Below are 72,089 nucleotides of genomic sequence, written 5' to 3' on the forward strand. Positions count from 1 at the left end.
ATTTTAGATTTTAGATTTTAGATTTTAGATTTTAGATTTTAGATTTTAGATTTTAGATTTTCGATTTTAGATTTTAGATTTTAGATTTTAGATTTTAGATTTCATAGTTTAGATTTTAAAATTTAAAATTTAAAATTTTAAAATTTAAATTTTAAAATTTTAAATTTTAAAATTTTGAATTTAAATTTTGAATTTTGAATTTTGAATTTTGAATTTTGAATTTTGAATTTTGAATTTTAAGTTTAGAAATTTAAATTTTAAATTTTAAATTTTAAATTTTAAATTTTAAATTTTAAATTTTAAATTTTAAATTTTAAATTTTAAATTTTAAATTTTAAATTTTAAATTTTAAATTTTAAAATTTAAATTTTAAATTTTAAAATTTAAAATTTAAATTTTATCATTTAATTTTAAAATTTAAATTTTTTTTATATTATTAATAGATTTAAATTTTAAAAATTCATTTTAAAATCTTAAATTCTAAATTTTAAATTTTGAATTTTGAGTTTCAAATTATTGAATTTTGATTTTTAAATTTTAAATTTTAAATTTTAAATTTTAAATTTTCACTTTGGATTTTAAATTTTAAATTTTAAATTTTATTTTATTATCAATAGTTTTAAATTTTAAAAATTCCTTTCAAAATTTTTAATCAAATAAGTTTAATCAACATTTTGAAACTAAATCAAAGTTATTTTTATTTATTAATTGAAAATTTGATTTGTTTTGAGTTCTTTTCGACAAATTTTATTTAAAATCCACATTAAATTATTAAATTTAGACATTTTTTAAACTAAGTTATGTAAGTTAAGTCCTTTTTTACAATGATTTTTATTTTTTTTCATTATTTTTACAATGAATTTAATTTTTCTCAACTTATTAAAAAATAAAATTTAAAGTATGGATAATTTTGAATTTTGAATTTCATTTATTTTTTAATAGTTTTAAAATTACAAAAATTAATTTTAAAACTTATAATCAAATAAATTTATTCAATAAAATTTAAAAACATTATTACAGTTATTTTTATTTATTACTTGGAAATTGGATTTCTTTTAAGTTTTTTACAAAATATATTATAAATAAATTCTACAATAAATTATTAAGTTTAATAATTTTTTTAATCTAAATTATGTTTACTCATTTAAACAAATTAAAATTAAATATAATAAATTAAATATTTTCTCAATTTTATTCATTTTTTACCATGAAATTATGTTAATAATTCCTATAATAAATAAATAAATCAATATATATATAACACAAAAAATAACCAATTTAAAATTTTATAAATAAAATTTTAAATTCTAAAATAAAATACATATAGAGGCATGAAGTAAATGGTAAGAGAAAAATAAATAAAAACAACGAAACTTACCATTTACTTATTCAATGAACAACAAAAAATATCAATAAAATTGAATGTTGTGTCAAAATTAATCAACAAATATTTTAGTATATGTACTTCACGTTATAAATGTTAATTATACATAAATAAACTTTATAATAAATTAATATATATATATATAAATTATTATTTAAAATTTACATAAATAAATATATTTAAAAATATAAATAATATTTTAAATTTATGGTAAAGAACTTATATCATGATATATGATTATTTATAATTATTGATAATTTTTTTAAAATGTTAAAATTTAATTTATAAATAAATATAATAAATAAAAATTAAAATAGATCAAAATTAAAAAAACTGTCATAAAAAAAAATATTAAAAAATCTAATTAAAAATAATTATTAAAAAATAATTATTTATATTTATATTAAAAAACTTAATTATTCGTGTCTTGGCATTGTATTAAAATAAAAAATAAAAGTAATAAAAAATTACTTATAAAAAAATAGTTATTAAAAAATAAATAAATAATAAGATGATTAATGTAAAAATTCTAAGATTTTAAAAATTCCCCGATTAGAAAAATTTCCGTTGTTGAGAATGGAGACAACTTGGATCGGGAGGTTTTGGTTGAGAGAGTTTCAAGCAGTGTTTTAAAACCCGGACCGACCCGACCGGTCGGACCGGTCGGACCGGGAACCGGTGGTCCAGCCGGTTCGAATCTGAAGTTGAATCGGTTATGCAGTCGACCCGTTTCAAACCGGATTGAACCGGTCAATTTTCCGGTTCAACCGGTGAACCGGTGGGTCAAACCGGTTCAACCACTTTTTTTTTTTTTTTTTTTTAATTTTTTAAGGGACCATAAATCACAAAAATAATAATGAAAATTGAATCTCTTAATGAAAAAACAAGGAGTCTTATTAAATATAACAATAACTACTTGTTCTAATATATTTGTTTGCAATATATACAACTTAAATAACTTTTATAATATATTATTAATTTTAAATTATATATTTAATAATTCAATATCTATGTAAATATTACATATATTATTTTGTGATATTAATTGCAAGCATATTATATATGTACATATTATTTATATTTTTAATTTGTATTAATATACCGTTTAACATGTAATTTTTTATATATTTTTTTACAAAATAAAAATAAAAATAATTTTAAATAAGATAAAAGAATTTAAATTTAAAATAAGATATGAATTTATTAAAATTTATAAGTATAAATATATTTAATATGAATATTTTTTAATAAAAATAAATAAAAATCGAGTCATGCGGTTCAACCAGTGATCCACCGGTTCAACCTTTGATCCACTGACCCAATACCTTAACCGGTTCGATGACCGGTCCGGTTTTTAAAACTATGGTTTCAAGCCTCGAGAAGGAGGTTAGTTAGTTTATTAATTTGTTTTAATTTTGAGCGATTCGTTGTCGTTTTCTGTGAAACTTTGAGGTAGGTGTGTCTTGAGGTTTTATATTTTTGGTTTTGATTTTAATTTCTTGAGTGTATAGTTACTACGATGGAAGTTGAACTATTGCTACGCGAGTGTTTTTACTAAAAAAAAAAAAAAAATAACTTTTGGGATAAGTTCTGGCTCCGTCCTTTGTTGAATTTGGATTTTTTGTTTACTAGGTTTGGGTACTGGAACTTGAATCTTGATACTGGGGTGGTAGCGTTTGTTTTGCAGAATGATGTTGGGAAGATAGTTTTGTTGGGGCTTTAATTCTTAATTTTTATTTTTGGGTTAATTTAGTTCTTAAGCAGCCTCACCTGCTTTTAATTTCGTCTTCTCCCTTGTTTATGAAACTGTTTGGCAATTGTGAAATTGTTGAAGGAAAAATGGAAAGTCAGTTTTGGTTAAAGGTTCACCGTTGGATATGTTCAATCGTTTTGGTTAAACTGTTTAGGGGTTGAAATTAGAGGTAGGCGGTAATGGTAAATGTGAAATGTTCTCTTTGGATCTGTTTTTTTTTTTTTAGATTGAGGGGAGTGCTAGAATTTTCAAAAGTTAAATTTGAAATTCACATTAATTTGGAGTGAAATTGAAATGTTTCATTTGACTTCTCTCGAGTGTTTGACCAACCCTGGTCTATTTACTATGAATTCAGAGAGACTGGGGGATTTCATTATATATATATACACTATTTTTTTGGGTTCTTGGCTGTCTTATCTTCATTTTTGTATCCTTAATTATCCTTCTTTGTTGCTGACATAAATTTTTTTGCTTTGTCAAATAAGGAAGGGAGTGGTTAGCATTATTCTAACTAACAATATTATTGATATTGAGTATCTGGAGATTCTAATCGAGACGCATTTCAGTCTTCAAATTTTATTCTACTTTATGTTTTAAATTGAGAAGCAATGTTGTCTGCATTGTTTAAGTTGTACTATCATTAAAACTAGTTTTAGACTTCTATGTTTGGTATATCATAGTTTTAGTTTATAGGCTGTTTGAAGCAGTGCATTTTTTTTTCAAAAAAAAGAAATTATCTCCCAATTTTGGTGGTTCCAGGTGTTATTCTTTCATTTTCATTCACCCAGGGTTGTCCATTTCTGTAGATTTTGTACTGGGATAAATACTGATTGGGTTTAGGATGATTATGTGATGTTAAAAGGGATTTTAGCATGAAAATGAAATATTTAAAATGGGAGCTTAGTGAATAAGGGAAAACATATGCTACTACTTATCTTCCTTGTCATTCATATTTGTGCTTTTTATCAACAGGTAAGCACAGTGGACACTTGATAAGCATGGGTGCCTGTGGTCCTGTGCAACTATAAGTTTTATTTTTCCCCCCAATTATATTTTGTGGTTGGACCTGATTATGAGTGTTTTCTGGTCCAGCTTTATGAGTACCAATTCAATATGGGACTTCTCTTGATTGAGAAAAAAGAGTGGAATTCTAAGTATGCTGAACTAAGTCAATATTTAGTAGAAGTGAAGGATGCTCTAGAGCGAGAAAAAGCTGCTCATTTAATTGCTCTATCCGAGGCAGAGAAGCGAGAAGAGAATCTGAGGAAGGCATTGGGTGTTGAGAAAGAGTGTGTGCTTGATGTAAGTATTTTCACCAATATGTTTACATATGAATTAAATTCTTTAATAAAAAATGCATGACTCGTGTATGAAATACGGTTATTTCGTACTATTAAATTTAAAAATTTATGTGTCAACAGCTTGAGAAGGCTCTGCGAGAAATGCGGTCAGAACATGCAAAAATCAAATTTACAGCAGACTCAAAGTTGGCCGAAGCAAATGCTTTAGTAGCTAGCATTGAAGAGAAATCTTTAGAAGTAGAAGCCAAATTACGTTCTGCTGATGCCAAATTTGCATAAATCAGCAGAAAGAGTTCTGAGTTCGATAGGAAATCACAAGACCTGGAGGCTCAAGAATCTGCACTTAGAAGGGATAGTTTATCCTTGATTGCAGAGTAAGTTATTAAAATTGATTAAATTTTTTTTTTTTATTAAATAAAAGGGTATAATGGTCAAGAAAAGTGGAGACCAAGGTGGTTACTACAAAGGGTATCCCCTTTATATATTAGTATAGATTAGTATAGATTTATATATTAATATAAATTAGTATAGATACATAAATAAACTTCATAATAAAGTAATATATATATATATATATATATAAATATATAAATTATTATTTAAAATTTACATAAATAAATATATTTAAATATATAAATAATATTTTAAATTTATGATAAAGAACTTATATCATGATATATGATTATTTATAATTATTAATAATTTTTTTAAAATGTTAAAATTTAATTTATAAATAAACATGATAAATAAAAATTAAAATAGATCAAAATTAAAAAAAAATGTCATAAAAAAGAATATTAAAAAATCTAATTAAAAATAATTATTAAAAAATAATTATTTATATTTAATATATAAGAGTTAATTATGTATGAGTATAAGTAAAAAAGAATATTAAAAAACCTAATTATTCGTGTCTTGTCCACTCCGTGCGTGCATTATATTAAAAGAAAAATATTAAAATAATGAGAAATTACTCATAAAAAGGTAGTTATTAAAAAATAAACAAAGAATAAAATGATTAATGTAAAAATAGAAACTAAAAATAATTATTGAAAGTGATATCTCATTTATATATTAGTATATAAGTATAGATTCATTAGTTTCAAGTTATTAAATTTGATTATAAATTTTTTTTATAATTTTTTATGAACATAATCAAAAATATCCACAGTCATAAAAATACGAAATGAACATAAATCCGTAACATAAAAATTAGGGTTAGTCTAGAGAGAAAACGCGGGAGCAATTTGTGACACCCTTACTACCCCAACACATATATTGTAATAATGAAAACTTACAAATAAATTTTTCAATTTCGGTAAAAGGGTTCACATGAGAATCTTCAAAATTATCCTTCAATAACCACAATAATAAAAATGAACGCAAGAGTTTATAAATTGTTTTCAAAAAATGACATTTACAATTCCAAATCCAAATAAAAACATATGTTCTAAAAATCCTCTGCCCCGATGTCACAATATTAGAGCATCCCCACAATTCAACTGTTGACATACTAGATGCCACTCGAAGCAGGATCTTCCTCACCTAAAACATCCACAATTTGTACGGTGAGAAAAGAAAACATCTATGTATATAGCACATAAGAAAACACAATATATTATCTCATTATAATTTAATATTCATAAATATTTTAACATATTGTATTTCAATCAATCATGCATTATCATCACGTCATAATTCTCAATCACACCAATCATCACAAATCTTGCACTTCACATTATGCTAAGGTCACGCTACCCATTTAACAATCTCGGGCCGTGCTCACCCCTGATATAATACTGTGCCAAGGTCATGTTATCCCTATCCTAGGGCCGTGCTCACCCCTGACATGTTAACCAAGGTCACGATACCCACGTAACAATTCAGAGTCGTGCTCACCCCTGATATAACACTGTGCCAAGGTAACGTTATCCCTAACCTAGGGCCGTACTCACCCCTGACATGTTAACCAAGGTCACGATACTCATGTAACAATCTCGGGCCATGCTCACCCCTGGTCATAGGTGTGAAGAACCACAACCACATCTCATTTACATTCCACACAACATCTCAGTTCAATTCCATACACATATTAGATAAGTCCAAAATAATGGGTTTCATACATATCAAGCAATTCACATTTAAATCATCAATTTTTATCAAATAATATAACAATGATATCCATAAATTAATATAATAATCAATAGAATTAGCCATTTAATATAATTTCAGCATAAACAGTAAAACCCCTAATTGTTCCAAAACCTAGCTCACAGACACTTTTCTACAATTTCATACATAGATCGATCTCAACCTCCTAACCCCTCATCGGCTATAGAACAGCTGAAGGCCGAGATGTTGGAGTTGAAGAGACTTTCGGTCTTGAGAAAGGAGAACGTGGAATTAAGGAGTGACAACCGATCCTAGCATCCATCCCACGGCACCCCTAATACTTTGTCAACAAGAGATCAGGGAGAGTCATCAGGATGGTATAAAGAAACAAGGGCCCCCCGGCCGCCCGGTGGTGCGACGACGACAACAATGGATCAGCAGCGAAGGTAAGGGAAGACGTCGTTCACTCCAGACATTTCCGGGGCCCGGTTGCCCGACAACTGGAAAAACTTGGCCCTGGAAAAGTACAATGGAACCACCGACCCAGAGGAACACCTCGATGCATTCGTCACTCAAGTCGGTTTGTACACTAACAACGATGCTATCATGTGTAAAGTCTTCCCAACCTCATTGAAAGGACCGACACTCAATTGGTTCACAAGACTCCCACCCGGATCAGTAGACTCGTTCACAACCTTATCTTCCCGGTTCGTAATAGTTTGCCACGAGCCGTCCTCATCAACTCACCTCAATCGCATTGGTCAACATTCGCCAAGAAAAGAAGGAACCTTTAAGAACCTTCATGGAAAGGTTCGAAAAAATGACGCTCTCAATCCGAGACTTGGACCCGGCTGTGGCAATGCATCACCTTACTACAGCACTAAGGCCCGGGCCCTTCGTGAACAGCTTATGTAAGAAGCTGCCTCAGGATTTGGACGACCTGAGGCAGAGGGCCACAAAATACATGCAAATAGTGGAATTGGCCGAGTTTCAAAATCAGAGCCGACCCGATCTTTTCCTCGGGAAGAAAGAAAGTGACAAGGAGCACCCTAGATCTCGTCCCCGAGACGTACCCGACCGCGAGAAGAATAGAGGGCCAAGATACGCGCAGTACACGCCGCTTAACACCAGCAGGGCCAAGGTGTTGGAGCAAGCCTTAGCCACAGAGGTCCTAGTTGTACCCTGAAGAGCCATGACTCCGCCCCAGGCAAATAAAACTAAAGCATGCCAGTTCCACAGAAATCGAGGACACACTACCAAGGAGTGCTCTACCCTTCGAGATCGCATCGAAGACCTCATTAAAGTTGGGCACCTTCAAAGCATCGTTCGACCTTCAGACGGAAGAAAGCACGACTACCACACTGGTAGGAGGGAGTATAAAAGGGAGAACCGAGACAGAGCACCTCCAAGGGACAGATCTCGTGAACGTAGCCGGTCTCAAGAAAGAAACAATCAGCAATGAGACCGGAATCAACCCAGACGGGTAATAAACACCATTGCGGGAGGATTCACAGGAGGGAGGAGTACGTCTTCAGCCCGAAAGAGACACTTGAGAGCAATCAAGTCGGTCAACGCCGTAGGCCGAGTAGCTTCAATCCATATGCCCCCTATTACATTTACCGATCGAGACTTTCAAGGTGTCGACCCAGTTCAAGATGACCCGATGGTCATCAGTGTGGAGATCAACAACTGTATTGTGAGGAAGACGCTTGTTGATCAAGGAAGCTCAGCGGATATCTTATACTAGAAGACATTCGAGCAACTCGACATTCCTGAACAAGAGTTGACACCTTATGATGAGCCATTGGTGGCATTTTCTGGCGAACGGGTGGACACTAGGGAACGATAGACCTATATACATACTTTAGGGACGACCAGCAGAGACGAAGGACTAAAGTACGATACATTGTGGTGCATGCTAACACCTCGTACAACAACCTGTTGGGCCGACCCTCCCTGAACAAGCTTCGAGCCATCGTTTCCACTCCCCACCTAGCTATGAAGTTCCCCTCCAAGGAGGGAACGAGCATCACTTTAAACGCAGATCAAAAGACGGCCCGCGAATGTTACTTCGCCAGCCTTAAGGTACAACCCACTTTGAAGCCGAGCCGAGATGTCAATGTCATCGGCGATGTCGGCCAACATAATTCGATTGAAGACCTGGAACTTGACCCTAGAGTGGAAGATGAGCATAGGGTCGAACCAACAGAAACAACGATCCCGTTTCAACTCGAAAGAAATGAAGGACAGGTCACTTATCTGAGTTCCAAATTGACGGAAGCCAAGGCAAGAGACATCAAGCAAGTCCTACTGAAGTACTCAGACCTATTTGCCTGGACAGCAGCAGACATGTTGGGCATCGACCCGAACTTCCATTGTCACTGGCTCTCAATATGCCGAGCCCATCGCACAGAAGAAAAGAAAGATGGGAGGAGACTGGGCCCAGGCAGTAAAAGAAGAGACAACCAAGCTACTTCAAGAGGGATTCATCAGGGAAGTCAAATACTCCACATGGTTGGCCAACGTGGTGATGGTCAAGAAGGCAAACGACAAATGGCGGATGTGCACGACTAATACCGATTTGAATAAGGCATGTCTACCCCACATTGATGCCCTGGTTGACGGAGCGGCTGGCCATCAAAGACTGAGTTTCCTTGACGCATACTTAGGGTACAACTAGATACCCATGTATCCGCCTGACGAGGGAAAGACGACATTCATCACTGATTCGGCTAACTTTTGTTACAAGGTAATGCCATTCGGTTTAAGAAATGCTAGCGCGACCTATCAGCGACTCATGGATAAGATTTTCTGTCAGAAAATAGGAACATGCTTGGAAGTATATGTGGACGACATGGTGATCAAGTCTACCTCGACTGACGACCATCCGAAAGACCTTCGTACGATTTTCGATGAAGTAAGACGGCATCACATGCGGCTGAACCCGGCTAAATGCACTTTCAGGGTTGCCGATGGAAAATTCTTGGGCTTCATGTTGTCAAGAAGAGGTATAGAGGCCAACCCTGACAAATGTCAGGCCATCATCAATATAAGGAGCCCCCATAGTATAAAGGAAGTACAGCGACTGGTCGGCTGCATCGCTTCCCTGACTCATTTTCTACCCTGCATGGCGGACAAATCAAGACCCATAATGTCTTTATTGAAGAAAGCAACCAAATTTCAATGGACCGAAGAATGTGAATCAGCTTTTCGAGACTTCAAAACGATGCTCGCAGCTCCACCGTTGTTGACCAAGCCGAATCCCCAGCTAGATATGATAATATACATCTCAGTGTCGGACAAAGCCATCAGCACAGCCTTGGTGTAGGAAAAAATGAAGCAAATGTCGGTGTACTTCGTCAGTCGAGTATTGCAGGAAGCCAAAACGAGATATCAGCATCTCGAAAAAGACAGTTTTAGCTCTTGTACACATAGCCAGACGCCTCCGAAACTATTTCCAGAGCCACCGAGTCCTTGTTCGAACGGATAGCCCAATAGTTAAGGTCTTACGGAAGCCTAAGTTGGCTAGTCAAATGGTTGCTTGGTCCATAGAACTGTCACAATTTGATATTCGTTTCAAACCAAGAGGACCCATCAAGGCACAAAGCATGGCCGACTTCATAAATGAATTCACCCCGCAAGTACTTCCCGAACCACACGTATGGACTCTACATGTGGACGGATCGTCAAACCAACAGGGTAGCGGAGACGGCATTATTCTGGAAGGTCCTGGTAAAGTGGTGATTGAATAGTCACTACGATTCAGTTTCAAAACCTCCAACAACCAAGCCGAATACGAGGCCCTTCTCGTGGGCTTGAGATTGGCAAACGACCTGGGCATAACTAGAATCCAATGTTGGAGCGACTCACAAGTAGTGACAGGGAAAGTCAACGGCACCTTCCAAATCAAAGAACCAACACTACTTTTGTACTTTCATGCTTTCCAGAAGCTAAAAGGCGACTTTGAAGATATCCAAGTTAAGCACACACCTCGGGAACTTAACACAAGATCAGATCAGTTAGCTAAGCTAGCCAGTAGCAAAAAGACCAGTCATTTGCGCAGCATGATACAACAAGAACTGCAAACGCCAAGTGTTGGGGGAACCGGATGCCTGCAAGTTCAACAAGAAGACAATTAGATGACTGGCATAACACGCCACCTATCAATGGGAGAATTACCTAGTAATCCCCTCGAAGCAAGGAAATTAAGGGTCATTGCCTCTCGATACATGTTGATTGCAGGAGAACTGTACAAGCGGGGCGTTTCTTCACCTTTGTTGACATGCCTTGCACCTGAGCAAGCACACTATGTCCTATGCAAAATCCATGAATGCGGAACACACTCAGGGGGACGAACCTTAGCTGCTAAAGTCATTCGATCTGGTTACTACTGGCCCACCCTCACGAGTGATTGCATGAAGTTCACCCAACAATGTAAGCCGTGTCAGCAACACGACCCGTTAACAAACCTACCGGTGAAAGACTTACACTTCATTACGACCCCCTGGCCCTTCTCGGTATGGGGTATGGATATCCTAGGACCATTTCCACCATCAAAAGGGCAAGTCAAGTTCCTCATGCTGGCAGTCGACCATTTTACCAAGTGGATCGAGGCGGAAGCAGTTGCCACTATTTCGGCCAACAACGTCCAAAAATTCTTTTGGAAGAACGTCATTACCCGGTTTGGTGTACCATACGCCCTCATCACAAACAACGGCCTACAGTTCACGGATCGTCGCTTCAATGAATTCCTCGAAGGACTTCAGATAAAACATCGGGTAATGTCAGTGGAGCACCTCCAATCCAACTGCCAGGCAGAGGCGGCCAACAAAGTCATTCTGAGGGAACTAAAAAGGCGCCTTCGGACAAGCTAAGGGACAATGGCCTGATCACTTGCACGAGATTTTATAAGCCTATAGGTGCACTCCTCAGAGCTCGACCAAAGAAACACCTTTCCGGTTAGCATACGGAACCAATGCCATGATCCCGCTGGAGATAGGGGAACCCACCCTCAGACGACAACAATTCACTGAAGAAGCCAACGGGGAAGCACTCAACGTAGAACTCTATTTGATTGAGGAAGCACGCGATCGGGCATTCATCAACATGGAAGCATGTAGAGCACGCGCTTCCTGAAAGCACAGGACCAAAATCAAGCCAAGAGAATTCCATCCCGGTGACCTTGTTTGGAGAATAGTGGGAGAAGCAAGAAGAGACAAAGCTCAAGAGAAACTAGCCCCCAATTGGGATGGCCCTTTCCGAGTGAGGCATAATCTCAACAACGGAGCTTACAAGCTCGAAGAACTAAATGGGAAGATCATCTCGCGAACTTGGAATGTCACGCATCTCAAGCATTATTTTAGTTAGCAAACATAATGTATTTATTTCGGGGCACTCTTTTCCTTTCCCAGGTTTTTCCCTCTTATAAGAATATGGAAGAGGTTTTACTGAGGAAAGGTTTTTAACGAGGCTCTACATCAATGAAACAAACCCTATTCTTTGAAGGAATCTTATATTTGCTTAATTTAACCTAAAAGCAAACACCTAATCCCTCCCGAGTACCTACTACTCGGCCAAGGATGAACAAAGCTTCCCTCCCGAGTACCTACTACTCGGCCAAGGATGAACAAAGTTTCCCTCCCGAGTACCTACTACTCGGCCAAGGATGAACAAAGCTTCCCTCTCGAGTACCTACTACTCGGCCAAGGATGAAAAAAGCTTCCCTCCCGAGTACCTACTACTTGGCCAAGGATGAACAAACCTTCCCTCCCGAGTACCCACTACTCGACCAAGGATGAACAAAGCTTCCCTCCCGAGTACCTACTACTCGGCCAAGGATGAAAAAAGCTTCCCTCCCGAGTACCCACTACTAGGCCAAGGATGAACAAAGCTTCCCTCCTGAGTACCTACAAAGCTTCCCTCCCGAGTACCTACTACTCAGCCAAGGATGAACAAAGCTTCCCTCCCGAGTACCTACTACTCGGCCAAGGATGAACAAAGCTTCCCTCCCGAGTACCCACTACTCGGCCAAGGATGAACAAAGCTTCCCTCTCGAGTACCCACTATTCGGCCAAGGATGAACAAAGCTTCCCTCCCGAGTACCTACTACTCGGCCAAGGATGAAACACTTAATAACTCCCGATTACCTACTACTTGGCCAAGGACGAACACTTGATCCTTATCAGGCACACCTACTCGGCGAAGGTTGAAAGAATCAATTCATCTCAAACAATTAAGCCCGCAAAACTCAAGTTACTCAATAACGAGTACTATCACCCGATCAAGTTAAGAGCAACCTTGAATGTTACAGTACGACGGTGTAAGTTATTTAAGTCACAACTGGTATTAGGATCAACAAAACCGAACCCGGACGAATGAATAAAAGAACCGAGATAGAATTCAAATGCATAAGACCTGACCTACCTTAATGAGTATTCGGCTCAGAGCAGTGAGGACTTCGGGGCAGTGTTTATTAGATAGGAAGCGTGAGAAAGAGGGTCACTTTACTACCATATATATAGAAAAATCCCCGGCAACTCAAAAGCCCCTCATAAATGTTTTTGGGAAACGAAAAGCCACCATCCCAGGACACGAAACCCTAGGTCAGCCAAGCATGCAACGGTCACAATCATCAAAGGGTACGACTCCCGAGATGTGTACGAAAACCCTAAATCTGCAAAAATTCACAGCACAAACCCCTTCGTCTTTCATCCTAGGGCTTGGGGGGCAGTGTGTACTAGTGAACACCCCCTCGGTCGGACACTGGGCCGAGAGAATCACCTAAACCGATGAAACCCACTTACGCTACCCCTTCGTCTTGAGACTTGGCCGAATACCCCATCTCGGCCAAAGAGATAGCCGAATGCTCACAATAAAAGGTGAACAAAAAACCATCAAGGAACATCCAACAAACCCCTCAGCCTCAAGCTTAATCGAACACCCCCTCGGCTTCAAGCTTAGCCGAATACCCCTTTGACCCTTAGCTTGGCCGAATACCCCCTCGGCCTTAAAGAGGAAGGAAACACTTAAAGGAAGTCAAACAAGCATCAAGGAGAAACATTCAAAGCACTCTTAGGCCTTAAGCTTGGCCGAATACCCCTTCGGCCTTAAGCTTGGCCGAATGAAGAAATACTCAAAACACCTCGGCCTTGAGTTCGGCCGAATACCCCTTCGGCCTTAAGCTTGGCCGAAGACCCAAATGAAGGACAAACCCACATGGAACACATGGCAGATTAGGATATCTATTATGCTTTGATTATCATATCTGATTAAGAGAGATTAAGGTTAACTAAAGACATTATCCATCTCCCAAGACAGAAGGCCCACTAGGCCCAATACGTCACTATAAATATACAGGTGATGGGACATAAATGAGATACGTTTTATCCAGTATAAAAGCCTTTATTGCTCTATACCGAACACTGACTTGATCGTCGGAGTGCCTTTGCAGGTACCTTCCCCACCCTTTGGAGATAGTATTCGGCCGGCACCGAAGACTTGGAAGATCGCGAGGAAGGAACAACAGTAGGAGTGTTTCTACACAGGAACAATTATTCTTTATTTAACCCAGGCTTTTTACACCTCCTTTCTCTATAAAACAATCTTCTCAAGTGAAACAGATTAAAAATAACAACAACAAAAAAATTAAAGAAAGATATTAAAGGAAAAATTTATAAAAATACTTAAATAAATCTATTTTTTAAATATTTCATATATTTTTATTATTAACTTCTCAAAATAGGATTTAACTTCTCTAAAAATAAAAAGGTGAGAAAATAAGATGTATTTATTATTGATTTAGAATTTAAAATTTAAAATTAGTTAAGCTTACAGTGTACTTTTATTAAAATTAAATGTAATTATTGATAAATTTTTTAAAATGTTAAAATTTAATTTATAAATAAATATGATAAATAAAAATTAAAATAGATCAAAATTAAAAAAAAATTGTCATAAAAAAGAATATTAAAAAACTTAATTAAAAATAATTATTAAAAAATAATTATTTATATTTAATATATAAGAGTTAATTATGTATGAGTATAAGTAAAAAGGAATATTAAAAAACCTAATTATTCGTGTCTTGTCCACTCCGTGCGTGTATTGTATTAAAAGAAAAAAATTAAAACAATGAGAAATTACTCATAAAAAGGTAGTTATTAAAAGATAAACAAAGGATAAAATGAATAATATAAAAATAGAAACTAAAAGTAATTATTGAAAGTGATATCCCATTTATATATTAGTATAGAAGTATAGATTCATTAGTTTCAAGTTATTAAATATGATTAAATTTTTTTTGTAGAATTGATACTTCTATACTTTGTTTCTGACCCATAATATTATCTTTATTATCTACTTTTCATTTTTATATAAATCATTTTATCTTTTATTTCCTTTAATAAAGAGAAGTTATGAATGTGAGAGTAGTGGGTTGGTTTAAAAAGTGATGGAGATGAAAGACACATGTCTGATTTTAAAACCCGAATTTTTCTATTGCCGGTTATATCCATATAGATTAAAGAAGACAACATATTAATAAAGTATAAATTAGTCATAAAATTTGTGAAAACTAAACTGAAGTATCCCTTTTATCTACTAGAAATGAGAAAATACTTTTATTATTTTGTCTCAATTTTATTTATTACTAAACGAAGTACATATACTAAAATAAACGTGGCTGACCCATAATAAACTATTTGTGCAAAAGGATAACCACGTAAAAAAAAATTCTACATTGGCACCATGATTTTAAATTACGGTTGTGATCGCGGTTGTAGTTGTCATTACTACAATTATGGGTATTGTGCGTATTGCAATGCGGATTACAGTCGTTACGATGTGAAATTATTAATTATTTGCACTAAATATAAAAAAATTTATAATTATCTATATAATTTTATTTTTATGTATTTATACATTTTAATTCCTTTTTTTAAAAATATTATATTATTTTAGTGAATAATTTTATTTTAAAATTATAATATCAATTTGTCGTATTCCAGATACATTGCATATATATTGCGGACACAACATCGTTACATTATAGAAAAATATATGATTTTCAATTCCACCGCAATTGCAACCTGATATCATTGCGGATAAGACCACAACTGCAATATTGTGACTACAATACATAATGCGCGGTCCACAATTTAAAACACTTTGGCATCATTTAGTGAATTTTTTTCTCAATTAATATTTAAAAAAAAATTACCAAAAAAACATCTATTACACATTATTTACTCAAGTAGACCTCTTTATTGTTCAGACTCAAAATTCGGTTCCCGGAGAACCGAATTCTGAGCACTGTTATTATTTTATTTTATTTTTGCATTTTAGTTTATGAGGAAGAGGAAAAGTGGATTTAGAACAGGTCATTCTGCAATCAGAACGGCCTGTTCTAGATAAAAAATATACACATGACGAATGGATCAGAACGGGCCGTTGTCCAAGCAGAACAGACGACCCATTCCAGTTTCAAAATTGACACATTCCTGAGTCTAAAACAAACAAAAAAATTGGATAAATAATGTGTAATAGATATTTTGTTGGTAATTTTTTTAAAAAAAATATTATTTGAGAAAAAAAAATCTCATTTAGTTAATATGAAAGGGAAAAGAAGAAAAATAATTTAAGAAAAGTTTATTATGACATGGAATTGCAACGTTATCTTGCGTATGCTGGTGGCACCGCCATCACTTGGCACAGCGCAGAAAACGCGGATTTCGGCCAGACACGTGTTGGCCGGTGATTGGAGAGAGAAAAGCGACGGTGTCAATATTCACCGACAGAAACTGCACCGGCCATTCCGCAGCAATTAAATAAATAATCCCATACATACTTTGCCACACTCAACCATCTTCATTAGATGCCATGTCGAATGAGCCTGAGAAAAGGAAGCGCGCCGCCAACGACGCCGTTTCGGACACCCACAAGAACCCGGCGCCGGAAGTCACGGACGAGGAGGTCGAGGAATTCTCCGCCATACTCCGCCGGATGAACACGGCGGTCAAGTACTTCAGGCGCGGCGGCGCCTCACGCGGACGCTGGACGGAGTCGCTGGAGGAAGAAATTGTGCAGGAAGTGAAACAGAAAACGGGGGTTAGGAATTTGGGGTTGGATCTCAACCAGAGTCCTCAGCAAGAGTGATTTTCCACTTTTCCATTCACCACTTTCATTTATCTGTAACTTTCTTTACTTTGCAGTTTAAATATGCAACAGTTTTAAGGTTGTGTTCTCCACAAATTTATCATGCCACTAATTTTGATTCTTATATGTTGTAAAAATATATAAAAAAGAAATTATATATATTTTTTAAAATAATTTTATTGATGTGAAATTTTAATGTTTTTATTTTATTAATGATTTTTTTTTGTCTTTGGAGTATCCACGTTGATAGGCGTGATTAATCTTCTCGCTACTGTTAGAGGCACTTTAAAAAATAGAATAGCTAATCCCAAGATTTAAGGCGGTTGCATACATAAGACAAGATTCGAATCTCTGATCTTGTTTAAGCGTGAATCAACTCTTACCGTTGAACCACATGCTTAAAATTATTTTTATTAATAATTAATTTATGCTGACAACTTAATTCACTACTTTTATTAGTTAATAATATTTGAATCTTATAAGAGAATAAGTATAACTTTTCTAGTTGTATTTGATAGTATATTATATAAAATTTTAATAAAATTTATTTTATTTATTAATTAGTTGAGTTGAAGTATCTTTTATTTTTATTTAAAAAAATTAAGTAATAAAAATATATTAGTTTAATTGGTGTTATAATTAGTTTTTTAATTTTTAATTTTTTAAATTTAATTAAAAATATATTTTTTTTAATTTTTTAAAATAAAAAAATATAATGATTAATAAAATGTGGAGATCAGATTAATTACTAAAAAAAGAGAAGATTTCAAGTAATTATTTAAAGAAGATATAAAAATTTTGTTTTTATATCCGAAAATATAATAATTTACTAAAAAATAAAGAAAAAAATATTATATAATTTAATTTTTTTTATAATAAATTAGATAAATATTAAAAATTATGAATATTATTTAAAGAAAATATAAAAAAAAAATCATATTTAAAAAAATAATTACTAAAAATATAATATAAATGGAGAAGATATAATGATAAAATATTTTATGTCAAATGCTTTTGTGTAAATATTTTGTATGGATGACACACATGAAGCGAAATTGAGATGGAGAGGCTTCGGACATCTCCACGCTGAACGCAAGCATAACCACGTCAAGCATGAATGCAATTTTGAAAATTTTGAATTTGACACGTATCATCTAAACTCATTTGTAAATTTGTAAATGTATTTATATATGAATTGTACAGGTAGAGACGTTCGGTCATCCCTACATCGGCCACCGAATGGAAGAACCAGGTAGCCGAACGCTAATCGGCCACCTGAATCAGCCCATCATCACTTAACACTTAATCTAGGCTTAGGGGATAATTACTTGATTAAGGTATATTACCTAATACGGTAAATACGCCATAGGGTCCATAAGGCTCAAGGCCCATAAATGTCAGTATAAATAGCTCAGGTCAAAAGGTAACGTCATTGTTCATTAATTACTCTCGATATTTGTGTTTGTCCTGACTTGAGCGTTGGAGTGCCTTTTGCAGGTACCAACCCCTCACTCACATCGGATCGGAGCAGTCGTTCGGCCCTCAATCTACGAGAAGATTATTGGTGTATCCTCTAGACAGGTACATTTGGCGCCCACCGTGGGGCCGAACGAAGTTGGTTGAAAGTTTGCTGAGAAGAACGATGCCGATAACTAGGAGAACAAACACACAAGATCGTCCTACTGAAGAGCATGTGGAGGTTGTGGATGAAACTGACCTCTCCGAAACAGTGCGATTGCTGAAACAAGAAATGGAGTTAATGAAACAACAAAGAGAGAAAGATGCAAGGGAGCTTTCGGCCTTGAGGGCTGAGAATGAAGCATTGAAAAGTCAGAATACTTCATGGAAGCCTACTCATGTCACCAACACACAAACTCAAGGGTCGTATCAATCTCACGCGATCCATACATCAGCTCCTCATGCTTCGGCAGTAGCCCCTGAGAGGTTCCCTTCGGCTTTACCTACTGTGGGTCGTCCTGCAGATATGACCACTGTCGGATCACACCGACATCCGTTTACTCCCTCTATTATGCAACTCCCTTTAATGGATAATTGGAAGGCTTTGCCTATTGACAAATATGATGGTACTACTGATCCTGATAAACATTTAGATGTTTTTCTGACACAGGTAACTCTAAGTACGACAGATGACGCTGCGTTGTGTCGGATTTTTCCCACGTCCCTCAAAGGCAGAGCTCTCAGTTGGTTCACTCGTCTCCCACCCAACTCAATCGATTCCTTCAATACATTGTCATCACAGTTCACTATCCAATTCGCAACAAGTCACCCTCATAGTCTAACGTCTTTATCTCTGGTTGGTCTTAGACAGGATAAAAAGGAGTCTCTTCGGGCATTTATGGACCGGTTCAACAAGGCTGCTTTGGAAATCAAAGATCTCAACCCAGCTGTGGCACTACATCATCTTACAACAGCATTGAAGCCAGGCCCATTTGTCAACAGCATTTGTAAAAAGCCTCCTTCGAACATGAATGATCTACGTAGGAGGGCTGATAAATACATGCAGATGGAGGAGTTGCCAGAATTTAGAAATCAAGCCCGAGCCGAGCAGTCTGCTAAACCCGAGAGATCGGTAGAACAACCATACAGGGGGCGAGGCAAAGAAATATCCCTTCGGGAGCGGCCTATTCGGGGTCCGAAATACACTCAATACACTCTGCTTAATACCAATCGTGCGGCGGTACTCGAACAGGCTTTGGCTTCCGAAGTGTTAACAATTCTGAAGAGAGCGTCCACTCCACCACGCGCGGATATTAGCAAATCTTGTCGGTATCATCGCAATCGTGGACACTCAACTGATGAATGTGCGGCCCTTAAAGACAAGATTGAAGACTTGATTAAGCAAGGAAAATTGCATAATTTTGTGGACCGGCCAGGTTCGTCCCAGACTCGCTCATATCAACCCAGATATCAAGATCGGCACAGGCAAGATCGTTTTGATAAAACCTCCGATAGAGCTCGGCGTGAAAGAAGCAGGTCGCGCGAAAGAAAAGATGACTCGGCACCTTCACATAGGAAGGTTATTAATACTATTGCTGGTGGATTTGCGGGTGGAGGCACCACTTCTTCAGCCCAAAAGAGACATCTCCGAGCTATCCGATCGATCAATACTGTTCATAGACAGTCTTCTCGGCGGTTGCCAGCAATAACCTTCACTGATGCTGACTTCAAAGGCATTGATCCGGAGCAAGACGATCCGATGGTTATCAGTGTAGAAATCCACAATTGCATCGTCAAGAAAACATTGATCGACCAGGGCAGTTCGGCAGATATTATATATTGGAACACATTCAAGCAGTTGGGCATTTCTGAAAAAGAATTGCTTCCCTATGACGATCCGTTGGTTGGTTTTGCAGGGGAGAGGGTCAGTACCAGGGGTTACATTAAACTCTTCACACGCTTTTGTTTTGACGAACAAGAAAGCAGAGAAGTTCAAGTAAAATATATTGTGGTGGATGCTAGCACTTCATATAATATCCTCCTCGGCAGACCGTCTTTGAATGCATTGGGGGCTATCGTCTCAACACCACATTTGGCGATGAAGTTTCCATCCGACAAAGGGAAAATAATCACAATTCACGCCGATCAGAAGACTGCTAGAGAATGCTATTATGCTAGTTTGCGAGTTTTACCGTTGGAAGAAAGAAAATCTAAATCAAACAGAATACATGCTGTGAACGCTTCGGCACTTCTAGAGGAGGCTGTGTGGGATCTTGATCCAAGAATGAATAATGAAGAGCGTGTGGAGCCGATTGAGTCAAAAATACATTTTCAGATAGGTTCACGTCCTGAGCAGGTTACATACATCGGTGCCGATATGTCCAAAGACGACCGTTCGGCCCTATGTAAGGTTATAGTGGAGAATAAAGATCTTTTTGCTTGGACACCTTCTGACATGCCGGGTGTAGACCCGAAGGTTATGTGTCATAAGTTATCAATTTGTGCCGAGGCAAGACCGATCGCGCAGCGGAAAAGAAAAATGGGGAACGAAAGAAAACTTGCGGTTGACACGGAGGTTGCCAAGTTGCTTGATGCCGGATTCATTCGGGAGGTCCATTACACCACTTGGTTGGCAAATGTAGTAATGGTAAAAAAGTCAAATGGGAAGTGGAGAATGTGCACTGATTACACAAGTCTCAACAAGGCATGTCCTAAGGATGCTTACCCACTTCCAAACATAGATCGATTAGTTGATGGAGCCTCGGGTCATGGAATGTTGACTTTTCTTGATGCTTACTCGGGATATAACCAAATTCCCATGCATACCCGTGACGAGGAAAAGACAGCCTTCATAACCGATTCGGCCAATTACTGCTATCAGGTAATGCCGTTTGGGTTGAAAAATGCAGGGGCAACGTACCAAAGGTTGATGAACAAAGTTTTTCAACACCAAATAGGCAAGAACATGGAAGTGTACGTGGATGACATGGTCGTAAAATCCAAAAGCATCGATCGGCATGTAACGGACCTTTCGGAAGTATTCCAACAGGTGCGCAAGTATGATATGCGGCTCAATCCGGAGAAGTGCGTATTTGGAGTGTCCGGAGGCAAATTCCTGGGCATCATGCTTTCGGCGAGAGGTATTGAAGCTAATCCTGACAAGTGTATGGCAATCGTCAACATGATAAGCCCTCAGAACCTTAAACAAGTTCAACAACTAGCAGGTCGGCTTACAGCGTTGTCACGATTTCTCCCGTGTTTGGCCGAAATAACGAAACCCATGGTGGGATTGTTGAGAAAAGCGAAAAAATTTGAATGGTCTGATGAATGTGAAAAGGCCTTTCGGACCCTAAAGGAACGTCTCGGTTCGCCGCCTATACTTTCTAAGCCTGATCCAACGCTACCAATTGTGGTCTATTTATGTGTATCAAATGATACAATAAGTACAGCTCTAATTCAAGAACGGGAGGGACAACAACCTATTTACTTCATCAGTCGCATGCTACAGGAGGCTGAGACAAGGTACCAGCTCTTGGAAAAAGTGGCACTGGGGCTAGTCCATACCGCTCGGCGCCTCCGGCAATATTTCCAGAGTCACCAAATCGTCATTTGAACTGATTGCCCGATAGCTAAAGTGTTACGTAAACCAGAATTGGCAGGAAGGATGATGGCTTGGTCTATCGAGTTATCGGAGTTTGACATTGGTTTTCAGCCTAGAGGGCCGATCAGGTCCCAGTGCTTGGTGGATTTTATCAATGAGTTGCAGCCGAAAGGTTGTTTTGTGAATAGTTTGTGGACGATACATGTGGACGGTTCCTCAAACAGTCAAGGTAGTGGAGCTGGAATAATTTTGGAAGGACCAACAGGATTGATTCTAGAACAATCATTACGGTTTTTGTTTAAAGCTTCAAATAACCAGGCCGAGTATGAAGCGTTGTTGGCAGGTTTAAGGCTTGCACAAAAGATCGGAGTTAGCCGATTGGAGTGCTGGACCGATTCAAAAATTGTAGCAGAGCAGGTGAATGATAATTTTCAAGTAAAAGATGCGAACTTGTTAAAATATTATCATTTGTTTCAAAAACTGCGTGATATGTTTGAAGAAGTTCATGTAAAGCACACCCCAAGAGAAAACAATGAGAGGGCGGATCAGTTGGCTCGGTTGGCAAGCAGTACCAGAAAACCCGGACAGTTGAGAACCACGCTTCACTTGGAACTTGAAGCACCAAGTGTGGTAGCTGCCGAATGTTTGGCAGTGCAGGAGTCCGCTCGAACATGGATCACTGAGATAGTGGAGCATCTTGAATATGGTAAACTACCATCGGATCCAACGGCTGCTAAAAAGCTCCGAACGCAGGCTACTAGATATATTGTGGTTGGAGGAGAGCTGTATAGAAGAGGATTCTCGGTTCCGTTGTTAAAATGCGTTGATAAAGAGCAAGCCAATTATATATTGAGAGAGATTCATGAAGGGATATGCGGTTATCATTCGGGAGGACGAACTTTAGCCACTAAGGTGCTTCGGGCAGGATACTATTGGCCTAGTCTCAGGGAAGATTGTGTAACGTTCGTAAAACACTGTATATCATGCCAACGGCATGGTAACCTTATTCATGCTTCAGCTGAAGAACTTCATGGTATTAATTCACCTTGGCCGTTCGCAATGTGGGGTATGGATATTCTTGGACCCTTCCCAATTGCCAAGGGTCAGTGCAAATTTTTGCTAGTTGCTGTAGACTATTTCACGAAATGGGTCGAGGCCGAGCCACTTGCTAGTATCACAGCTGCTAATGTTCAAAAGTTTTTGTGGAAAAACATCATTACTCGCTTCGGCATTCCATATGCACTTGTAACCGATAATGGTTTGCAATTCACCGATCAAAAACTTAATCGGTTCATTCAGGATCTCGGCATCAAGCACAGATTCACATCGGTAGAACACCCACAAGCCAATGGGCAGGCCGAAGCAGCAAATAAAGTAATTCTTGGTGAATTAAAGAAAAGATTGGGAGATGCCAAGGGAGCTTGGGCAGAGGAGTTGTTAGAGGTTTTATGGGCTTATCGGTGCACGCCTCAGTCCACGACCAAAGAAACACCCTTTCGGCTAACATATGGCACTGATGCAATGATACCTGTTGAGGTAGGAGAACCCTCTTTTCGGCGACAATATTTTGATGAAAATACCAATAATGTATCTCTCCGAGCTGAGGTTGACATGGTCGATGAAGTCCGTATCAGAACAGAGATTATAGCTGAAGCTTGCAAGCAGAAGATGGCTCGTAGGTTTAATTCCAACCTTATTAAAAGAAGTTTCCAGGAGGGCGACTTGGTGTGGAGAGTGCAAGGATCGGCAAGACGTAATACGAAAGAAGGCAAGTTGGCTGCTAACTGGGATGGTCCATTTCGGGTACGACATAATTTGGAAAACGGCGCATACAAGTTGGAAGAACTCTCGGGCAAGGTCATTCCCAGAACGTGGAACGCTTCTCATTTGAAGACATATTATAGCTAGTATATATTGTAAAAGGACCTTGTGTAAACAGATGGTGTACTCTTTTTCCTTGATCGGTCTTTTCTCCCCTTATAAAAAAGTGAAAAGGGGTTTTGGCCGACAAGGTTTTTAACGAGGCACCCATTAATGAAATTACTTCAGTTCTTCCATTATATTTGACAATTCTTAACAGCTGTTCAAATCTCGCAACAGGCTTCCCTCCCAAGTTGTTCAACTCGGCTAAGGATGTGCCTTAAAAAATCTCGCAACAGGCTTCCCTCCCGAGTTGTTCAACTCGGCTAAGGATGTGCCTTAAAAAATCTCGAAACAGGCTTCCCTCCCGAGTTGTTCAACTCGGCTAAGGATGTGCCTTAAAAAATCTCTAAACAGGCTTCCCTCCCGAGTTGTTCAACTCGGCTAAGGATGTGCCTTAAAAAATCTCTAAACAGGCTTCCCTCCCGAGTTGTTCAACTCGGCTAAGGATGTGCCTTAAAAAATCTCGAAACAGGCTTCCCTCCCGAGTTGTTCAACTCGGCTAAGGACGTGCCTTAAAAAACCTCGAAACAGGCTTCCCTCCCGAGTTGTTCAACTCGGCTAAGGATGTGCCTTAATAAGCAAGCAATTCCGAATGAACCCATTTGGAATTGCTCAGAAAGCAAGCAATTCCGAACGAACCCGTTCGGCATTGCTCAAAAAGCAAGCAATACCGAACGAACCCGTTCGGCATTGCTCAAAAAGTAAGCAATCCCGAACGAACCCGTTCGGCATTGCTCAAAAAGTAAGCAATCCCGAACGAACCCGTTCGGCATTGCTCAAAAAAGCAAGCAATTTCGAACGAACCCGTTCGGCATTGCTCAAAAAGAAAACAATTCTGAAGGAACCCGTTTGGCATTGCTCAAAAAGCAAGCAATCCCGAATGAACCCATTCGGCATTGCTCAAAAAGCAAGCAATCCCGAAGGAACCCGTTCGGCATTGCTCAAAAAGCAAGCAATTTCAAATGAACCCGTTCGGCTTTGCTCAAAAAGCAAGCAATCCCGAAGGAACCCGTTCGGCATTGCTCAAAAAGCAAGCAATCCCGAACGAACCCGTTCGGCATTGCTCAAAAAGCAAGCAATACCGAACGAACCCGTTCAGCATTGCTCAAAAAGTAAGCAATCCCGAACGAACCCGTTCGGCATTGCTCAAAAAGTAAGCAATCCCAAACGAACCCGTTCGGCATTGCTCAAAAAAGCAAGCAATTTCGAACGAACCCGTTCGGCATTGCTCAAAAAGCAAGCAATTCCGAAGGAACCCGTTCGGCATTGCTCAAAAATCAAGCAATCTCGAATGAACCCATTCGGCATTGCTCAAAAAGCAAGCAATCCCGAAGGAACCCGTTCGGCATTGCTCAAAAAGCAAGCAATCCCGAATGAACCCGTTCGACATTGCTCAAAAAGCAAGCAATCCCGAAGGAACTCGTTCGGCATTGCTCAAAAAGCAAGAAATCCCGAACGAACCCGTTCGGCATTGCTCAAAAAGCAAGCAATGCCGAACGAACCCGTTCGGCATTGCTCAAAAAGCAAGCAATGCCGAACGAACCCGTTCGGCATTACTCAAAAAGCAAGCAATTCCGAATGAACCCGTTTGGCATTGCTCAAAAAAACAAGCAATTCCGAAAGACCCGTTCGGCATTGCTCAAAAAGCAAACAATTCCGAACGAACACGTTCGGCATTGCTCAATAAGCAAGCATTTCCGAATGAACCCATTCGGTTTTGCTCAAAAAACAAGTAACTCCAATTGAACCCATTCGGTGTTGTTCACAAAATAAGCAATTCCGAGTGAATCCACCCGGTCTTGAACGATAAGCAAATAAATTCACAAGTGTTCTCTTAATTTTGCTCAAGTTAAGTTTTACAATTGCATCGGTTCAATCTGTCGGTAACATAAAAATATTTATCGGCTCAGAAAATTAAATATCCATGCAGATCAGTAACAATTCAAGATGACACGTTTCAAAAGTGAAAATATTACTTCATTCAAAAAAAAAAAAAAAGTGGAGGCTCTATCGGCCCCCTTGCTACAAGTTGCAGAATCCTAACATTACTCATCGGTGTTGCTTACTGGATCATTCTGGGCAGGGGCCTCCGTTTCCCCCTCGGGGTGGGGATTGGCAATTTCTTCATCTTCCTCACCAGATGAAGTATGAACATCTGTCGCTTGGGGGGCATCATCCGGCTCCTCGTCGTCAAGATTCGCCCCTTCGGGTATATCAGCAAATGACACGAGAGATCCTTGGTAAAAATCTTGAGTCATGTCGAACTCAAAATCCTCGGGAAATTGGCCGAAGTGCTTGGCCTGCCGAACGGCGTGTTTGAAACCAGCTTCATGTTGAGCAACAATTTTTTCTTTTGCTTGCTCTTTAAGATTGTCATACGCAGCTTGAGCTTCCTCCACTCAGCGACGCTCCTCGTTAGCTGCTTTTTGGAGGTCTAGACGAAGAGTATCATTGTCTCGCTGAGCAACATCCAGCGCAGCTGCTAGCTCCCGATTTTTAGCTAATATTTGTTCATTAGCTGCCATTGCCTCGGCTGCAATCTTCTCGGCTTCCTCCAAACTTTGCTTCAAATGTACCACCTCACCGACAGGCTCCATGGCTAGATGGTGGGCTAAGGCCAATGAACGAGTTTGTACCTCGCAAAAAAGCCTCCATTTGGCTAACAATCGTCTCTTTGTTACCCTTAAGGGAAGCCTCACCTTCCCCTAAGGCTGGGGGACAGTGTACAGGTAGAGACGTTCGGTCATCCCTACATCGGCCACCGAATGGAAGAACCAGGTAGCCGAACGCCAATCGGCCACCTGAATCAGCCCATCATCACTTAACACTTAATCTAGGCTTAGGGGATAATTACTTGATTAAGGTATATTACCTAATACGGTAAATACGCCATAGGGCCCATAAGGCTCAAGGCCCATAAGTGTCAGTATAAATAGCTCAGGTCAAAAGGTAACGTCACTGTTCATTAATTACTCTCGATATTTGTGTTTGTCCTGACTTGAGCGTTGAAGTGCCTTTTGCAGGTACCAACCCCTCACTCACATCGGATTGGAGCAGTCGTTCGGCCCTCAATCTACGAGAAGATTATTGGTGTATTCTCTAGACAGGTACATGAATATAATATGATATAATATAACAAGATATAATAATATTTATTACCTTAATTAAAAGTTATAAATATATTGAAAAATTAGCTTAGTTATTTTAATTCAGAATATGTATTAGTCAAAATGATTTAATTAGCAGAATTATATATTTTATCAATAAAAAAATTAATTTTACTTTAGCAAGAAAAAGTAAATTACCCGTAATTACTTATATATTATATATAAAAATGATATATTATATGTTACATTACACGTAACAAATTTGTTTTAAATATCTTTAATTAATTTATAATTTCATATATTTATTATATTAATTAAAAGTTATAAATATATTGATGAAAATTATCTTAATTATTTTTTATTAAATAATTATATATAACAAGTGTACCACTCGACAAGGTCAGGACTACCTTGGTCACACGAGTAGGTCAAATGACCAATCTCGATGTATGTTCAACCTGTCTGAGATTATTACGGATCGGTAAGGTCAAATCGGCATTTGAGTGCCAGGTCAGCCCTAATCCAACGAGAGGAAAAAGATAAGGTGGAATCTTAACACCATATCATAACAACCCTGAAATTCGTGATCAAAATAACCCTAAATTCATCAAATTACGTGCACTATATATACGAGACACTCACATTTACGAAAACTAATTTAAGCATCAGAGTCTCTTTTGAAAATACCACCCCCATCTTATAGTGCTCAACTTATGAAGTAGAGGAGGCTCACCAATCTCATTGAAAAGGTTATCACCAGACCAACTTCAGGTGAGAACAACAAGTATTTTAGTTTGTGCATCACATACATGTTTATTACATATACTTAAATTCATATTAAATTATATTATATGAATAAATATTATATTTAAATAAATAAATTATATTTAAAATTTCTATACATTTATATTTTAAATATATAAATTATATTTTATATTTATGATAGATAATTTATATTATAACATAAAATTATTTTATTATTGATAGTTTATTTTAAAATATTAATATTTAATTTATAAATAATTATAATAAATATAAATTAAATTAGATAAGAAGTTAAAAATATTTCTGCAAACTCTTTTGTTAAAATAAAGTTCCTAAAATTACTCTTGTACAAAATAGTAATTCATATTTAATATATAAAGATTGATAATGATAATATATATATATATATATATATATATATATATATATATAATTATTTCATTATAAAATACTTTACACTTTTGCACTCGCATATTTTCAATATTTTAATAACGTAATTAATTGGATAGCTTCAAAATTTAAATATATTAATATTCATTAAATAATTATATTATGCATTATTTTGGTTACTTAATAATTAATTATCATAATTATAAATATATTTCATGCAATTTAATATATTGTTTACCGTATTATATAAATTTAAAATTTATATAGATTTAATGATTAGATTGATTTAATAAAAATATATATTTAACGAGAATATATTTATTGTAATCATCTTAGTTACTATATTTATACATTTTAATAAATCAAGAATAAAATAAGTTTAGTGATATTTTAACGAAGAAATAATGGATATTTTTATAATATATAATAATAATAATAATCATATATAACAAATAATATATTTTATTGAAAGGTTTTCAAAATTCATCTTATAAAATAGTTTATTGAAATTTGTAAATTTTTAAAACAAGAAGACTTTTTCAAATAAAAAAAAATAGTCTCAATTTCATCAGGCATATTCTTGAAAAAAAAATTGTTTGTCTTAATTGAATATTATAATTTTCATATTAAAAAAATCTTAATCAAATATTACAAGAATTTTTTGTCACAACAAAATATTTTATTTTATTTTTAAAAAAAATGCTAATTCAATATAGTTACTTAAAAGAATAAAAGTATCCAATATTTTATAGCTTAAAAACAGCACACATCACCTTTATAAAGATTGTTTTTCCTTTTCCTACACATGTTTTTAGTATTGAATCGATTTTCAATCACTCACACACGCATTAGTTCATCAAATTCACTCAAGGTAAGTTTTTGAATATCAAATAACATTAATATCTTTTTTTTCTCTATTTTCGTTGTATTTTTCTTTAGAGTTCAGATGCATCCAGTTATATGAAAGGAAAATTGAGTCTAGTGTTTTCAAAAGCATTCTCGTGAGTTCATCCTTTCATTTCTAATATTAGTGACAGAGGTTTTTTTCTTCTTCTCGATTATCATTTTCTGCAACTGGTAAGTTTTGTAATAATTGTATTTTGTTGGTGTTGATGTGACATATTGTTCAAATTAATTGGTTTTGTTTGGTAGAGTGAGTTCTAGACTCACGTGTATTGTAGTGTCTATTGATTAATTAATGAGCAAAAGGTGCATGGCTTGGATGATACGTAAAACTGATGGAGGATTTTGATCATATATTCATTACGTCAAGTATATTTTTTCTTCTTTTTTTGTTGAATAAGGTGAAACAAAGAGGAAAGAACAATGTTTTTATCTTTTTGTAAAATTTTACGTAAATTATCTCATAAATGAATTTTTTTTTTGTGGACCACTCCTACATGAGTGTCTGAACTTTTTCCCTTCAACTGAAGCATTGACAGAGCAAACAGAGGCAGAGTCTTTTCACCAACAACTATAGATCATTAGGTGAATGTAGATATATAGGGTAAAACTAATGATGTTACAATAAAACCTTCTAGCTTCTAGCATTGTACATGGAATCCTAATCAATCCCAACCCACAGCTCTGCCTCTGAAGAGGTCACTCAGAAACCCCCACAACTAAGAAAATATTTTATAAAAATATTAATTATTAATTTAATTGATTCAAAGTTTTAGAGGACCTATTCATTGTGATATATAAGGATTCATGTATCATTACCCTTCTCATATTTTTCTCAGTTTATTCTTTGCATTGTGTTCATCTTGAAAGGCACAAAATTATGTGTAAACAGAACAAAAATTGCATTTTTGTGGCAGCTTTTAACAGTCAGAAAATGTAATTTTAACCACTTATAAAATTTATAATTTGTTTAGTGTATATTAATTTAATTATAAATAATTTAATATTAGCCCGAGGTTTTAGGTACAAGAACAATGTTCTCTCTTTTGAATATTATTCTTTTTATTTTTAACAAAATAATTAGATTAGGTAAGGTAGGTCAATGTCACCCATACAATAGCAGAATCAATAATGAACCTCTTTGAAGATTCTTAATAGAATTATAAATAATTATTTTATTTTTAATACAAGTCTGTATAAAATGATATAAAATATAAAATAAAAATAAAAATTAATTGCAAGTCTTTAGTTAGTATAAACAAATATACCGAACTAGTTGTGTCATCCACATGAGACTTCTCAATATTATTTGTATACCATATTTTTTTATTATTATTTATCTTAGCATTGTTTCTAAGGTTACAATAACATTAAGTGTAATTAAAAGTACTAGCTCAAGTGGTTCCACACTTGTGATTTTTAACTAAGGACTAAAGTTCGATCCTTGCCTTAGGTATATAGTCTTGACTAGAGGTGTCACTTTACCTCTATAGGGTCAACCTAGTGAGAAGGAATTGTACTTCCTTATTAAATAATATAAAGATATAAATTAAGTCTACAAAGTTTTTAAAATATTGAAAATTATATGATATTTTCTTATATAAATTTAAATCAACATACTTAAGAGTAAGTCTTGGTGACGTTACTCTATTCAGTAACTCATGTTCTATATCAAATTTTAACAATTCAACTATTGAATTAAAAAAATTTAATATATAGATCAAGTTTACAAATTTTTAAAAATTTTGAAAATCATATGATACTTCATTACATAAATTCAAATCAACATATAAAATGACTTTATAATTAATCATTAATTAGAATTAATGATATGAAGTATCAAATAATTTTTATTTTTATTTTTAATTTGTAAACTTAATTTAAGCATTAAAAACTTATAATTTAACTATTAAATCGTTGAAATTTAACGTAGAATATGAGTGATAGAGAGAATTCTAAGTACATTTACTTTTAGAGTAAATGGATTCCTCTTCTTTCTCTAAATCCTAAACCCTAAATCCTAAACTCTCTCTTATTTATATATATATTTCACTCATGAAGAGAACCGTTACATGAAAGATGGGCTAAGTAGCTCAATTGATTCTAACCGTCTAAAACATCAGGTCATACACGTGGTGCAATCAAAAAACTGATATTTAAATGTATAAATAGTGACCCACCTGGGCTTGTGTCAAATAAATGTTGGGCCTTGGGCCTACTCCTCTCAGGATCATTATGTTGGTTGGGCTGCTTATCAGTGATCAAATTTGTTTTTGCTTAGTAGAGTTATAGAATATAATTAATATTATATTTTAAAAAAAATATATATATATTTTGTTTGTCTTTTATATAAATGTATTTTCTATTATACAATAGATTAGTAATACAATTAGCATTTTAGAATTATAAATATTAACAGAATTTTGATCTCAACATATGTATCGAATGAAATTTATTTTCATGGTTCTCCCTCTATGCCATTTAAGAATGACTCAAAAATTAAATAAGTCAGGTCTGGGAAAAAGTGAATGAAGGAAACCAAAAAGTTTAAAAGAAGTTAGAAGGACGTAAATTAGTAATTACCATTGCATAGACAAGCGTGGCAGCACCTAAGCGACGTTCAAGTTCTTTATGCAAAAGAAAAGTTGGATACATTTTCTAAGCTTTTATACAACTGTTTGAGTTTTTGAGCAAACCCCTTCTTAATTAGATACATCTTCACCTTCATCTTCTCCTTTCAAGCTATTGTAAGTTCTGGAGTTGGAACCTACTAATTTCTAATTTTTGTATTAATTTGGCAACTAAAGATATATACGCTGCATCTATATATCATTCAATGCTTTTTTTATTATTATTAGTTATGCGTCTCCTTGCTTTTCATTGTTTGTTTGATTGATTGTTCCTGAAAGTGTATTCAAATGGTAAGAAAAATTGTAAGTGGTAAGTGGTAACTTATAATTTAAGATGAAGGTTCTAACATTTTTACTTCCTTCTATTCAGGACTTTCGTGTTTGCCTAGCAGGACCTGAGAGGTGCGTTGTAATCTGTTGTTTACTCGGTGGTGGTTATTTTGGTTATGATCAATTGCTTCTAATGTGTCACTTTTTCATTAATTTTATCTCTTAATATGAAATATTATTATAATTGGATTATTCTCTACTTCTCAAAAGTAATTCTTGCTAATGGGTTGTGTTGAACTTTTGGTTAATTATTTTTTATTAATATTTAAAATTTCTTGTGAAAACATAACAAATAAGGATGACTATAGAAGTCAATGGTTTATCAGAGAAGTATGGCCTCTGGTTACATATATGAATGTCAATAATTTCTCCTGATATATCCACTGAGTATGATTAAGTAATGATGCTATCATAAATTGTTAAGACAATAGTGTCATGCTCTAGATTCTCTTATGTATTTTATTTTATTGTGAAGGATCATGATCCTCTACAGTTTTGTAACAACTGCATTGATCTCCTCCATTCAAATAATTATTTATCAACATAAAATATGATTGAAAAAAAAAAAAGCAACGGTGCCGCAATTGCCTTGTCAACATCCCTACGGGTGGTAAAACCAGTCCAGTGAGATTCAACTGTTCTGAAAAATTGTTGATACTATATATGACTTGTGACTTGTGAGTATCATATATAGTAATATTTATTTATGAGCTAGTTTGAGTATTAATGAATATTTAATTTTGATGTATAATTATTTCTTATATATTAATTCATGTTATAATTTCTGATACTTAAAATAGTTTATGTATTACATTATTCACCTTTTATTATATTTAATAATTGATACAAATAAAAATTAAATAATATGATCAGTTATTTATGAAGTAACTTTTTAATAGTTATTTTAAATAATTGTTTTCAATAAATTATTTAATTATTTATGTGATAATTTTGTTTTAGTACATATGAGAGAAAAGAAAAGAAAAAAGAAAAAAAAACTTAAATTACTATCATTGGTAACAGTAACAAAGTCCCAATGCTAGTTAGATAGATAGAAACAAATGTTCAATATATATTGGTAGTTCATAATCACCACGTCTTTCTCTCCTACAGGTCCTACCTTAGTTAAGACATATCATTTATGAGGCTATTTTTTAAAATACATTTACTTTATATAATATTTGGTGTTTTTAAAAATATACCCAACTTTTTTTAAAAACAAACATGTTACAGTAGAAGTGTATTTAAGATTCTTTATCATGATTTTGTAGAATATAAATCATTCTAAATTATTATATCCAAAATAATTTAAAATAATTTTTATTTAAAATGTTTTTTGTAATTGTAATTAAATAGAAATTAGCTTACCTAATATAATAAAAATTCCTAAAAGTAAATTACATTTTTAAAAGTACCCTTTTTCAAGTACAAACAAATAGACTTAAATCAAATTTCTCATTAAAACTTTTCCTGAGAAGTGAGAATCAATGCATACATATATAAACGAGTTTCTTTTATGAAAAAAAATATTAGTAATTAGTGAATTAGGTTGAGAGGATTTAAAATTAGTATTAACAATATATTTTTATTTTCCATCAAAATTAAACTATGTCTAAAGGGGATTTAAAATAACTTATAGCTATACTCAATTAAGTTAAATTTCTTTATTATATATATATATATATATATATATATTAATACACTTTTTAATATACAATTTTTCATAATACAATTTTTTTTATTAAGATTGTTAACAAAAATATTATAACTTGTTTTTAAATATCTTATTATTAATTAAAATCTATTAAATATTAAAATATTTATAATTACCAGCAAAAAAAAAATTACAATAACAACGAAATTAAACCTGAATTCTCATACATCTATTTAAACCACCCTTTACTTACTAGGCTAACGTAAGTGATTGTTTTATAAAATACATTAAAGACTAGTTAAGTAATGCCACTTTATATATTTACGTACCTTTGCATTTATAATGTCATAACTTGGCATGCAATCACACATATGCTCATTGATGAATTTAGATTAAAAATGGAGGAAAAGTTTTCAAGACCCAACTGCTTGTTAAGTTTGCCTTTGGGGAAATGCATGTCAAGTTTCAACTTGGAAAAGGCTGTTTGCAACCATGGCTTTTTTATGATGGCTCCAAACAAGTGGATTCCATCCACAAAATCTCTGCAACGCCCCCTAAGACTTGTGGACCAATGTACAAGTGCCATTGTTACTATCTCCCATTCTCCAGGAGATGCCAATCTCCATATCTATGTTCATGACATGGAACTCCTCTCCCTAGAAGATCAGCAAGCAATATTGGTATGTCACTATTCTATAATTACAACTTTTAACATTCACCTTTTATATTTAACATATTCCTCAATTCAAGGTTATAACATGGTAACTTTTTGCCTCAGCAAAAGTAATGTTAGTTTGTCACAACCCTGTATAATGTCCAAATTTTCATTCCTTTAAGATTTTAAATTTAGTTTTTTTTTTTCAAAAGCGAAAAAGAAATGTTTTATTTCTTTAAAATATAGTTGTGAGTAAACACAAAAAATGTTTACTCAAATATTTAACAAGAATACATATTTGGATTGTGTTTTACAACATCGCATCCCATCTATAACCCAATATTCATTGATCACTTGTACATTCAATTAATCAAACATAATAAATTTGATTGTCACTCAAAAGAAAGCACGCCACTTGTGTCTTTGTGAGCCATACTTTATGGATTTATATATTATGTACGTACTTACGTTGATTTAATTTAAAATAATTATTTATTATTTTATATAATACTCAATTTATAGTATTTAATGTATTAATTTATTTTAGATTCAAATATTCTTAATTAAAATATATTATCTTAATTTGATGAATTACATTAATTATACTCTTTAAAAGACATGCATTTAAATTGGTCGAGACAAGTATAAAACATGTACTTTAATTGATTAAAAGAAATTAATATTAATTAAGAGAAAAAAATAATAAGGATAATTGTGAAAAAAAATATAAAAATAGGATAATTTATTGTTAATAACTAGATTAACTTTTTTTAATCTTAATAAATTAAATATATTTGAATATTTTATAAAGAAATGGAGGTAGTATAATAAATTGCATTCCTTATGCACGAATTATGTTATTTATGTATAATATCAGCCATTTTTATTATCTATTTTCAACATCTTCCCTAACATTTCTATATATATTTTAAACAATTACAAATGTATTATTCTTTGAATAAATACATTATTTTCAATTGTAGTAGTTGAATAATTTATAAAATTAAAAATTAAAAAAATTAATAATATATTACATTAAAAAATGAAAACATCGATTGTTTTAAAATATTTTTTAAATGTTAAAATTGTAGTAAATTAATTTGGGGGTGGAGGGAGTACGAAATTTCCTTCTGCATGTTGATACTTCAATGATGACTTGAGCTCAAAAATAGCTTTAGGAAGGTGTAGTCTCTCTACTCGATTTGTTTTCTGTATAAACGCGGGTTTCATAACAGTGACGAAATTTTTTGTGACATTCATAATGAGTTTTTGCTGCAAGTATGGTAGGAAAACCTTGAGTTTGCCAATAGGTCACAAGACCATTTTGTGTGATCAATTGGGGTAGCTGTAAAATGAAGTTTGCTATTTATTTATGCGTAATCATGAACCTTAAGGTGAAATTAAGTTTATAGGTCATGTTCGATGTTGTATGTAGTGCATATACTAAAGCTATTCAATTAAACTAGAGACTCACAGCTAACAAATTGTTCGTTTTTGTGCTATTCAATTAAACTAAAGTTATTTATTTGATGTGTAATGGGTTTTATATTTTTAGCCAATCATCCCAACCGATCAAGTTATATATAATAATAATATCAATAATAATGATAATAATAATAATAATAATAATAATAATAATAATAATAATAATAATAATAATAATAATAATAATTATTATTATTATTATTATTCTTATTGAATGATCATTTATTCAGTATAATATTTATTACTACTCTTACTTAGTAATAAATTTTGTGTTCTTAGATTGATAATATTTATTTAAAATTTTGTTTTATATTAATTAATGTTAATTTTTTGAGTTAATAATAATTTAATAAATTAACAAATTTATTTGAAATTTAATTTATATTATTGTTTGTTTTATAAGTTAATAACATTGTATTTGTAATAATATATCTAATAATTTATATCTATTTTAAAATATTTAAATTTTATAAAAATAAATAAATTTAATTATGTTGACTCAATTAATCCAATCTAATCCATCGTAATTAACTAACCTGATCCATTCTATTAAATTTTAATATGATTGAATAACAAGTTCATCTACTGTCTTAACTCAATTCCCTTACACTAATAATTGCAAGTTAATTTCATCAGCTATTTTTGGAATCACCAACTTTGTTTCCCTTAAGCTAATTTTGTTTTTGAGTAGTACTTTGGATATATTATATATATATATATGTGGAAATTTTAATTTGTTTGAGAATTTTAATTTGCTAGGGACAAGTGGCGCGAATGCTAAGGTTAAGTGACCATGATGAAAAGACAGTGAATGAGTTACAAGATCTTCATCCACTAGCAAAGAAAGAGGGGTTTGGTAGAATATTTCGTTCTCCTTCTCTTTTTGAGGATGCCGTCAAGTCTATACTCCTTTGCTATTGCACGTAAGTTACTGCTAACAACTTTATTGTTTGAAATTAGAAATTTTCAAGATTTTATAAGCTAACTAATGTTAAGAACTTACAAATAATTAACTTGGTGAGAAAATTGGATTTGCACACAAACGTACATGAGCTCGGGCACAATCAACTGCAGTGCAAATGTTAGGATTTCACAACAGTAAAACCAGAAATGAAAACAGCAACAACGATTAACAAAACATTTAGAAGAAAATATGTGAAAGTATTAATATTGGAATAAAAGGTACAGACTCAAACCAATGCGTGGCATAAAACAATAGGGTATAAGGGTAAAATGTTTGAATGTTAACTAACTGATATTACAATATTTGGGATGGTGATTGATTGGCTGGTTATTGTAAATTTATATTCCTCTAGAATTTTAATATATATATAGTAACCAATTACTCAATTGGTTTTATTCGTGGGTTGACACTTTTCTTAGGTACTCATTTGCATATGGGTTTTGGTATCTTGTACCATTTTAAAATATCATTTTCGTTTTACTGAGAAAAAAATAACCTCCTTTGTGACCCACACATTTTCTTTATCCTAAAAAACAAACCCTCCATATTTTGGGCCACAAGATTAAATGACTCACCTCCTAGGACTCTATCAACAAATCTACTTATTTACTCCTCCTTCCCTTTTGATTTTACATTAATTAAGCTAATTTAGATTACATATAATACTAAATATAATTTGGAAGATAAAGTAGATAATGACGTCTTAAAAAAAGTAGGAAATAACAATAACAAAGATAATAGCAACTTTGTATTTTTGTTATATAAGAGCTTCTTCAATACTCTTTCAATAGTTAATTTATTTTATTTGTTAAAGATAATCTATACATGCTCCTCACTTTTAAGAAACTCATTTAGCTCTCAGACTAATGTCTCACAAATATCTTTTATGTCTCTTTAATGTTTTATATTTTCTCTCATACATGTACTTTACACAAATGTTAAGTTAGTTACAAAGAATTTTTGTTTGTAATAATGTTTTATTGTTAATCAACCTACAAGTAACAACTATATAAAGATACAACAAATGCATATATTTTAATATCATGAAAAGTCATTGCTTTACACTTATTCTCAAAAATATATCCAATAATTTTAAAGAGTATAAATCAAGTTGCTTTTTTATTTAAATGATATTTAACTTGATGAGTTCACTAGTACACAAAGGGTCTTTTACGTCGCCTATTTTGAGCCTTTTATGTCGGAAAAGATTCCGACGTTAATACGGGAGACGTAAATTTACGTCGCCTCTAAAACACGACGTAAATTTACGTCGGAGATTCTCCCAGACCGACGTAAAAAGGGACAAAAAAACATGCCATAAATTTACGTCGGACATAGCCTCGTCTGACGTAAATTTACGTCGGCCATTGCAAGGCCCGACGTAAATTTACGTCGGACAAGGCCATGTCCGACGTAAATTGTGGGAGTTTTTTTTAAAACGTTTATAAATTTTTGATATACCCAACACCTGCATATAAATATAGTCCAAAATACCAGATCTAAACCAGACAGTCCAGAATAGAAATTCAAATTATATTTCAAAATTGAATGAAAAAAAGAAAATAATATATAAATCTTAAAAAACATAAATTATGACAATGTAAATCCTATTATCCTAAAAAAGCTATAAAACATATGTCTGTCAATGCTATCTAACTAACTAAACTAACTATCAAACTATAAACATAATATCTAACTAACTAAACTTAGAAAAAAAGATGCCCATTGTTCTCTTATCTTGAGCAACTCATCTTCGGGCAATGGAGATGGATCTTGAAAGACCTGAAACATTAATTTAAGTGTCATTAATATGCAATGTTAATTATCCTAAAGGTAAATATAGTTAAATAAATTTTTATATGAATTACCTGCGCTCAAGAATCAATAATACCCGCAGAAACTATGGCTCTCATCCAATACATGATGTAATAGCCACATTCAAACGAGTCTTGTTGCTTATTACACTAAAATGAGAAACAAATAACTATTATTTCCAAAGTCAATAAATTTAAATATTATTGACTGTATGAATTAATTTGCTAACCTTAGGGTATATGAAATGCAATGACTTTGATGATCTGGCTCTTCCACTTAAAATATTAGCTCTAGACACAATTCTAATTAATTGAAATAAAAACAAATGTTAGCCAATATATATAATTACAGTTTTAAAACATAATGAAAAAATTTAGTTACCCTTGTAATTGGCATTTAATTTCGTGCCTTGGTTTTCGATGTAGTGAACAAAACCACACCACGGTGTATTCCTTAGGAATGATTACCATTAACTGCCAATGGGACCTACATTGTATGACAAACAAATTAGTTATAAAATTACCATGATTAAAAAACCAATTAAAAAACTAACCCGTCAATGTATGGAGCCATGTATATATCTCTTCTTGAGTCACTCATCCATGTTTGCATATATTGCTGGATCTGGACCTGAGTGTTTCCTGATTTTTGGATTGATTGAGGCTCAATAAATCCATATACTTCTGCTTGTGCTTGCTCCACACTCAATTTGTCCATGTACCTAACACAAATAATTATTATAAGTTAAATGTAATTATTGTAAATTTAGACTCATAAAAGAAAATATGACTTACATGGCCCACAGCTGTATGATAGATATATTTAACATGGTGTTTCCCCCAACAATCTCTAATGCATCAGGCAGAGATATGTATAGTGGAACATCAGAGCTATCAACTCCAAAAACTCTAATGTCCCACTGCAATTGAATTGGCTTCTTCTTTAATCGTGGTAATATGATTAGAAGCTTAGATATGGGATCACCCTCAGCTTCTGCGATATGAGCATCATCAAGATGAGGTTCTCTGATGACCTCCTTACCACGATTGATAAAATCCTAAAGAAATAATGAAAATTAGTTAAACAATAATAGAATTATAAGAATATAAAAGAGCAATAATATAATTACCTTTGCCCGTGCTGAAAGTGGCATGACCAAACGTTTTGGCCAAGCTAAGAATGTGCCGGTTGCCTGCCCCACTAGTTGAACCTCTGTATTGGGCAAAGGCACTGGAGCAGCAACATCTTGAACTTGGTCAACCATAACCCGTGTCCAGTCTGGCTGTAGAAGGACACCATGGATGGTTGAGCCACCCTCAAATACTCGGCCAATAGCCACTAACCGTGGGGGGTCATCCTCAACATATAACTCACACTGGTTTGGTACATCAGTGTGAGTCTGATCTGGTGAGGGATTTGGAGCAGCACAACTCCCTTTAGTGTTGACTCGAACACCATCATGAGCAACTGCAGTCTGTTGCTGAGAACGAGCCAAAAGTTCAAACTTCTGTTCAAACTCTTTTTGAATATTCTTCAATCTCTCTTCAAACTGACTCTCCAATCTCTGCTCCATTCTCTGCATAACCTCTTGACTGCAAGAGTCAACAGTGCTCCTCGATGATCGGGCACCAAAGAAATCTTGGTGGCTCCAAGAACCACCAACACCATGCACACGGCCTCCGTGCTCTGGCCTTCCTATGGCCGTTGTGAGGATATCATTCCGACTATCGGAAACAAATGAGCCCTGGGTGCTCTGCTCAACTAAACCCTCCTACAACATATTAACAATAAGTATACCCTAAACTACACTTATGAATTAAATGAATTGAAATGAAGAGTCTTAGTTTGTATATTTTTACTTACTATTTTATCCGCAACGACCCTTGCAGACTCAGAAGTCATTTGCCCATCTGATTTTGTCTGGACTGCTATCCACATCTCATGGCGGGGAGGTGACTCCACACGGTCAACAGACTCAACCCTTGCTGCCTCTGCCCTAGCCTTCTTCATTTCCTTTTTTTCTTCTTTCATATCCCCCTCTTGACAATAGATGGGGTGCATCATTCTTGGCCTGTCGTTCTTGGGCAGCTATTCTTTTAGCCTGCAATAATACAAAAAAGAAAATGAGATTAATTAAAATATACCTTAAGTATTTGTGTCAATGTAAGAGTTATCAATAACTAACCTGCCACGAAGGGTCCAATCGAGTGGCACAAAATTGCATCCACTCCTCATCAGTGATCTGGTACTTTAGACAGAGAGTCTCATTTTGTCGCTCTCCAAATACATACTCCCGTGTCAAGAAAGTCTTGAAGTCTCTCCACCTGGTGGCCAGGGCAGATAACATCTTCCTCCTCATGACCTCAGTATTGGGAATGTCAAAATTTTGCTATGAAAATAACAACAATTAATAAATAATGTATTTAAGTTATATAATATTTAAGGGATGTGAAAGTATATACCTGAATATTCTGCCACATGAGGTTCTTGTCAACCTCCTGAACGTCATCCCATGATGGAATGATAATAGAAACATGTCGTTGAGGTAGGACTCCCAAATAGCTCTTAAACTTGGCAGCATTTGGGCCTGATGCCTTGCCAGAACGAGGATCCACCTCAACCGGTGTCCTCTCCTTGGCAATGCGCCCAACTGTCAACCCAGACAATCGGGTGACAAATCTACCTTCCCTCCTTCCATTGCCAGACCCAGAATCCTCCATAATCCTGAAAAAATTAAACTCTCATTATTAAAACAATGAATTAACTGAATAGACAAATAAAGTAAAAAACATAATAAAAATATAACAACATAATAACTAATAAAAAACAAATAATATACAAACAGAAACCTATTAGGTTGGAATGTTTTCCCATATTCCTTCATCATGATCACTTCGAATAACATGTATTTCGTCTACTTCATGGTCCGCAATATGACCAAATGATCTGCTTGATAAAGACGGTGTCTCATGCATATCTAGAGACTCATCTTCGTGAGTTCCATGCATGGTTCTTCCTTCGAGGACCACTGACCATTTCTCATTACATGGATCCCTGACATAAAAAACTTGTCTTGCTTGATATGCCATAATAAAAGGTTCATCCTTATAACTGACCTTATTCAAATCAACCAAAGTAAATTCTAAATCATCTGTCCGCACACCCGTATTGCCATCAACCCATTTACACTTGAACACAGGCACTCTAAACGTAACAGAATCAATTTCCCATATGTCTTCTATGACTCCGAAATAACTCATGGATGCTGTAATGAGATTTTTATCTTTTGAACTAGCAAAGTGCACAGCCTCAGCCTGAATTGTAACCCCACTATTTTGTACTCTACTTTTGTCATCTTCTGTCTTTGTATAGAAACAATATTTGTTAATGTCATACCCACCAAATGTAATGACATCGTTGTTAGGCCCACGCGCGAGTCTCAAAAGTGTATCAGAAGCATTAACCTCACCATAAACCTTTTTCTTAAACCAAGCTAAGAAACTCTTGTTATGTTCATTCAATACCTATTTCTCATTCATCCGGGGGTGTGCTATCTTGATTTCATCTATGTGTTCAGATATGTAAGGAATTACTTCATCAGTGTTGTTCAATATGTACAAATGTGCTTGGTCAACTTCTGTTCGACTCACAGTTCTAATCTGTAAACTTCGAGTACCCTTACCAAATTGTTTCGCATCATGTCGAGTCTTGGGAATTCCTATTGGTTCTGATTTCGACATGTACCCTGAACAAAACTCAATGGCTTCTTCTGCAATGTATCTCTCCACAATAGAGGCTTCTGGGCGGTATTGATTCTTGACATATCCTTTTAAGATCTTCATGTATCTCTCAACAGGCTACATCCATCTAAGATAAACCGGGCCACACAATTGAATCTCCCTAACCAAATGAACTATCAAATGCACCATGATATCAAAAAATGAAGGTGGAAAATACATTTCCAATTGACACAAGATTGTGATTGCTTCATTTTCTAACTCATCTAACTTTACAGGGTCAATTACTTTGTTGCAAATGGCATTGAAGAATAAACACAATCGAGTAATAGCAACTCTAACAGGAGATGGTAAAATGTTACGAATAGCCACAGGAAAAAGTTGTTGCATTAACACATGACAATCGTGAGACTTTAAACCAATCAACTTCAAATCTTGCATAGACACCAGACTCTTAACATTTGAGGAGTACCCTTGTGGAACTTTCACACTGCTTAAGCACTCATAAAAACTTTTTTTTTCTTTCTTTGATAGAGTATGACAAGCTGGAGGCAAGTAAGTGCGTCTTCCAATAGACAGAGGATGTAACTCAGAACGTATACCCATGTCCACCAAATCTTGTCGTGCTTTCACTCCATCTTTAGTCTTTCCTTTGATGTTTAACAATGTCCCAATTACACTATCACAAACATTTTTCTCCACATGCATCACATCTATGCAGTGTCTAACATCTAGCTTGCACCAGTAAGGAAGATTAAAGAATATTGATCGTTTCTTCCAGATATTTCTCTCAGTTGACTTCTTTTGCGTCTTTCCGAACACAATGTTAATGTTCTTCACCCGTTGATATACTTCTTCACCATTGCGCGGTTTCGAGGCAATTTCATCCTCCTGACATCCATTGAATGCTTTCTTCAATCTATGGTATGGATGACTACGAACAAGAAACTTACGATGCTTAGTGTACGCAGTCTTTTGCCCATGTTTCAATTGGGTATAACTTGTGTTTTCTTCACATATAGGACATGCATAATGACCCTTCACACTATACCCACTCAAGTTACCATATGCTGGAAAATCATTTATTGTGCAAAATAACATTGCACGCATGATAAATTTTTCTTCACGATATGCATCAAAGACCTCAACTCCTGTGTCCCACAACATTTTCAAGTCATCAATCAATGAACTAAGATACACATCAATGTCATTTCATGGTTGTCGGGGACCTGATATCATCATAGACAACATAATATATTTTCTCTTCATGCATAGCCAAGGAGGCAAATTATAAATGACCAACAAAATTGGCCATGAACTGTGTTTACTACTTAAGTTCCCATAAGGATTCATGCCATCTGTAGCTAAACCAATTCTCAAGTTTCTTGACTCTGCACCAAATTCTGGAAATGTTTCATCAATCCTCTTCCATTGCGGAGAATCAGTTGGATGTCGAAGAAAGTTGTCACATTTTCTACCATTTTCATGCCTGTGAGGTTTTTTGCATCCTCTTTAATGGAAAACAATCTTTTAAACCTAGGTATTATTGACAAATACCATAAGACCTTAGCAGGGGGACCCTCTATTTCTTCCTCACCACTACTTCCATCAGTTTTCTTTTTGAACCGCGACAATCCACATGTGGGACACACTTTCAGTGTAGCAAAATCATTTGTATACAATATGCAATCATTAGGGCACGCGTGTATCTTCTTATACTCCAAACCCATTGGACATAGTATCTTTTTTGCCTCATAGTTGCGATTAGGTAGCGTGTTATCTTCTGGAAGCATCTCCTTCAATAACTCCAACAATTCTGTGAAACTTTTATCAGTCCAGCCATTTCTTGCTTTTAAACTAAACAATCTTAAAGTTGCTGATAATCTTGTAAACATACTGCATCTTGGGTACAATGGTTGCTCAAAATCAGACTTTAAGGTATCAAACATATGTGCTCTTTCAAAATTTTCTTCACCAACATCACGTATCATCTCTTCTAAGTTATCGTCCATCCCTTCAAAATTTTCAGTTGTTGACACTGTTGGAATGTCTAATATTTCTCCATGCCATGTCCATACTGTATAACTCTTCACAATACCATATATAAACAGGTGATCACGTATTTCTCCAACTTCTTGACGTATCTGATTCAAACATCGAACACATGGACAATAATATGTCCCTTTGATGGGTTTCCCATTTTCTCTTGCAAATTGTAAGAACTCTTCAACTCCATTTCTGTACTCTTGACTAATGTGACTTGCATTCATCCAACTTCGATTCATTATCTATATATTAACACAAATTAACTGTTGACTCAGTTATTCATAATTTTTCTAACCTAAACTACAAACCTAAAAAATCGATAATAATTTTGGATAAAATCCATAAATATTTTTACTAATACGATGGCAAACTAAAGGTCAATCCTAAAAAAGTCAATATTTAATGCATCTGTAACAGCCCGTACTGAAATTAGAACGGGCCGTTCCAGATCAACAATTTACAAAGCCAACAATTTAAGCAGAACGGCCTGTTCTTCAAGGAGAACGGCCCGTTCTCCTTGGAGAACGGCCCGTTCTGCAAGGAGAACGGGCCGTTCCAGAGGAACAAATAGCAAAAAAAAAACAAAAAAATTACGTGGACAACAAACTAACCTCAAACGACCAACGTACAGACACTTAGAGACTTGGATACGTTGAATGTAGCAATAAACGATGTGGGAGACTCAGAAATTCAGAGAAAATGAGAGGGATTTCGTATAAACTGTGAGCGCGGGAATGGAAAATGATAAGTTGGGGAATATAGTGGAATTTTTTACGTCGTACTATGCTTCTCCGACGTAAATTTACGTCGGCTTTTGGGTGGGTTCGACGTAAATTTACGTCGGACTAGAGGGGCCCGACGTAAATTACCTAATTTACGTCGGACTACGGGGGGTCCGACATAAATTAGTCTCCACTTATTTACGAAACTGCCACCGCGTTTTTACAACGTCGGTGTTTATGGTTTGCGACGTAAATTGGGTGACGTAAAGTGATCAGAATTTACAAGTTCAATGTAAACTTGTGAGTACTATATATTGATTTGGAAATTTGATAAAAAGAAAAATATTTGTTTCTTAATATTGATTGAATATTACATTTTGTTGTTAATAGGTGGAGGAGGACCCTATACATGGCTAAATCTCTATGCAAGCTTCAATTACAATTAAGCAACAAGCCTCAGTCAAATGGAAAAGAGAAACATAAAACTAAAAGAAAACGAGGGCAGAAGAATTCAACTAGTAAAGAATTTCAGGAAATAGGCAATTTTCCTAACTCGAAGGAACTTGCTAAAGTCAGTGAACTTGATCTACAAAAGCACTGCAATGTAGGATTTAGAGCACGTTACATAATTAACTTGGCTCAAAAGGTAGAGAAAGGGACCCTTGTGCTAGAGAAACTTGAAAATGAATGCAATTTGCACTCATATAAAGGTGTGCATCATAAATTGGGCAGGTTAAAAGGGTTTGGTCCATTTGCAGTTGCATCTACTCTAATGTGCTTAGGATGCTATCAAAAGATTCCTATCGATTCAGAAACGAAAAGACATTTAAAACAGGTTTCTTCCAAAACTCTGGACCATTTTATTGTTAAAACGAGATTTATTTGAGATATTTAAGAGTAATTTTTTGAATAGTTAGATTTATTTATTGCGCTTCATGAGCAATGTAATTCACATTATTAATAACAGATATTGCGTATCGCTGTTATTCTTTTAGGTACATGGGATTTCTAGTTGCAACAATCAAACAATTGGCAAAAAGGTTGAAGAAATTTACAACAAATATGCACCATTCCAGTGTATCGTATATTGGTATAATAATAATAATAATAATTTATATTATTGTTTGGGTTTAAATTTTGTGTTTGGTGGTGATTGAGTGTATGTGCATTAATTTTTTGAACCTCTTTTTTGTAGGTTTGAGCTTCTACAAAGTTACGAACACACTTATGGGAAGTTAAGCGAGTTACACGAATCTGACTACCACAAGATCACAGCTGGCACATAAAACACGTCTAAATCATGATATCTTTCATACTTAATCATGATTTTGTTTAAAATTAGGCTTGAAGTAGACCATTACTACTATTTTCAAATTATGAATTGATTTCATTATGCATATGATTAGGCTTGAAGTAGATCATTACAATTCCTTTTGAAATTCTGAATTGATTTCACAATGCATCCGATTGATAAAACTAGCAAACAAATATAACAATTAAAAGTATAACTAAACCAATAAATTTATAAAAAATTATTAATATTTAAAATATTTTTTATACATTTTTTTATTATTATAAGTTTATAAACTTCTGACATGTTAATGTGTGTACATCAACATACATGCCTAAGCATGAATTGTCCTTCCAACAGAAAATGATTCACTTTTTCTCCTAAATTTCATTTAAAGTTTAAATTTATTAATACTGTGTAAATTATATTTTAAAAAATTATTTATATACTATAATAAAAATTAATGTAAATATATTATTATAAATATAAATATAAATAAATTTATAAAATAAAAATAAATTATCAATATTTTAAATATTTTTTAAAACTTATTTTTTATATTATAAGTTTATAAGTTTACTATCTATGCGGTGTGTACATTAGGGGTGAGAATAAGCAAGACTAAGCTAAACTTTAAATATATAGGTTAGACATGTCCTATAAAAGTAATGCCTAAACCTAACTTATTATCTATTATAGACTTTTTTTATAAGTTTGGTCCGACCTTTTCAAAGTTAAACCTGACCTATTAATCTATTTAAATTATTAATGTTAATTAAGTTAATAAATTTAATTTTTAAAAATCAACAAAATTATTTTTAAAACAGAGTTTACTCAACATTATTAAAATTTAAATTTTAAAAGAAATATAAGAGAAAAAATTAATCATTTTCTATTGAAGGGACAATTCATGTGTAGCCATATATGTTGATGTATATTCATGCATAGGTCTTAAACTTATAAACCTATAATAAAAAAATAATTGTATAAAAAATATTTAAATATTAATAATTTATTTTTATTTTATTAAACTCAAGGTGCAGATAGTTGACGTTAAGGGTTGCTATGATAATGTGACATCGAGGCAAAGGACTTAAATCGAAAATCTTGTTTTATTTAGATTTTATTATTCTTGTTAGTTATAATTGTAAACTTATATTTTATAATTTTTGTTTCAAATTGGTTGGATGTTTGGAAGTGTTTCATATGTGAATCGTTTTACTCATAATTATTAATAATTTTCTCCTTTTATTCTATTGTTATATGTTGGGGTAGAACGGGTGTCACAAAATATCTTCAACTTTAATTTCATTCTAATTGATTTTAACATTTGATAATTTATTATTTTTTAAAGTTTTTATATTATCAATTTAGAGTTAAAATATTTGTCTTAAATATCAATCATTCACTAATCTTTTTCTTTTTATGTTACAATTATTTTTTCCAAAATATAAAAAAAATACAAATTTAGAAGAAAAAAAATGATAAAAACAATAAAATAAAGTCGTTAGTTGATTTTCTTCTTCTTCTAAATTATATGGCATTTTAATATGTATGAAAATAAAACTAATATATGTACCCAAAAAATTAATAAATAAGTGATTTAAAATAAATAAATGGTTAATATTTTTTTTATCTTAGTAATTTAATCTTAATGTAATATAAGAGACTACAAAAAACAATAATTAAGATAAAATTACAATTAAGGTGTTTATTTGTAAAAATGGTAAATTTTAAGGATAAATTGTGACACCCTCTATCCCACATTCATGATTACGCAATAAATAGGAATAATTTAAATCTTTCATATATAAATGAAACCAAATTCTCAAATGTCTTATGTAGAGGATTCACATTCATAAACTCATAAACAATATCTTCAATGTCGAAATTACAAAGGAAAGAAATTGAGGTTGTCAAAACAGTTCAATGGAAACAACATTCTAAACTAGTCCTAACCACGCCCCGCTGTCACATATCCTATCAGAGCACGCCCAATTGAAGCCTAAGCCTCATCACCAACATCCTCATGTTGATAATCACCTGCAACACAATAAAATACACATAGAACAACAAGGGAGTGAGAAACATCTCACTCAGGTTCAAGTGTAGAAATAAATGTTAGGCAGCGCTCACACAATCATAATAAATATCACACAAGTTACACATAACCAAACATTGTAACAGCCCATTTTTCGTGGGCCAAAGGCCCAATTCGTGGCCCAGAACGGGCCGTTTCAATTTTGAAACTGGCCGTTCTGGAATAGTGAGTATGGCCAAAATTGTAGAAGCAGAACGGGCCGTTCTGGTTTGGAGAACGGGCCGTTCTGGAATTAGAACGGGCCGTTCTGCTGGGTTTGAGAACGGGCCGTTCTGGTTTGGGAACGGGCCGTTCCAGTTGAAAAATTTACGTAGGTTTGAAGGGCCCAGAACGGGCCGTTCCGATTTTGGAACGGGCTGTAGTGGTAGGTGGGCGAAAAATCCTATAAATAGGCCTCAAATCCTCTCATTTCTACACACCTCTTATTCTCACTCTCTCTTCTCTTATGTTCTCTCTTTCGTTCCTCTTCTTCTCTCTGAAGACCAAGGGGAACTCAGAGGATGAAGTTCTGCTCCAGTTTTAGTTCCGATCCTTATTTAAGGAAAAAGAGGAGGAGGTTCTGCCCGATTTCCTATTTATCCAGGTACGGGGGAAAAGGAGATTATTTATATGTAGAGTTACATGAGGGAATTGGGTAGAGGAAGAGCCCTTAGGGTTATGAATAATTTTATAATTATTTATGTTTGGAGAATTAATTATCTTATGTGATTCTATATATATTTAGGATTACGAATATATGTTTAACTTGTAAAAATGATGCTCTGGGAGAGAGAACGAAATTATAGAAAAGTGCCTGTAAGTTAGGTTGTGAAAAATTGGATGATTTCTGTTTGAGAAATTGAGGATCCCATTAGATTCTGTATGTGTTGAGGATTATAGATATGCTAATAATTTGTAAGAATGATGATCTGAGAGGGAGAACGAAATTGTAGAAAAGTGCCTGTGAGTTGGGTTTTGGAATAATTGGAGATTTTATCGTTTGTATTAAAATTATATTAAATTGTTAATTTATTGATTATTATTACATTTATGAATGTTATATTAAATTGATAATTCTATTGATTTAATATTGTATTAAACTGGGGAATTAACTGAGTTTTATATTATTGTTATAATGAGTATTCATGGTGAATTGCGTGAGGATGTGTAAACCCTTATTTTGTTAGACTTATCTGTTGAGTATGTGATATGAAATTGTGTATGTGATATGAAATCGTGATATGAGATGAGATGTTGTATGGACATGATTAAGGTTGTGATTGTGATGTGTTTCCTCACACTAGTGACTAGGGATGGCACGACCCCTGGGTAAGTGGTGCTACAGGGAGGGCGTGACCCTAGTATGGTGTGGGATGAGTAAGACAGTTAACGCACACCACTTATGTCGATTATGGCAGCCCTGACATAGGGTTAATTGCAAGAGATTGTATGGATTGAAATGTGATTGTGGTTCCTCACATTCATGCTTCAGGGACGAGCGTACTCCTGAGTGATTAGGGATGATACGAACCCTGGGCAGGTGATGCTTCAGGGACGAGCGTACTCCTAAATGATCAGGGATGATACGAACCCTGGGTAGGTGATGCTTCAGGGACGAGCGTACTCCTAGATGATCAGGGATGATACGAACCCTGATATGGTGTGGGTTGAGTGAGGCAATTAACCCATATCACTTGTGTCAGATGTGGTGAGGTCTTGGCATAGTGTTAATTGTAAGATTGGCTTGAATTATGGACATGAAAATGATATTGCTAAATGTAAAATGGTGTGGAGGGTGATGGGTTGATAAATTATGATACATGCTTATATATATGAATTATGATGAGATTTCATTATGATGTGGTGGTATGTACTTTGCATATAGATATTTCCTTTTCTCACCGTATAAATTGTGGATGTTTTAGGTGAGGAAGATCCGGCTACGAGTAGAATGCCAACAATTGAATTGTGGGTATGCTCTAATATTGTGACATCGGGGCAGAGGATTCTTAGGACATAGATTTGATATGGATTTGGAATTGTAAATATGATTTTGAAAACAATTTGTAAACTTTCAAGTTTTATTTTCAATTATTATGTTGGTTATTGATAAATGAATATGAAGGTTTTATGCGAACCCTTTTACCAACGTTAAAAACTTTATTCTTTAAGTTTATTTATATGATTAATATTTATGTGTTGGGGTAGTAAGGGTGTCACATTTAGTGGTATCAGAGCAGGTCGATCCAATCGGCCGTTAGTTATGAGTTTACTATGCTTGTTTGGTAGATGAATGATGGAATATGTTTTGCTTTATGATGAGGATAATGATGATGATGATGATGTTTCCCTTGTGTTGTTAGTGTTGTGCTTACACTTATATTATTTTCTCATAGTTTGGCTGAAAGACATGATATAGCTTAGTTGATGCTATTCATAATTGCTTATTTGTTTTGATACTTCTTGCTTATGTAAGAAGTAGTGGTTGAATGGTATCGCTCGTGTTGCGAGCATATGTGCTAGTAGTAGTGGACGAAGCCTTGTGCTAACCAACTAGAACTATTAGAACCTTGAATGTGGGCGAGACATTGATTTGTCGAGTGTATTAAGAGTTTACGATTTGTAGAGTTTCTGAAAGCTATAGTTCTAGTGATTGAATCTAAGAGGTTATGTGTTGAGCATTAGAGCTTTGAGTGTTCTTGATGAAAGGTCAAAGTTTTGGTGATTTCCTTAAGTTTTAGTGCTTGCGTATTAACCTAGTTAGGGGTTAGGTTGCATGGGGATTTTACTTCAGATGTAAGTCTTTTGTGTGGAATATGTGAGTTGTTTTGGTTTAGGATTGTAGTAGAAAGCTTGAATATGAAGTTGAGGAGTGAGTTTGGAATGGTTGAGGTATTTTGTGGGATGTTAGTACACTATTGCTGTATGGTGTAGGGAATATTTTCGTTGCAGTCTTGTTGTGCCAATATCAGTACCGTATTGACAGATTTAGATTTTATGGTCTTCACAAAAGTTGTAGCCTTGGACGTTATCTTTCCAATGGAACTAGAATTAGGTAAAACGGAGGTCTAGAACTCCAGTTATAGCTACTTTAGTGATCAAAGGTCTAGCTGTAAGCGCCAAATATATCTGCTGAGGTTTTTAAAATTTTTAGCTAAGAAGATGATCTTGGAATCTTATGTCTTCATAAGAGTTGTAGCTTATTTTCTTAGCTTTCTTTTGAGATAGGTTTGAGATCATTTGGATGAGTATAACTCTCTGAGTGTCAATTGCTTTTACAGTTGTTGGAGGTAGGTATATGTTGTCATGATGTTTTTGAGTTGTTAGGCATAGCAAGGATAAAAATAGATTTGGATAATGATGTTTTGAGGTTTTGTCATTGAGAGGTTGTTTAAGGTGATATGATGTCATGTGGTAAGATTGATTCATGCTTTATGGTGTAAGCGATGATTGATTCGTATATGCTTAGGGATGGTATATATGAAGGTTTAAGATAGGTATTCTAATATGATTTGATATGCATGTATGTTGATATGAGGATAGATGACTTTATGGATCAATTAGTGGATGTTTGTGTATTAATGAGATTGACCTTAGGATGTGATATCATCATATTAAGAGTTAAGTGTGAAGATATATCCAAGATAAATTTAGGATATATTATCTAAGTATGATTTTTGACTGTATGAGATGAGTGTTCTAGGTCTTGTAATTTCTTGCGGAGGTATAACGTAGATCTATCTAAGATAGAAGTTGTGCTTAAGTGAGAGATACATGAGTCTATTAGCGAGGTTATGAGTTTCTTGGATTAGCTCATTGTTGTTGGATATTTGTTGAGTAACTTTCTAAGATAGCGTTACCTTTGAACAGATTGAGTAAGAAGAGTGTTATTTTGTGTGAGATAGTAAGTGTGAGAGTAGTTTCCAAATTCTTAAGGAAAGATCGTCTAGTGCGCTAGTATGAGCATTGGCCGATCTTAGTAAGCCTTTTGTGGTATGGGTTGATGTTTCTAAGATAGGTTGGGACAGAGTGTTGATGCAAGAAGAAACAATAGTAGCTTATGCTTCTAGGAAATTGAAAATTCATGAGAGGAATTACCTTACCCATAACCTTAAGTTAGCAATTTTTTCGTTTATACTAAGATTTGGAGACACTAACTATATGATTCTAAGCTTGAGGTATTTAGTGATCATAAGAACCTTAAATATCTTTTGACCAAAGGAGTTAAATATGAGATAAAAGAGATAGTTGGAATTTCTTAAGGAATAAGATTTTGATCTTATTTATTATTTTGGCTAAAGCCATTGGGGTGATCGATGTTTTGTGTAGGAAACCTTTATATTTATCTTCCCTTATGATTAGAGAGATGAATCCTTTTGGCTCAAATTAGAGATTTAAGTTTGGCTTATAAGGTTACTCTTAGTAGTGTGAGACTAAGTATGACTTGAGTAACGAATGGATTGTTGAAGGAAATTGGAGAAGCACAATTTTGGTGACAATATATGAGGCTATAGGATAAGAGTTTGACTTGGGTGTAGATAGAGGGGTGAAATTAGAGATCTGATATGTATACCTAGTGAACTTATGCTTAGGTGCTTAATCTTTAGAGATGATCATAGAAGTAAAACCAATATTGTGGCAGATGCCTTGATTATGATGACCTCTGGTATATCATTTTGATGATTTAAGGGTTGGATTTGATTGGAGAATTTAGAGACTTATGCTTGGTGTGTGAGATTATCCTTAGGAGCATTGAATTGATTATGTTGAAAGTGACTAGTGAATTAATGGATGATCTTAGAAAAAGAACGTAAGAGTACTCTTAGCATTCATTTAAGAGCTACTACGATGTATCAGAGTAGCGCAGCGGAAGTGTAGTGGCCTAAGATGAAGAGAGGAGTAAAGCAATTGTATACTTGTGGTTAGCATACTAGAAATCTTTAAGAATTTTGTAGCACTTAGACGCTCCATTTTGGAAGTGAGATGGTGAGTGGATAGACCTTAGTGGTAGGTTTGTCTAAGACGCTTAAGAGATTGATTTTATTTGTGTTTCAGTGGATAGACTCGCCAAGTTTATATGTCTTACCCTTAGAAATCCTTTGATAAAATTGATAGAGTTGTATATCAGTAACGTAGTGAGGTTGCATAAGGAATAGAAAGTAAGAAGAGAGAAGTCTACCATTACAAAAATTTCGGGGACGAAATTTCTTAAAGGAGGGGAGTATGGTAACAACCCATTTTTCGTGGGCCAAAGGCCCAATTCGTGGCCCAGAACGGGCCGTTTCAATTTTGAAACGGGCCGTTCTGGAATAGTGAGTATGGCCAAAATTGTAGAAGCAGAACGGGCCGTTCTGGTTTGGAGAACGGGCCGTTCTGGAATTAGAACGGGCCGTTCTGCTGGGTTTGAGAACGGGCCGTTCCAGTTGAAAAATTTACGTAGGTTTGAAGGGCCTAGAACGGGCCGTTCCGATTTTGGAACGGGCTGTAGTGGTAGGTGGGCGAAAAATCCTATAAATAGGCCTCAAATCCTCTCATTTCTACACACCTCTTATTCTCACTCTCTCTTCTCTTCTGTTCTCTCTTTCGTTCCTCTTCTTCTCTCTGAAGACCAAGGGGAACTCAGAGGATGAAGTTCTGCTCCAATTTTAGTTCCGATCCTTATTTAAGGAAAAAGAGGAGGAGGTTCTGCCCGAGTTCCTATTTATCCAGGTACGGGAGAAAATGAGATTATTTATATGTAGAGTTACATGAGGGAATTGGGTAGAGGAAGAGCCCTTAGGGTTATGAATAATTTTATAATTATTTATGTTTGGAGAATTAATTATCTTATGTTGTTCTATATATATTTAGGATTACGAATATATGTTTAACTTGTAAAAATGATGCTTTGGGAGAGAGAACGAAATTATAGAAAAGTGCCTGTAAGTTAGGTTGTGAAAAATTGGATGATTTCTGTTTGAGAAATTGAGGATCCCATTAGATTCTGTATGTGTTGAGGATTATAGATATGCTAATAATTTGTAAGAATGATGATCTGAGAGGGAGAACGAAATTGTAGAAAAGTGTCTGTGAGTTGGGTTTTAGAATAATTGGAGATTTTATCGTTTGTATTAAAATTATATTAAATTGCTAATTTATTGATTATTATTACATTTATGAATGTTATATTAAATTGATAATTCTATTGATTTAATATTGTATTAAACTGGGGAATTAACTGAGTTTTATATTATTGTTATAATGAGTATTCATGGTGAATTGCGTGAGGATGTGTAAACCCTTATTTTGTTAGACTTATCTGTTGAGTATGTGATATGAAATTGTGTATGTGATATGAAATCGTGATATGAGATGAGATGTTGTATGGACATGATTAAGGTTGTGATTGTGATGTGTTTCCTCACACTAGTGACTAGGGATGGCACGACCCCTGGGTAAGTGGTGCTACAGGGAGGGCGTGACCCTAGTATGGTGTGGGATGAGTAAGACAGTTAACACACACCACTTATGTCGATTATGGCAGCCCTGACATAGGGTTAATTGCAAGAGATTGTATGGATTGTAATGTGATTGTGGTTCCTCACATTCATGCTTCAGGGACGAGCGTACTCCTGAGTGATTAGGGATGATACGAACCCTGGGTAGGTGATGCTTCAGGGACGAGCGTACTCTTGAATGATCAGGGATGATACGAACCCTGATATGGTGTGGGTTGAATGAGGCAATTAACCTGTATCACTTGTGTCAGATGTGGCGAGGTCTTGGCATAGTGTTAATTGTAAGATTGGCTTGAATTATGGACGTGAAAATGATATTGTTAAATGTAAAATGGTGTGGAGGGTGATGGGTTGATAAATTATGATACATGCTTATATATATGAATTATGATGAGATTTCATTATGTTGTGGTGGTATGTACTTTGCATATAGATATTTCCTTTTCTCACCGTATAAATTGTGGATGTTTTAGGTGAGGAAGATCCGGCTACGAGTAGAATGCCAACAGTTGAATTGTGGGTATGCTCTGATATTGTGACATCGGGGCAGAGGATTCTTAGGACATAGATTTGATATGGATTTGGAATTGTATATATGATTTTGAAAACAATTTGTAAACTTTCAAGTTTTATTTTCAATTATTATGTTGGTTATTGATAAATGAATATGAAGGTTTTATGCGAACCCTTTTACCAACGTTAAAAACTTTATTCTTTAAGTTTATTTATATGATTAATATTTATATGTGTTGGGGTAGTAAGGGTGTCACAAACATAACTCTCAAGTTACAGATACATTAAAATGCATATACATTCACTTATCATGCAATAATGACATGGACTCGACTCATAAATGTATGCAAGTAGCGCCATACAGAAGTTTCACATTTCTCATCATTTCATCACTAGTGACCCAAGGTACACCTAGAATAGCTTGTTACATCATTGGTATGTGGCCTAAGCGGCACACCTAGAATAAATCATTTTATCACTGGTGACCCAAGGTACATCTGGAATAAATTGTTAGATCACTGGTATGCGGCTTAAGCGGCACACCTGGAGTCATATATGCACATGATGCATGTCACATTCACTATTTCATTGACTCAACATTTCACTTATCATGTCTCATCATATCTCATGTCACATTATTTCACAATATCATATCACAGATCATATATTCACCTTTCACATTCTCATGTCATATTCACATAGTCTCATACAAGAAATTTCTCTTAGTCATATACATCAAAATAGTGCATAAATCAAAAAAGAAAAAATCTAATAACACGTCAACATGAATCACCTTTTGGAAGGGATCAAGTCAACCGTCGCTAAACAAAAAATAAAAAAAAACAATAATAATTATAACAAAATGAACAATTTAACTGCAGTAATATATATATATATATATAGGGAGCATATCAAGTGAAAGGGAATTTATTATGAGAGATGAGAGGGTTAAAATATAACCCTTAGATTAGTTTCCTCTCACTTGATCATTAAACCCAAAATTTTCTCTCACTTGATTAATCTAAGGGTTATATTTTAACCCTCTTATCTCTCATAATATATTCCCTCTCACTTGATATGCTTCCTATATATATATATATATACCACCTAAAATCTCCTAAGGTTCTACACTTAAGATTGGATAGGAGTTCACCAGATCTGTCTTTCCAAATACTTGGATCTCCGATGAAATGTTTGACAATGGCCATGATAAGGGTATTAACAGCATCAGGGATGGATTCGTATATATATATATATATATATATATATATATATATCACTTTCATATAAAATTATTTTCATTTTTCTCTTAATGAATAATATTAGAGAAATCTGAATTATAATTTTAGATTTTTCAACAAAAAAAAAATAAGATTTCAAAAACTATAATTAAAAACTAAAGTAATTATTTTATTTTTATTTCTCAATAATTAATCAATCCAAATATAAAATTATTTATAAATTTAAGTTAAATACTCTAACGATAACTAAATATATGAGTTGGTCTTGTGAATACTGGCCCACATTTATATAGGTTAGTTAAATACTCTATCAATTCTTGTATCTCCTTCTAACTCTCGAATATAAGTAAAATTAAGTAATTTATGTATCAAAATATAACAATCAGAAAGCAAAACAGAAAACATTCATATTTTGTTTGTTCCTAGAAGCATGCATCAAGCAAGGGATTGGGGACCAATCCTGCTACCTAACAATTATTCCCACACTCCCGAGCGAGGTTTCTCACTCCCTCCTTACCTGGATAAGCAGAAGATGAAGCTAGTGCAAAATCTGGTTGACCTCCTTCTCTTGGTTCTCCTTGGTCTTCAAAGAGTGTGTCTAGGAGCAGTGTCAGAGTCTGCTATTTATAGATGTCCGAAGTGGCCAGAACAACCCGTTTCAAATCCAGAACGGTCCATTTCAGATCCGGAACGGCACGTTCTGGCTCCTTTCATCATGTGTTAAATTCGCATCTAGAACGGGCCGTTCTTAAACCAGAATGACCCGTTCTGTGATTGCGTTTTAACTCATAACAGCCATGTTTGGAACGACCCATTCCCGATTTGGAAGGCCCCGTGCCCAAAATGGAACGGCCTGTTCTGGATATTAGAACGGCTCGTTCCAATCTAGGGTTTATAGGTCTTTTTAGTAGTTTAGAATGACCCATTCCAATTTGAGAATGGCCCGTTCTAGGCTACTAAATCACCCTTATTGAGCTTTGAGTCCTCATATAATTTGTGAAAATCGGGGTGTTACATAAATTATAATAAAATTAAAGTTTATGGTGTCTATTTGCTAACAAGACAAAGTTTAAGGGTCAATTAGAATAAATTTAAAGTTTGTGGTATTTATTTGCAAAAAAAAAAAAATTAAGTTTAAGGAGGTTAAATACTTTTTTCTTTACTTTCTTTTTTTCATGCCACTGGTTGTAATTTTATTTAGGTAAATTTTACATAATTATTAATTAAATAATTGATATTGAAAAATAAAATTAAAATAAAAATTGTAATATAAACTTATAAACATAGAGAAAACATTATACAAGTTTTATATCATAAAAATAGTAGTCTAATAAGAATAAAATTATATTCTCCTAAAAAAATAATTTGTATATATAAATTAAATCTTATATGTAGTTGATATATATAAAGCAAAAAGGAATTATATCGCCTACGCTTGAATCTAAAATAAAGAAAAATAATCAAATAAATATAAACTTAATGAAATTAGAAGTTCATAAAAAATGTGCATAGTAAATTAATTAAAAATTTGTTATCTATAATTAATAACCTACACATATTCATTTAATTTCATATAAGTACTCACTCACCAAATTTCAAAATGTAACGTTGATTCTCTCTCTATAACATTCTATGATGAATTTTCTTTTTGTTAAATTTGATAACTTCTTGCATAAGTACAATAAAATATAACATTTCAAATGACATAAAAATAACAAGTGAATATTGAAAAGAAAATTGATCTTACCTAAAAATGTTATTTTTAATTGTTCTCTAATTCACACAATTGAAATCAAAGATTCAAGGTACGATTACTTGCTCCTTAAAACTTTTAATTTTGTAATGTCTGATATTTGTTTGCTCATACTCTCTTAATTCTTTTATAAATGTTTTATGAATTGTTCTTTTTAATTTTATCTATTCATTTATTTTCTTAATAACTAACCTCAATAATACTAAAAAAATTTCTTATCCTTTTTCGGTTAAGTTTCATTTTTTTCTCTCTCTCTCTCCTACCGTTAATTATAATTGAAATATTCTTATCTCTTATATTGTGCAATAGTTAGTTTAATTTCAAATTAAAATATCTTTTAGTTATAATTAATCATGTTGTTATAGAATTATCTATTATCTAATTCAATCTAATCTAGTCTAATATATTTTTAACTACTTTAAACTAAACAAATATAATCTCGGATGAAAATTTGAATTTTAAAAAAAATTAATCTAATTAATATTTTAAAATTTTTAAAACATATTATCAAATCTAACTAACTGCATCTACAAAATCTACATTTTTAAAAAATTATTTAATCTAACCTAATGCTATACACGAAACATACTTTAAAATTAAAAATTATTTCGATTAGGTTTTTTTTCTCTTTCTTTTATGTATTGTTTGTAACCGAAATAGTCTCCTCTCTTTAATTTCAACGAAAAAGATTTTTTATTCAAAATATGATTGTGTTGATATAGAATTTTCTAATCTAATGTCTAATATAATAAAATTATGAACATTTAAAATTCAATTTTTCTAAAATAAATATAATATATCTTGGATAAATAAAAATTGAATTTGGAAAATACAATCTTTATATTTTATAATAATAAATATATGTTAGATTTTGATTTGTATTTAAGTTATATATATTATCTCTATTATAAATATATTAAGGAAATTTGATGGTTTAGCGGTTAAGTATTGTTGTTAGAGTTAAAAATTAGGGATTCAAATATCATTTTTAACAATTTGACAGTTTTTTTAATCTAATTGTAAATATTTTATGTTGGCACTTTGTCCAACAACATCAAATATGTTGGCTTAAAAAAAGCATTTTTCCATGACAATTGTCACATCGCTGGCATAAAAGAATGTTTTTCTCAACGACAATAAATTTATTGAAATAGAAAAACACCTTTTTCTAACTATTGTTAGTGTTGTTGGCATAAAAGAGTGCATTTCCCAGCGATACAGTTTTTGCAAAAATATTGATCTAGTTGATAAAAAAAATCTTATTATAAAAAAATTAAATTGTTGTTGTCAAATGCTTATTTTTACCAATAACTTATTTATTGTTGTGAATAATCTTTTTTCTTGTAGTCTTCAATGATTATTTTGAGATTTTTTCTGGTAGTGTGACATCGGGATTAAAGATTTTATGTTTGCTTTAGTTTAATAAAGTTTATTGATTTGATGGCTTTTATCTTCTTAGAATCTTATGAAATAAGGAAGTTTTACCTTGCTTTGATTATTTTAAGAGTTTAATTATATTTTAGTTCAAGAGTCTTATTTTATGAAGGTCTTGTGAACCATTTTACTAAAAAGATTAAGTTTAATCATTTTTAGAATGAAAATAAATTTTTTTAATTACGTATTTTAGATTTTGGGGTAGAAGGGTGAAATAGTTTTATTGAGTCAACCCACTATAGAATATTCTTACAAACTACCCTAAGGAAAAACTGTAGTAAGGACATTTCCTCAATACTTCTTGAAACCTCTCCCAGGTCTCAAATAGTAAGTCTTGCTCATATTACAAGAAGTTCTCAAAGAAGGATTCTTCCTATTTATGTTGGCTTTTATACATGTTGTGAGACCCGTGGCTTTCCTTCTCACTTTCTTCCTCTCCACTCTAAGACTCTCACTCACTCTCTTGTTCTTCTCCTTGTTGCTGACTCTAGGTGGTAGTGCGGAGTAATCGTGGACGTCTAACTGAGTATTTGGAGCCTTCTCTTCTTCTCTTTCGGTTGTTCAAACTCTTCTTCAACTCTCTTCTCTATTTCTCCTTCCCGGAAGCTCGGAATCCTTGCCCGAGGTAAGGGAAGCTAGTTTTTTTTTTTTTGCTGATTGTTGGCTGAAAATGAGTTCTAGAAGCTCATTGTTGTTTGATGATGGATGATTTCGGATGAGATTGGCGAAAAATGGATTTTTCCGGGGTTTCGAGGTTTGGGTGAAAATTTGGGGTTTTCATTGATTTGAGGTTGCATGTTGTAAATGAGGTACTTTTATTGATGTTTGACGGAAATGTAAACTTTTGGATGGTTTGCATGTTGGTTTGCTGGTGTTTTTCGCAGGTTTTGAAGAAAATTTCGGAAGTTTGAGGGTTACTGCTTGAAGTTGCGCCGGGCGCAGTTCTTCGCGCCGGGCGTGATTTGAAATGGGGAATCCCTGGGTGAATCACGCCGGGCGTGGGGAGAACCACGCTGGGCGCAATAGACCTCTGTAGGTCTCTGGTTGAGAATTGCACCGGGCGTGATTTTATCGCGCCGGGCGTGCGTTTTGCTTTCAAAAACTGACTTTACAGTCTTCATGAAAGTTGTAGCCTTGGAGGTTAGCTTTCCAATGGCGCTGGAATCACTCAAAAAGAAGTTTTAGAACTCTAGATATGGTTGTTTTAGTGAAGAGGGGTCGAGCTGTTAGCTTTATTTATAGCTGTTGCGGTTTTTTATCATTTTTAACATGGTAGATGAAGGAATTAGGACTTGGTGTCTTGATGAGAGTTGTAGAAAATCTTCTTATCTTTCATATGAGATAAGGATGATTATGGTAGGAATAGTATAACTACTGATGCACTATTTGCTGTGAAGGTTGCCATTTCACATTTAGTGATTTGGTTAAGTTGAAAGTTGCTTTAGGTGCTTAGGTTGATTGGTGTTGTTTGGGTGGGTGAGCCGTATAATGTGTAAAATATGATGTATGTTGTATATGCTATTAATGATGTAATGCTACGCTGTAATAGATATATATATTGCCGTGCTGAGCTGGGCTGTCATGAATGATTTTCATGTTGAATTAAAATATTGTTGTACTATAGATTGTTGAGCTGAGTTGTGAGTAGTAAGCTGTGTTGTAGCTAGCTATGTTGGATGCTGATATTGATGTGTTGCACTGAGCGCGGCCCTTGTCGCGCTGGGCCTGAGACTCCTTGGGAGTCTCTGCCTTGTGGGCGCTGGGCGCAATTGATATTACGCCATGCGCGAGTGAGCCTTGGGCTCTCTGGCTGGGTCCCGCCGGGCGCGGGCATGCTTGCGCTGGGCGTGTTGGCCCCCTGGTGCTCTCTGGTTGTACCGCGCTGGGCGCAACCACGAGGTCGCCGGGCGCGGAGATGAAATTTTACTATATGCTGGTTAATGTTGTTTTATGCTGAGTTGAGTTGAAATGGATGAATAAAATGTGATGACTAGTAGATGATGTTGGTTGATTGATGTTGAGTTGTAAAGTTGTGTTGTGTTGCAAGTTGATGTTTGTAGACACCCAATTTCGTCCGGGGGGCACACAAACAAAGAAATGGACTTCCATTACGAAGGGAAGGGGCTTCCGAAGTAGGCAAACAACAAGACAAGACATCAGAAGGCCTAAAGGCCAAATAAGGTGGTTTCAGTAGCCCGGAACGGGCCGTTCCAAAATCGAAACGGGCCGTTCTGAATCCCGGAACGGGCCGTTCCAATATAAGAACGGGCCGTTCCAACGTAACTAAAATCAACTAAATATTTTGGGTGGAACGGGCTGTTCCAATACCAGAACGGGCCGTTCCAAACAAGGCAAATCTGGAATGGGCCGTTCTGGAAAAGGAAAATTTGTGTTACTTTCTACTCTGGAACGGGCCGTTCCGTTTTCAGAACGGGCCGTTTCAGGGTACGAAATTTACACATAATAATTGGGCCAGAACGGGCCGTTCCGAAACCGGAACAGGCCGTTCTGGCCCACTACTGATCCCTATAAATTGAAGTCTTGGGCACAGTTCCCCAGGCGGCGAGAGAAATTTCGAATAAGACTCCTTTGAGCACGAAAATTCTCTATCTCTCTCCCTTCTATTATATTTTTTGAGATTTGTGTCGCATCTCTATATTCTCTCACCCTCCTATTGTATTTCTTGAGATTTGTGAGGCATACTGTAGTGTGAAAGGTCGCCACAAAGCACCTTTTTCATATTTGAAGATTCAATAAAGCTTGTTCAAGAGGTATTTCAGCTAATCTTCTTCTCTTCCTTTTATTTCTTATCTTTATCTCCTTTTTTGTTATAATAAACATCATAATGTAGATATTTTAGGGTTAATCGCTTAATTTATATTTTAAGCATGTAAATAAATATTAATAAAGGGGATTCAATATTTAATTTATTAATTTTTATAATGTTAACTTCATCATAGGGTACCAATTGAGGGCGTTGTAGGGGTGCTTAATACCTTCCCTACACGTAATCGACCCCCGAACCCAATTCTGGTTATCAAGGCCATAGTTGGATCTTTAAAAAAACCTTTTCTTTTTCCAATGTTTTGAGTAAAATATTGGTGGCGACTCCATGAACCTATTTTCAAAAAAAATTAATTAAGGATTAGTCTGGTGTCCGGGCATTCCTTAATTAATGAGACTTTTAAAAGGATGTCTAAACCATACGTCCCGAGATCGAAAATTTTCGGGTTGCGACAGATGGCGGCGACTCCGCTGGAGACGTTTAAAGAGGGTCAGGCCCATTTAATTGATGAAGTTAATAAAATAAAAATAATAAATTAAATATTTTTCCCCTTTACTTTATTTGTTTTATTTGTTTGGCTTTAATATTTGTTTGTTTGTTTATTTAAATTTTGCACCTGTTTGAATAAAATTGTACACAAATCTTTGCACACAACAGTTCCCCCTACACCCGGGGGCATGAGGGTAATAAACATAGGGAGTGGTTGACGTACGACCGGCCCAAGTTTGGCTTTGGAGCCTGCGAGCCTTGTCAGAAATCACACTCAAGGTGATAACCGGTTATTCTAGCCCGAAATACTGCGACAGACCTTAGAGTTTGCCAGGTGACGGCGACAGAGATACTAGGTCCCTATAATGGGGGCACCTTGGGGGCCTTAAGACCAGTGAGATTAGAACCGTCCTATACAATGCACTTTTCTTGCAGGGACCACAGACCAAGGATTTAAACGTGACTGTTCGCGGGTGTACATTTGTTTGAGCATATGCGTGTTGCATTTGTTTGTGTTTATTTATTTCAAATAGATAAGAATTACAAACAAGTAGATATCAATAAAAAAAATATGATAAAAATTTTAATTCCCTTCTGTATACCCTAACTCTAAAGCATCATATAGGGTAGTTTATTTCAAAAAACAAAAAAAATATATATATAGCAAAAAAAATCATGCATCATAACTCTTAGTTAAAAACATGATAAAATTTAGGCAAAAAATAAATATCATGCATCTCCTAGGATAGTACATTAGCATACATTCATTAGAAATGGAAGACACATGTAATAATATGCAAAGAATGTTCTCTAAACAAAAATAAATGAGAATGATATCCGTTGAATTTCTCATATGTCTTTGCATCCTATTTTACGTTTCATATAGATAACACATCTTCCTTGTAAATAATAAATACGAATAAAAAGGGAAATCTAATTTGTGCGTGTTAGTCGGATAATGGAAATTACTGTAATCAAATGCGAACCTGATACATCTAATCGGGAAACACTTATCAGTAATTAGGGGCATCACACGCCCAAATCGACGATTCAAACAGCGAGACTTTCCCATGACGAAATGACAATTGTCGGGATAGGAGGAATGCTCAAGAATGGACGAATCCTTGCTTCTAGGGAATCACAAGAAAAAATCCAATTGAGAAATAAAGACATTGCGCGACGAAAACCCACTAGGATGAAAACCCGTAAAGGGCGTCCTAGGCAAAAATTAGGGTAAAAGAAAAAATGAATTAAAATCCCGATAGGATACGTCCTATGCAAAAGTTAGGGATATATAAAAATGTCTCTCTGAGTTAAAATCGAAAGGTGGCTCGAGTATTCCCTTCGAACGCAAGAATTCATAAAGATTTCACTCCCAGTTCGAAACACCGACGTCCAATCAAGCGGAACATTCTTTTTGAAATTATCAAATCATCCATGACTTTCTAGGGGGCAACCTTTGTCTATCTCTCTGTGTACGAATCATGAACTCGGGGCATGCCCGGGCCTTCGAGCTTTGTTAAAGGGGCACGTGTAAATTGAAAGTACTATTTTAAATGCCATAACACTCTTTTGTTTCTCTTCTCCCTCTAAATATCCATTCTAGGCCTCATCCATCAACCCTTAACAAACAAAATGCATTTGTAACAAAGATGTTACTCAATAATAGCATGGAAAGGATAAAAAATGAACAATCAGAATTCAAACATGACTAGGGTTTGATAAAATAAAGACATCCCATACCTCATGAGTGCTGCAAAAAATGAAGACCCAGTAGGAAACCCACTAAGGGGGCTGCGCAAGAGTTAGGGCAAGATCTGCTAGGCAACCCACAAGTAAAAATGGGTAACCTAGGCAAAAGAAAAGATCAAAAGAAAAATGTCCGCTAAGGAACATATCTCAAGTGACCTAGGCAAAAGCTAGGACATCAAAGCAGCGTTCTGAGTTGAAAACCGAAAGGCGGCTCAAGGAATCATCTAAACAAAGCACAACCCCAGGTCATCACTCCGCTTTCCAAAAAGGCTAAAACACAATGATAACTTCCTTGTAGCGAATACATTTTGTTTGATAACCCTAAACACCAAAGCCTACCTTGGCTAGCCATTCTTCTAAAATCCCCTTTTGAGAAAACCCCTTCTAACAACCCTTTTAAAAAAAATAATAAATACAAACATCCCTTCTTTCTTTTCTCTTAACCCTTATGGCATTAAAATGGTACCGAAAAAATACACGGAATATGCACAGTGAATACTCACAGAGGGAAGGCCAAGATGTCCTCAAATAGAGGTTAGAGACGCTTGACTACACATCGACTAGATAATCAAGGAGCCACTGAGACCTTGAGTTCAAAAGAACATATCCCGGCGATAATCACAAATGACATGGTTAAACAGGAATCGTCAACATTAACCTTAATGCGCACAGGTTAATTTCCCAACAAAAAATTGAATTGCATGTTTAGGAACAAATACATGAGCATAAACTGCATCGCATGCATATGAGGTAGGGGCATATGGAAGGGCGTTACACAAAAAAATGGAATAAATAAAAGAATCATTCCTGTCTTGCATTTTCTTTGCATCCATGCATCCATGCATTCTACTTGCTATGGGTCAAGAAGAGTCATCAGGACAAAGCACTCGTAAAAGCTCAAAATCCAAGCATGAGTCGAAACGGTGACAAACAAAAACCCTAAGTGATTCTATGTGCCCACTAAGCAAATACACATCAATAGTGGAATAGAATGGAATCGACCAAGCAAGCAACTATAAGCATGAAGAGGCCACCACGCCTTACTTCTTCACCAAATAAAAGATGATCCAAGAGAATGCCAGACTAGGAATGGTTTCCTCACCAAAGCCAGGAGTGGCTTCCGAAATAATACTCATTAATAAAGATTCAGCAAATAACATCATCATGGGATGGGATCCCTCCACCAATGATGACAACAAAAGATAAAATAGAAAAAGGCAAGCTTCGTACATGTTGAAAAAGCCAAAGCATTTAAGAAAAAATAGCAGAAAAAGGCAAGCTTCAAATATGAAAAAGCCAAAGCTAAACAAAAATGAAATTCAGAAAAAAGAAACCTACCACAAGCAAGCGCCTGGAGAGGCATCACAATACTTACACAACAGGGGCAACACCAGAATTCCCGTCACCCATCCACTTTGCCCACCAACACAGGGGCACATCAAACATCTCCTACCCATCCACCTAGGGGCAGTCTTTCATCCCACAACACCAACAAGAAAAGCCAAAAAGGAAACACAAATTCCAATTGACAACATCTGAACAAAACACAAAAGCAGCCCAAATTAGAGGCATCACGACACACCTCCTGCCCAACATCCTTGGGGCAATATCTACCAAAATCCAAGCAAACCAATGAGGGCACCGACAGTTTCCTCAAAATACAACAAAGGTCTGGAGAGACTGTACTCGCATCCCAACCGGTATACGACAAAGCCATGAGGGAAAGGTCTGGAGAGACTATACTCAAATCCCAATCCGGTATACGACAAAGCCGTGAGGGAAAGGTCTGGAGAGACTATACTCACATCCCAATCCGGTATACGACAAAGCCGTGAGGGAAAAGGTCTGGAGAGACTATACTCGCATCCCAATCCGGTATACGACAAAGCCGTGAGGGAAAGGTCTGGAGAGACTGTACTCGCATCCCAATCTAGTATACGACAAAGCCGTGAGGGAAAGGTCTGGAGAGACTGTACTCGCATCCCAATCCGGTATACGACAAAGCCGTGAGGGAAAGGTCTGGAGAGACTGTACTCACATCCCAATCCGGTATACGACAAAGCCGTGGGGAAAGGTCTGGAGAGACTGTACTCAAATCCCAATCCGGTATACGACAAAGCCGTGAGGGAAAGGTCTGGAGAGACTATACTCACATCCCAATCCGGTATACGACAAAGCCGTGAGGGAAAGGTCTGGAGAGACTGTACTCGCATCCCAATCCGGTATACGACAAAGCCGTAAGGGAAAGGTCTGGAGAGACTGTACTCGCATCCCAATCCGGTATACGACAAAGCCGTGAGGGAAAGGTCTGGAGAGACTGTACTCACGTCCCAATCCGGTATACAACAAAACCGTGAGGGAAAGGTCTGGAGAGACTATAGTCATCTCCCAATCCGGTATACGACAAAGTCGTGAGGGAAGCTGAGCTACGAAAATACTCCCTTTTCAACAAGCTACAAATAAAAGAACGCACTATCACAAGAGACACAATGGAGCATCTACTTGAAGATCGAAGATCAGGTGTACAGTTTGTTAGCCTTGTTACCCAATAGAGTACGCAACCAACACTCAACTACTCTAAAGGGCGAGGACACGAGCAAATACACCTATCCAAGAGAAGGAACGTAGAAGCACCAACACCAAAGAGACGAGGAGGAGACCCGGACGAAATGTCTACGTCTTTACTTGCCTTTGGAAAAGCAACACATAGCTACTCCAAAGGACAAGTAAAGAGGGGCAGCTGTAGACACCCAATTTCGTCCGGGGGGCACATAAACAAAGAAATGGACCTCCATTACGAAGGGAAGGGGCTTCCGAAGTAGGCAAACAACAAGACAAGACATCAGAAGGCCTAAAGGCCAAATAAGGTGGTTTCAGTAGCCCGGAACGGGCCGTTCCAAAATCGGAACGGGCCGTTCTGAATCCCAGAACGGGTCGTTCTGAATCCCAGAACGGGCCGTTCCAATATAAGAACGGGCCATTCCAACGTAACTGAAATCAACTAAATATTTTGGGTGGAACGGGCCGTTCCAATACCAGAACGGGCCGTTCCAAACAAGGCAAATCTGGAACGGGCCGTTCTGGAAAAGAAAAATTCGTGTTACTTTCTACTCTGGAACGGGTCGTTCCGTTTTCAGAACGGGCCGTTCCAGGGTACGAAATTTACACATAATAATTGGGCCAGAACGGGCCGTTCCGAAACCGGAACATGCCGTTCTGGCCCACTACTGATCCCTATAAATTGAAGTCTTGGGCATAGCTCCCCAGGCGGCGAGAGAAATTTCAAATAAGACTCCTTTGAGCACAAAAATTCTCTATCTCTCTCCCTTCTATTATATTTTTTGAGATTTGTGTCGCATCTCTATATTCTTTCTCCCTCCTATTGTATTTCTTGAGATTTGTGAGGCATACTATAGTGTGAAAGGTCGCCACAAAGCACCTTTTTCATATTTGAAGATTCAATAAATCTTGTTCAAGAGGTATTTCAGCTAATCTTCTTCTCTTCCTTTTATTTCTTATCTTTATCTCCTTTTTTGTTATAATAAACATCATAATGTAGATATTTTAGGGTTAATCGCTTAATTTATATTTTAAGCATGTAAATAAATATTAATAAAGGGGATTCAATATTTAATTTATTAATTTTTATAATGTTAACTTCATCATAGGGTACCAATTGAGGGCGCTATAGGGGTGCTTAATACCTTCCCTAAACGTAATCGACCCCCGAACCCAATTCTGGTTATCAAGGCCATAGTTTGATCTTTAAAAAAACCTTTTCTTTTTCCAATGTTTTGAGTAAAATATTGGTGGCGACTCCATGAACCTATTTTCAAAAACCATTAATTAAGGATTAGTCTGGTGTCTGGGCATTCCTTAATTAATGAGACTTTTAAAAGGATGTCTAAACCATACGTCGCGAGATCGGAAATTTTCGGGTTGCGACAATGTTGAGTTGTACAGTTGTGTTGTGTTGCAAGTTGATATGTTGAGTTGTAAAAGTTGTGTTGTGTTGAATGTTGATATGAATTGTTGTAGGCCATAATGGCTGAGTTGTTGTAGGCCATAAGAGCTGAGTTGCTGTAGGCCATAATGGCTGAGTTGTTGTAGGCCATAAGGGCTGAGTTGTTGTAGGCCATAAAGGCTGAGTTGTTGTAGGCCATAAAGGCTGAGTTGTTGTAGGCCATAAGGGCTGAGTTGTTGTAGGTCGAAAGGCTGAGCTGTTGATCACTAAGGCTAGAGGAAATGTTTTTCGAAACTTCCTCATCCCATTGTGTGGATTGAGTGGCTGTGGTGCTCTTGGAGCCCAATTTGTTGAAAACCCTCCCTGGAAAGCTGACCCTTGGAGTGGTAACTTGTTGTTCTCCTCTAAGCCTTAGTGGTCCCGTGTGTGGGCAAGGTCGAGGCACACATGTACAAAGCGACCACGGTATAGGGGCCAGGTCGAGCTATACCGATTACAAGCGACCACTACTAACTTATATTCGTGACAACGCATTGTATGTTTTATTGCTGTTATGTTGTATGGCAGATGAGTTGTATGCTGATGATGTGAGATGTGTGCTGTTATTGCTGAATGTTGCGGTATTTTAAGTTGATGTTGTTAAGCTGGTTGATGTGCTGATAACTGTAGCTGTTTTCTATTCACATATTTATATATGTATGTTGTTTCCTTTCACTAGCTTACCTTTTGTTGTTTCCATGTGGTTTGGACTGCGATGATCATACTATGTATGGGAGCAGAGCAGGGTTAGGTTGGTGGCTAGTGGTGAGTCTGCAGCTGGCAGGCGGAGCTGATCCTTGTTGATGTTTTGTTGTTTCAGCTTCTTGGTGTAGTAGCTTTGGATGTATTTTTGTACATTTTGAATCTAGTCAGACTTGGACATGTATATATGTATATTCTAGACACTATATGTATACACTTGTTCCTTTCTGTCCGGTTTCCAGGTGTACTGAGTAGCATGTAGTGACCAGCTGGGTCGTTACACATGTCATGACTAATCTTTCTATCTAGGTTATGATGTAATTGTCTTGTGAATTCGTTTGTATAAATTGTTGGATTATTTGAGCTTTTTTTTTTCTTATCTTGGTCAATTAAGAGTGCATGATTAATCTTTACTGATAAACAGAACCCTAAAATAATCAAACTTTGGGAACTTGCATGATGAAACTTGTTTTCTAAAGTTTTCAATTGAATTATTTTTCATCTTCTCTATTTTTATGTTTTTCCTTGTGATAAACTCTAAATGATTAATTTAGGATTTTCTTAGGGTAAAGTCCGTTAACTTCCATAAACAAAAGTGGTTAACAATTCAAGAAGTAAAATTTGAGCACACATTATAATTCATATAATTTTACATTAAGGGTAATCGAGGTCAATGAAATCACAACTCTATTGTGACACCCTTACTACCCCAACACATATATAATATAATTTAATTAAGAAGAATAAACTTTCAAAGGGTTCATAAAAGGGTTCACATAAAACTTCAAAATTGTTCTTTCTTCAATATAAGAAAATGACTGAAAAATAAAACTTGAAAGGTAAAATTTAAGAGTTTACAATTTTAAAATCATTTATTACAATACCAAATCCATATAAATATTCTGTCCTAGAAATCCTCTGCCCCGATGTCACATTATCAGAGCATTCCCATAATTTAACTGTTGACATTCTAGATGCCACTCGTAGCCGGATCTTCTTCACCTAAAATATCCACAGTTTATACGGTGAGAAAGGAAAATATCTATATGCAAAGTACATACAAACACATCACAATATAATCTCATCATAATTCATTATTTAATAAAATATATATATATATATATATATATATATATATATATATATATATATATATATCAATCATTCATCATCTTCACATCTCAATTCACATTTAACATATCTCATTTCACATACATATCTCAATCCATCATAATCCACACCAATTATACAATTTACAACATCATTTCCATATTCATAATTCATGTCAATCTTACAATTAACAATATCATTCCACATCCATAATTCACACCAATCTTACAATTAACACTATGTCAAGACCTCGCCACATCTGACACAAGTGATACAGGTTAATTGCCTCTCACACCAAACCAGGGTCACGCCCTCCCTGTAGCATCACTTACCCAGGGGCCGTGCCATCCCTAGTTATTAAGGAGTACGCTCGTCCCTGAAGCATCACCTACCCAAGGTTCGTATCATCCCTGATCATCCGGGAGTACGCTCGTCCCTGAAACATCAACTACCAGGGTTCGTATCATCCTTGATCCTTTAGTGTGAGGAACCACAATCAAATTACAATCCATACAGTCTCTTGCAATTAACCCTATGTCAGGGCTGCCATAATCGACATAAGTGGTGTGTGTTAACTGTCTTACTCATCCCACACCATGTTAGGGTCACGCCCTCCCTGTAGCACCACTTACCCAAGGGCCGTGCCATCCCTAGTAATTAATGTGAGGCACCACAATCACAATCATAATAACATCCATACAACATCTCATTTCATATCTCAATTCCATGCACAATTCCATATCACATACACAACAGACAAGTCCAACAAAATAACGGTTTACACACCCATCAAGCAATTCACATCTAGATCATCAATTCTTATCAAATAATATACCAATAACATTCATAAATTAATATTATAATCAATGAAATTATCAATTTAATATAATTTTAACGTAAACAATAAAACCCCCAATTATTTCAAAACCTAGCCCACAGGCACTTTTCTACATTTTCGTTCTCCCTCTCAGATCATCATTCTTACAAATTAAATATATATTTCTAATCCTCAACACATACAAAATCTAATGGGATCCTCAATTTCTCAATTATAAATAGTCCAATTTTTTTAAAACCTAACTGATAGACCATGGGCCAAGGGCCCAGTGACCAGAGCTATGGCTAGGAGGATACAGGAAGAGCTGGATCTAGAGAAGACTAATGGGCTTGTCAGGCCCAAGATAATCTTCACTTGGAATGCTCTATCATGAAGAGAAGGCCTTAGTTCTACTTGTTTATATTGTACAGTTTATACATAGTCTTGTGTATAGGTTATTTTTGCCTTTGTATTTGTGAGGCACTTTACTAGCTTTTTCTAGTGTTTGTATATTGATTTTGAGGTAGGTTACTTGGAGAGTTTAACTCCATTTAACCTCCCTAGTTGACACACTCATTCTTTATTTTTCAGTAGGAAAAAAGGGGTGACATTTAGCAAAGTTAGGGAGTGTGCTTAGAAATTGGGCCAGAGTTGGGCCTAGGCAAAATTTTACATATTGGACTCTTTTTGCTCCTAATTTTTCATAGATTTGATTTAGCTAGGTTTCATCATCAT

At 34.9% G+C, this 72,089-nt stretch overlaps 2 protein-coding genes across 2 annotated transcripts; both read left to right on the top strand.

Moving 5' to 3' along the window:
- The first annotated feature begins 2,324 nt into the window (after nt 1–2,324).
- On the top strand, nt 2,325–4,885 carry LOC114915577 (nuclear matrix constituent protein 1). Its single transcript, XM_029270444.2, has 2 exons — nt 2,325–4,439; nt 4,559–4,885. The coding sequence occupies exons 1-2, from the start codon at nt 4,251–4,253 to the stop codon at nt 4,715–4,717; spliced, it is 348 nt and encodes a 115-aa protein (XP_029126277.2). The 5' UTR covers nt 2,325–4,250; the 3' UTR covers nt 4,718–4,885.
- A 22,273-nt stretch (nt 4,886–27,158) lies between these two features.
- LOC145953227 (uncharacterized) lies at nt 27,159–46,868 on the top strand. Its single transcript, XM_083067094.1, has 8 exons — nt 27,159–27,562; nt 28,886–28,947; nt 31,850–31,881; nt 33,855–34,143; nt 36,363–36,526; nt 45,278–45,722; nt 45,883–45,977; nt 46,083–46,868. Exons 4-8 carry the CDS (start codon nt 33,862–33,864, stop codon nt 46,171–46,173), a joined length of 1,077 nt encoding a protein of 358 aa, XP_082923220.1. The 5' UTR covers nt 27,159–27,562; nt 28,886–28,947; nt 31,850–31,881; nt 33,855–33,861; the 3' UTR covers nt 46,174–46,868.
- The last annotated feature ends 25,221 nt before the right edge of the window (nt 46,869–72,089 follow it).

Source organism: Cajanus cajan, chromosome 11 (assembly GCF_000230855.2).
Source record: "Cajanus cajan strain Asha chromosome 11, NIPB_CcT2T_4, whole genome shotgun sequence".
Taxonomy (NCBI): Eukaryota; Viridiplantae; Streptophyta; class Magnoliopsida; order Fabales; family Fabaceae; genus Cajanus; species Cajanus cajan.

Excerpts from the sequence above, each read along its gene's own strand:
- LOC114915577 (XM_029270444.2), top strand. The coding sequence starts at position 4,251 with ATGGGACTTCTCTTGATTGAGAAAAAAGAGTGGAATTCTAAGTATGCT. Across the intron at positions 4,440-4,558 it reads AGAAAGAGTGTGTGCTTGAT|CTTGAGAAGGCTCTGCGAGA; the intron begins GTAAGTATTTTC and ends ATGTGTCAACAG.
- LOC145953227 (XM_083067094.1), top strand. The coding sequence starts at position 33,862 with ATGGAGGAAAAGTTTTCAAGACCCAACTGCTTGTTAAGTTTGCCTTTG. Across the intron at positions 34,144-36,362 it reads AAGATCAGCAAGCAATATTG|GGACAAGTGGCGCGAATGCT; the intron begins GTATGTCACTAT and ends TTAATTTGCTAG. Across the intron at positions 45,978-46,082 it reads TTCCAGTGTATCGTATATTG|GTTTGAGCTTCTACAAAGTT; the intron begins GTATAATAATAA and ends TCTTTTTTGTAG.